Raw genomic sequence first — 72,089 nt, forward strand, 5'->3', positions numbered from 1 at the left:
GGGGTGCCGAGGAGTGGAAGCCTCACAAGGAAAGCCAGGATGGGTTCCATAGCGGTATTCGCACAAGCGCCTTGAGACCCTTGCGGTGAGTAGTGCGCTATACTATACAAGTATCAATTTACATTTAAGTAGCTGAGTCCAGTTCTTTAGCAGATACCTTCGTTTTAGCCACATAGCAAGGAGAAATTTGGAACTTGCAACAACCTAAACTGGGTTTGTGTCAGATTTTAGGATCCTAAAAAATTCACAATGGTTCCTAATACCCAAGTTTCTGCACAATTGAATTATCCATTTGGACCTGGTCTGCTTATGTACAGAGCAGAAGAGCATTACGTGGGTCGCTGTTTGCTCCTCCAACAAGCATCCAGGGCAGAGGGACTTTGTAGAGCCCGCTCACTTGTTAGTTACTGCAAAGAGCGGGAGCGACCCATATCTGAATTGCAGATACAACTTCCTTGCTAAGGGAGGCTGTATTGAATCTAAAACCTGCTCAAATCGATAATAAGACTTAAAATCCAAGAACCCATACATTAAACTAGTGGGTTTAACTGCCTGTATCATACTGGTGTATTTATAATCATTCACTGCTTTAGCAAGTTGTTTTTTAGAAGTGGCTACACATGATTCCTCAGGGGTAGCCCATAGATCTTTCCTGCCCATAGCGCGAAAGGAGTCCCTGAAAAAAGACAACCAAGGTTTACTACGCACCACCGCCAATACCGACATTACCGCTTTTAAGTCCTCCCTATAATGTCTAAGCTCGGGTGTACTCCACAACCTTCGCCAATATAGCAGCGGTCGTGTCGAGATTAGATCCACCATAGGGAGGATGTCTAAGTCCATCCGTAGCGGTACTAGGGGTGTATTTGTTGGTAGAGCCAAGATTTGTCTGATGAACTTGTTTTCAGTAAGTGTCAGGGCATTAGGTGAACAATGTCCCCATAATTAGGCTCCATATAGGGAAGCAGACCTGGCTTGTACTTTATAAATCTCAAGCGGTGGGCTTATAGCCCTCATAACACAGGTCCTTTGGACTTTCATTATTCCTCCTATTGCCTGGGCTAATTTCAAGTTGGACTTGTCCATTTGGGGGCCCCATCCCATCTTATCATTTAAGGATATGCCGAGATAATCAAAGATATGAACCCACTCAAGTGGCATATCATCCATCAAAGGGTGAGGGGAATTGGTGGAGTTAGCATTGAAGACCATGTATTTTGTTTTATTAATGTTAACTATGAGGTTCTTTTTTTTACAGAACTTGTTGAACTCCTTTAACACTCACTGCATCCCCATTGATGACTTCGAGAGGGGCAGGGTGTCATTCGCAAACATTAGTGCGGGGAATTTAGATGATGCTATTTTTGGGGAGTCCAGATCCTTTGCGGCAAGCAGATCTCCAATATGACCATTTAAAAATAGTGAGACACAACCTTGCCTTACCCCCTTTCCAACAGGGAAGGGCGCTGTTAGTTGACCATTCTTGCCGTATCTCACTCTGGCATATGTGCCCTTGTGGAGGCGTTTGAGTTGAAAACACAGATATGGTGGATTTCCCATGTCCAGCAAAATACTCCACAGCTGGTCACGGTCCACCATATCAAACGCGGACTTCAAATCCACAAAAGTGAGATACAGGCTCCCACCTTCCAAGACCACATGCTTCCAGTAAATTAACTGGAGCCTAAACAATTGGTTTACAGTTGAGATTTTGGCTCTGAATCCTGCTTGCAGCGGCTTTAATACCTCTCGGTCTTCCATCCATTCTTGGAGCCTACCAAGTAGTACCCTCCCATAAATTTTCTGCGTGACGTCAATAAGGCTGATTGGCCTATAATTCGGGGGCTCAATCGGGGACGACTTTTTTGAAAATAGGGACAATCTCAGCGCCTGCCCAAAAGGGTGGAGCTGCAAGGCCATGAAGAATTGCATTAAAAAATGACAATAGATAAGGGCCCCACACTGTCTGCTCATTTTTGAACAAATCCCCTGGGATTTTGTCCAGTCTTGGTGCTTTGTTAGGTTGTAACTTTGCTAAGGCTGATACTACCTCACCCATTGTACACAGCAGTATATCCTGTAAGGGTTCAAAATTAAAATCACATTGCTGAGCCTTACTGACACTTAAGCCAGTGAACGGGCTTGAATATAGTTCTTTAAAATATAGATGCCAGGATTCTTCATCGATATTTGGGTCAACAGTGGTCCTACCCTCAGTTTTCCCCCGAGTGGACCAAATACCAAAATGTTCTGCTGTCCTTTTGATCTAGAGCATTCTTACTAGCCTGCCATCTATCTGCTTCCCAATCTGTTTTAGCATTTGTGATTATCTTCTTGAATAGTGCTCTTGCTTCCCGAATACAATCCTTGTCACCTCCCTTAAGTGAGAGCAACAAAGCTTTTTTTTTAGCTTCACTACAATCCCTGTTATACCAGGATTTTCTATCACTGCCTTGTTTAAAATTATTGGGCCTGCTCTTAAAAAAGAAACCTCCCAAAGTCTGGACCATTTCCAAGTGGATTTTTCCTAGCTCGCTGTTAGGGCCCAGACTCGGTCTATCAACCATTATAAGACTAGCTTTCTCCAGCAACGGTATAATGCTTGTATATAGTTCTGACATGGTTTCCGGTGATTGGTTAATTTTGGCCCACCAGATTCGTCTCCCTCCTTGTACAACAACCAAATTATTTTGCTGTGGGGGATCTCTGGTATAACCTATGCCCCCCATTTGGAAGTCCAACACAGTGATCAAGGGATTGTGGTCACTTTCACAGCGTACTTTAACGCTGAAATCAACCACATTTGCCGGATCTCCAAGCTTAACATTAGGTAATCAATTGTTGATGCTCGGCCAGCTGTTCCAAAAGAGGGGTGCCCCGGGTTATCTCCCGGGAAGCGTCCATTACATGCCCTTAGGGAGTGAGTCAGGGTTAATGTTGTTAACTGGACGACTAAGGGTGTCCACCCCCTAGTTGGATAAATGTTAGAGGGAGGAATTGACCATGCAGCATCCTCATCACTAGTTATAGCTTGTGTGAGGCCGTTGAGGGGTTCGAAATGGCAATTAAAATCCCCACCAATTATAAAGTGGGAACCCCCCTCAAATGTGCTAAGAAAGTTTGCCAGTAAATCTAGCGTTTATATTATTCAAATGGATTCTCCCGGTCTATAATTTCTGATCAAGCATTAGCTATTCCTTTGTAATTAATATCTTGTCACACTGAAGACAGATTTAGTTTCTCTCTGGAATACATGTTGACACATCAGGCCACTCCTGTGTGAAAACACTTGCAAGAAAAAATTGTTTCTGCCAATTTTGACCATCTGAGCAGCACCTGACCACACATATTGCTTCAGTTACTTCCCAGTGTGGATTTTCAGATGTTGCATTAGTAGTCCCTTTGTAATGATTGCTTTATCACGTTTAGTATCGCTCCTGTGCGCATGGCAGGTGTCCCACTAGTAATGACTTTCTGATGTTGCATTAGCTTTGCCTTTGTAGAGAATGCCTTGCCACATTGAGTGCAGTGATATGCATTCTCCACCATCATTACTTTCTCCTATGTGTTGACTTACTGTTATTGTATTAGCTGTGCCCAGCAAATAAATTAATTGTCACATTCAGTACTTTTATATGGCCTTTTCCTAAATAGATTCCTACGCAAGATGTAAGATATTATGCTGAGCTTGATCACTACCAAGTATTACTTACACAGCGATTCTCAATTTGAGTCTAGGACCGTTGAACAAATTCAGAGAGTTATAAAGCAAATTCTACCTTTCACTTATACTAGGAAGAAATGGCACTGCTGCATACCTGCCTCTCCGTTTATCTGCGTTCATTCCCCAATACTATGTTCAGACTAACAAAATAAGCAAACTGCCAAAGCCATTCTCTTGCTCATGAAGCCTAAGTGTGAAGCAATTGCCAGGTTCTTTTTTTGAATTTCAATTCTTTATTGTCATTTTAGCGTAAATCAACATTTATTCCAATAGGAGATAATGCATCATATTTCTTCACACTGTATCAGAGATGGAACTACAGAAATGATGCCATAGGGGAAGAGGACAAGGGGCGACACCGATGTGGCATCAAAACAAGTCCAACCAGTATGTGGGTCTGGCAGAAATGTATAACAAGCTTCCTATGACAAAAATACTCCACTCATTGCATGTCCCGATACTCAGCACACAGGAGGACATAATATCAGCAAACCAACATGCGCAGTATCTACGCTAGACCCCTGCACCACACTTCATCAAACTGTTGCATTTGGTCATTCAATCTGTAGATTATCTTTTTGTACAAGGAAACTGCTTGCATGTCTGTCACCATGTGCAATGAAGCCGTATAACATTTGGATTCCAGTATCGTAAAATCTCTACTTTAGCCACCACCAAGGCAGTTACAAGCCACCAACAGGTATGATGGCGCATTGGGGGCAGTTGCACATGTCGTGAAAGATAGCTATTCTATCCATCAGTGAGATAGAGACGCCTCCATTCATTTTAAACGAGTCTCACAGTTTCTTCAAAGATGTGAGGGTACTGAGCATGCCTAAACTATGTGTACTATATCGCAATATGGGGTATTACACTTCTAGCAGTTAGAATCCTATGGTATATGGTGTCTAACCCAAGCTGATCATACCACTCCCAAAGGAGATAAGCCACATTTTACTTTGAGAAAAGTTCATCAATCAGGGTGGGGTACAAACCAGATAAAATCCCTCTGTAATTTTTGGAGTGTGTGATATATTGTAGAATAGGATCTGTGTGAAGAGCAGATGGTTGGTCCTTTAAAGCAGCTCTAAGATTGTGGATATTCTGCAAGTATCGCCAATATTATGCACATGGTACGTTGTGTTTTTGCTCATGGGTCTGAAATGGGATTATGTCCCCAATTGCTGGGATTTTCCCCCTAAGACCATGATGAATGAGCATATCAGTATCCTGCACAAAATTACCAGCCATATTGCAAGCATCGACTAGAGAATTTGCAAAGTGGAGGAAGTTGTTGCAAATTCTCTAGTAAATGTATTGACTGAACCTGAAATCTGGAACTTCTCAGCCATTTTAACCGCTTTGCCGCGGCGGACATTCGCCCGGAATGCGACCGAATCTGACGAATGCGCAGACCGGACGGCCCCCGGTCGTCCTCCGTACATGCCCACCATGACGTCGGAAGGCCGGGGGCCATCCGATGCATGGAAAAGGTTAACAGATGTACGAAAAATACCAGCAGAAATCAATATCATATATCATCCACACTGAAGAGTGACTGGGGAAAGACAAAAGCTAGTTTCACCTAAAGGAGTCTCTTTCACCTTGAACAACAGAAACAGTAGTCCATCTGTCATTCCCAATATCTACCAAATAGCAGTGCTACAGGAAGACTAATTAGCAGCTGTTCTCAGCATAAGGTCTAAGTGAATTTTTTAAAGGAGCAGTGTCTTCTTTCTCCTCACTTCAGTGTCTAGTTCTCCTCCCACCAGCTTCAGCAATATCAGCAGGACATTCCCACTGTCTTTTATAACAACATGAACCTCCATCTTATGCACAGGGCCAGGCTAAGGGCAACCAACGAGATCTGTGCACAACATGAACTTGGGATGTTAGCTCTAGGAACTGGGTAAGCTCACAGAAGTGGAATTTTACATGAGTGGGCCAGAAGGCCTCCACTGCAGAAACAGACTAACAAGGTCTGGTCAAAACCATGGATTCACAAAGCACAGTATGTCTCCTCCACCTCTCTGTGCTAAACCATAGGTACAGTAGACTAGAGCACACGTAGTGCACCGCTCCGGATCCAAGATGGGTGCAGGACCTCGCTTTTGTCAAGGGACTGGCTTAAACCACTGCATGCACACTTAGTGTTAGTCAGTGAGGAAGGGGCTAAAATAAAAAAAACAGGATACTAGATACACCCAGTCAGGCAACCAGGACAGAAGTTAACAACTGAACACCACCTCCAGTGGAAGATGAGACTCATGAACCCTCTTTGTCACACCATCTACTACTAACGATTCTAGAGGAAGAACTAATCTCTCTAGTCCAAGACATAAATTCTAGGTCCCCAATTGACCCTTGTCCGCATTTCATTTTTAGACACCTGTGTTCAGGTATAATCTCCAACTGAGGAAATTATTAAAAGAATCCCTTAATCAAAAAGTTCCATCACTTTCTGAAACTGCTCTAACTACTCCTTTAAGGAAGAAAGCACAGTCAGATACTTCTGGTCCTAAGATTTTTTTGCCCCATCTCCTTGCTCCTATTTGAAGCTAAGGTGCTGGAAAGATACATTATCTGGTTCATAGGGCATCATCTTCCGACAGATAATTGTCCCACTAATTTACAGGCACACTTTAGACCTCTTCATAGCACTGAGGCAATAATATTGTCCTTGTTAGATGGTTTGAAGACAAATAAAGCCTCCAGGCAGATGTGTGCCCTAATTTGTTGGACCTGTCAGTGGCATTCTATACATTTACGTTTTTCAATATGGTACAGTTTTAAAATGGTTCTCAACCTGTTCCTGGCAGACCTTTCCGCAGTCCTGACATCAATTCATTTACACGGCCCCAAATTCAGCACTATTCCTCTTTCAAACTCACTGTACGATGATTTGGTTTTGTACAGCCGCACCAAGGTGGAGATGCAGCGCCTTCTGCATGCCATGCACGATTACTCAACAAAAAGCAATCTGACAATCAACACCAAGAAAAGCAAAATCATCAACTGCTGCAGAAGAACAGGCGATAAAATATGCTAGTCATCAAATAAACAGGCGGTGGCCTGTGCAGGTAAGAGTGATGGGGTGGGTGGGGGTCGACGACTAAAACCTAACTCCAAAGAAAGACAATCCTTTTTTTAACTTACTTTTATTTAAGTTTTCCTTGTCCTCGTATGTCGACTAACCCACAACCGCTCTTGCCCGCACGAGTCACGCCTAAGAATACAAATACCTCGGATTAACATTCGACAACAAAGAACACTTCAAACCATACAGGGAGGAAATAAAGTGGAAAGGGCTTGTCCTGGCAGGGGGCCTCAGCTTACTCTTTAGAAGCCTGAATGGGCCATCTTTCATCCCAATCTTGGAGGTAGCCAGGGTGAAGACTGTTCCACCTTTGGCACATGGAAGCGAAGCCGTACCTGGGAGGGCCTCAATCACTCTGGACAAAACTGGCATTAAAACCTATTGGGGAATTTTCCAACTACCCAGATACACCTCTGCCACCCAAATCACGCTAGAACTTGATCTGCCCAGGCCAAACAAGCGGCAGCTAAGAAGAGCAGCATTCGTTAACATGTGCAACAGGATCTAGTCAGCCAAAAGAGACTCCATAAATCACATCCATCTTGAAATCAATAAACCCCGTTCAGCAGCCGGAAAATATTTTAAAGATTTCATCGATCAGCTCGGGCTAGCTCAGTAATGGTCTGTAATGCCCACCATAGATGTAAAAGGGCTAACAAGCAGAATGTGGCAACACATGTTATCCCTAGAGGACAAGGCTTTTCTAGGGAGCCGTGCCCTTGCTTGGATGGTCTTAAATAGTTATTTCAAACAACAAAAGAGTAACCAAACAAACAGAACTATTGTTGCCACTACACAAGCAGTAGACAAAACAATGGGTTAGTAAAAGTCACTGCGATAAAAGAACCCTCAAGCGCCAACAAAGTTGGTAACCATATTTCATCAAAACCACCTAAACGATGGGAAATTTAGTGTAGCTGTCTACCATTACAGTGGTAATGCATCCATCTGGGAATCTCTTGAAGTCTAGGCTCACCTTGGACCATGGGGTGGTGCTCGGTTCCTCAGTGATGATGGGCACTGGTGGTTCTTGCAGGCTTGTGATCTAGCAGAAGGGATAGTATCTCACAGCTTCTTCAACTGCTGAATCTTGCCTGGAAAACCAGACCTTTTCTCTTATCCTGGACTTCATACAAACTGTCCCTTGGTGTCCTCCATGAGCTAGGGCCATTACCTTGTCTTGCAGGTTTTCCGTTATAATGATGCGGGCCCCATGCAGCACTAATCCTTCTGGCGTGGCACTCAGTTCATAATGAACCTGCCACATTTGAACAGGTTTTTTTTCCGGCCCATGCCAGTCATAGGTCTTTCTTAAGAAGTTCTGCCACAACCCTCACTAGGACTCAGTCCAACTGAGTGGTGTCACCATGCTGACATAGTCCTCGGTGTCCTCCGAGCTGTGATGGTTGTGTATGGCATGAGTAAGTGGGTGCCGGAGAGGAAGACATCCGGATTCATGGCCCCTGGTCAGAAAGCTATATCCATGTGGTTGTGTGAGGCTGTTGAATGGCCCAGCTCCCTATCCAAGGAGGAAGATGTGGAGTTGTGCCACAAAATAGAGGGACGAGTGGCTGATGGTCAGTGACCAAACGGAATGGCCTACAACTGAGGTATAGATGGAAATGGTCACATACCCATTTGGTGGCCAATGCCTCTCTCTCTATTTGGGAGTATCGGGTCTCAGATGAAATAAGGGCGAAAGATGCCCATTTCCCTGGCTCCACTTCTTGTGTGAGGACAGCTCCCACGGATACGGGGCTGGCATGAACCAGAAGTTTAGCCTGTCATTTAGGATTGTCATTTGCCATCGTCGTTTTTCTCAGCAAGGCTTCTTTCACCTTTTGGTATGTCTCCTCCTTCTGGTCCTACTGCCAGGGGGCATCCGCTTTCATCAGGGTGTGTAGAGGCTCAGCAATAGTTGCTAGGTTGGGGATGAACTGGCCCCAATAGGTGGTCATGCCCATGTAGTTTTGAATTTCATAAACCGTTGTTGGTGCTGGGGCTTGCTTGATAGCATGCGACTTGCGAGGATCAATCTGGACTCCGTCCTCGTTGAAGACATAGCTGAAGAACTCACTAGAGTTTTGAAAGACAGAGCATTTCTCTCAGTGAAGGTTGACACTGTGCTCTGAGAGTATCTTCAATGCTGCTCGGAGGTGTCTATGGTGCTCCTCAGGTTGCAGAGTGGATCAGGATGTGAGCACTTATATTCATGACCACCTGAATGCCTGACAGTTTTCCCTCTGATAGGATCTTGGAAGACTTCAGCTGGGGACAAGATCCTGAAATTTAGATTCTTATATCTGTGTAACCCCAGATGCGTTTAGAAAAGGTAGTGCTGTAGCAACTATCCCTTGCCAGCAGCAACTGGTGGTACCCTCCATTAAGGTCTAGCTTAGAGAACCACCTTGACCCATTCAGGTCAGCAATTATATTTTCCAGTGTTAAAGTGATATGTTGTTCCCGCTGTATGGCTTGGTTGGGAAATTACATATCAATGTAGAGAGTTATCTTGCCAGGCTGCTTGACAGTTAGAGGATGCTTGGCTCACCCTCACAACGTACACCGGATTTAAAATCATAGTCAATAACGCTATCAAACGGACCTCTTTATTAACTAATAAAACGTCCTTCGCAAAAAAACATCATGCCTGGGCCGTGATAAAGGATTACGAGAGGCTGAAGCCGCAACAATACCTTTTGGAACAATTCTCCCATCAGAAAAAACATTATCTGACTTTGATACGCATGGGGTCTTTTCCCTCAAAGGATTTGACCCAAAAATGGAAACAAATATGGCCATCCAAGGAGTGTCGTCTCTGTGGTCAAGGGGAAGAGTCACTACTACATTTTCTATGTACTTGCTCTTTTTTATTGGAAGCCCGAAAATCCATTCTCCGGGAGGCTCTAAGGAAGGAACAAACAAGAACATGTAGAGCAGCGGTCATTAAATGTCTCAGAGGGTCGTCAATTCCTCTGTCATGTAGAGCCATAATACTATGGAAAATCGCAGGAAAAGAACTGGCATAATGCGACCCTGCCATGCAGCCAACTAATCAGCAGATTTCTCCCAAATGCATTGTTATATTCGTCATTATTTTTAAAATAAGTATCTCCTTATTCTGACATCAACTTTAAGTCTTTTTAGGTTTTTAAAAATGTATATTCCAAAGCACCGCGTTTTATGATGGTTGTCCATCCTGTTATGATTTTTTTAATGAATCAAATAAAAGTATATTTTGACTTGACTTCTCAGTGATAAACATTGGGGAAACTCATGGTATTGGACCAGATACTTTTTCTATCACCTCTAGGCTTTCCAGTTTGTTTAGCTCTTACTCCACCAGTGGTGTCACATGGAAAGACATGCATCTGTGGCGATGGACAACTGGCTTCTCATTTTTGTCGATGTGTGAATTTACTGGTTCAGGCATCCGTGCCCTTGGAACAATTCGGGGAACTGACTTATGAGTTAGACTGCTTGGAATGCCTTCATGTTCCTTGGGAAAGACACAATTCCGAGGTCTTCTGCAGTGTGGCTGCCGATGAGGGTGTAGGTCTCTATGTCAACGACATGGACAGTTGCTGTGACCTTTCGGTATTCAGGTCTTATATGTACTGTCATTTTCTTTTTAACAAGATCATAGATTTTCTTCCATACATGAATATTTTGGTGTTTGTACTGACTAACGGTGGTCTTGGTCATAGACGCTGATATTGTTGGATTGCCATTACATTTACCGAAGCGCCTGTGTCAATGAGGGCTTTGACGCTGGACCCTGTGACATCAACTAGGTAGGTCAGTTGGAGCCTTCTGTGTAGTTTGAGTTCATTTATGAATAACATAAGGAATACTTAGTCTTTGTCATCTGGTGAGGAATCTTCCAGCTGGTGTCCCTGGTGGGGAGGTACATTGGCGGCCCCAAGGATGTACGGTCATTCATGGACAGTTGTCAAACTGACTTGGGCTGGGTCCTACCTCCTCGTGTGTCTCGTCTTCTAAGGTCCTTTCTACAGATAGAGACAGAATGGTTTAGTTTGCCACATTTGGAGCATTTGCAACCTTGGGCTGGACATTGGTCCAGTGGATGTTCACTGTGGCCGCAGTTTTCATAGCCTAATTCTGACTGATGGGGCACTGACGTCTTCATTTTCCTTGCCTTGGTGCCAGTATTCACAGTGTCAGCATGTTCCATTGTCACCGTGGGCGTGCGTTCGAGCTGTTGCGTGATTTTCATGTCATTAGCCCTTGTTGCAGACAGGTCATGAGGCTTGGCCAGGACCAGAATATCATTCAAGGTAATATTACATTGCCTGAGGATAAGCCCTCTCAGTGCTCTGTTCCTGCATCCCTGGCTGATTTGGGCCCGCACCTCTCTGGGTTAATCGTCAGCTGTACAAGTACTGGCTAGTTCACACAGGTGAGCATAGAAAGTGTCTATCGACTCACCTTCCCTCTGGCTGATATTACGGAGGTTTTGTTTGTTACTGGTTGGAGTGATTTATGGCTAGATAGTTACTGGCCACCAGTAATGGGAAAAGATTCCACCTGTCAGCAATAATCTCTGGGGGTCGAAAGCATTTCTTTGCATACTTTATCAGCCCAGTTTTCATCAGTGTTATTCTTCTACTCATATAATTTAGAAATTCTATGTATATTTTTTCCTTTGCGGTCAATGAACTGCAAGCAAACAGCAACTAGAGCCCTTATTGGGTCTCATTTAGACTACACAAATACTTTTCCCTTGAAGTTATCAGCATGCCTTATTTGGAAAAACTTCTGGGTGTCCAGAACAGTGCAGCATGGCTAACTTTTCGTTGTCCCTGTAGTATGCCAAGCCAGACCTTTACTTTAGAAACTTGGGGGCATATTATCAAGAACAGCGTTACAATTATCGCTGTTTTAGCAGCAGGAAACTGCTGCTAAAGCGGTGATAATGGGCTTGATAATATGCCCTTGAGAATTCCCATGGAATCCCATGTTCTGGTGTGAACCTGGGCTGCTATGGGAATTCACAAGGGCATATTATCAAGCCCATTATCGCTGCTTTAGCGGCAGTTTCATGCCGCTAAAGCAGCGATAATTTTACGGCTGTTCTTGACAATATGCCCCTACATATTAGCTTCCAATGCAACGGTGTACACAATCTTAGGCATTTTGTACTATTTTCAAGGCCTTGCAGCTCAAAGCCCCTAGCTTTATCAGCAATTGTTTCACAAGATATTACCCCTTTAGTATATTAGGGCCATCTCTTTGTTGGTTCCCTGATTTAAAAGTCAACACCTGGGAGGTCAGTCCTTTTCAGTGGTAGCATTACACTCTGGAACTCTCTCCCTGTATCCTTACAGCTGTTTAGATCCTTACTTAGGTTTGGGAAACAGCTTCTCCGCCAAGCATTTGAGGTTTCAAGGTTGGGAATATTGAGTCTGAGTGGCCGTTCAGCGCTTCATTTTATCCAGTGATGTGCCTGGAGGCCTTTGGTAATAGAGGACAAAATAAATGCCTATCAATATAACACAACATTTACGACTCAACACTCTCGTTGTATCTCTTGCCCTTTCCTTCTCTCCCTCTCAGTAGTAATATCTTAATCTATTCCTTATAGCTCCCTTTCTTTTCTTTGTATTTCTATCACTCTTTTAATCTTTCTTCCTCCTTTTTTTCTTAGTGTCTGTCTCTCTTGCTCTTTTTCTCTGTTTCTATCCCTTTTCCCCTCCTCGCCCGTTCTCTCCTCTGTCTCCTTTCTTTGTCTCCTCCCCCTGCTCTCTTCTTGGCCTTCCCTTGGATTCTCTCTTCTGCTGTTGTGATTGGTAATGGTTTCTAACCCTCAGATAAGCGCTGTTGGCATTAGCTGGGTGGAGGTTGTGAGCTCTCTTTGCCTATAGTGCACTGGGAGTAGTCACTTTCTCTAACCCTTGTTAAACAGTCACCACACCCCAAATGTGTAGGTTCTGAGATAACTTCTGGCTACGAGCAAACACACGATACACTGGAATGCAGAGGGCAAAAGAACTAGCCAACATTTCCAAGGGAACATTCACTGGTGAGAAGTTCACCATATATTGACTTTTACCTTTGGCAAATTTCCTCCTTTAGATATTTGTCCAACAAACTCACATCACAGGTGTGCCGCAGGCAAATAATTAACCCATCTAAAAATGCCTGGGAGTCCAAATTCCATCAGAGGTCAGACCGAGATTGGATTTTCTTTTATTCCTCCTAAATATATAAATCCATTGGTTTCCTGGAGTAGAGAGCCAAGACCTGAAAAGCAGCTGTCTGGACAGCAGGACAGCGGACACTCCAGCAGCTGGACCAGGTGAGGTGGGTCTGCTCTATGTCCACTCATGTTGAGGAAAGGGGGCGGCTGCAGCTGGCTGCATTGGTTCATCGAGGAAAACATGTTTTTGAGTGAGAAACAGTGTGGATGTATTCAAGTGATTTCAAACCCAGGAGATCAAAGATTTATCTAAGTTTATATTTGTTTTGTTTATTTTCAGTATTCCTTGAGCTTGCCCATTGACGCTGGGCAATAGGCCGACTAGTAAAGTAGATAAGTTACCAGCCACGAGGCAGGGTCAGACAGGAAGGGTTTGAGCCCGAGCAGCCCATTGAGGGCAGAGGAGAGAAGAGTCTTCATAGCGCTGCGAGAAGCCACAATGCGGGGACCCGGAGTATGTCTTCTGCAAGGAAGCTCCAAGCTGCATGAAGATCAACACTAACCATTGGTACAGCCAAGGGTGTCACATTGGCCCAACTCTTCCCAATGCTCTGTTCCCTTCTAGTGAAGCTAAATATTCAAATGAAAGTGCAGCTCTTTTACTAATACCCAGTGTCCCTATGACTAAATTATAAGTCACATTAGTTTACAGCTCAGTGCTGTAACAGCAGCATTGGCGCCTCATGAAAGAACTAATTCTGGTTAGCCTTGGATTAGACTGGAGAATGAATAGGAGGAAAAGGGAGATATGAGCTAGGGGTCATCCTCACTGGGTGATTGGACTCTGCTTCCTTTTAATCATGGCATTTCCTTTCAACTGTACAGCGCTTTGAAGTGACTGTGAGGTGATACCCAGCACTGTACAAAACTTCCTATTCGTCATGCATAAAAAGTTGTTTTTGCACTACTGCTCTAAAAAGTAATCAATCTTCTAGCAACAGTAAGAACAATAAAATATACACCATCTTGTAAATAGTATACACTGCTTTATAAAAAGCAGAGGGGTGAAGACACCAGGCTGCAGACGCTGCTCCGTGTGGCTGCCCTCTCTTCAATCTCTTCTCTTCAATGCAAGAGTGGACCTTGGCCCCTGTAATAGACTCTGCAACCCAGGCTGACTGCAGCTTTGCACCGCAGCAAAGGGACAAAAGGGGTGCAGTGCTGCGCATTGGTATTTATTTCCAGGCCTAAAGGTGTTTTGTGCTTGAAAGGTGCTCTGTTGCCGGCTCAATGATCTGCTGCTTTGTTACTTTGTGCCGAGGGGGAGTTCATTGGGTGTCATTTGCTGCATCAGTGCAAACACCCGTAGATTAGATTGTGCTGTAAAGCTTCCTCTACCTCAGACAGCCAGGCCATGCGTTGTGTCAAAAACGAGCACATCCTTATAAACAGGCAACGTCAGAGGGAAATGCATCCATTTCTCCCGAAAACCCACGCATTGCATGTGTGCTGAAGGACACAGTGAACATCCAATGTGTGGCACCTTTCTCAAGTGTATCTAGACATAGGAATCCACCTGCAGGCTTCCAGTACACATCTTGTGCTAGGCAGTGCAAACTCTCCTCTGCTCACTGGTGCGAGGATGCGCCTCATGCACGGCGTACGGGAGCCCCAGCACAAAGGCTGACAGCAGCAGGGCGCCCTTAGGGGCAGAGTCACAAAGGGGTCGCGCAGCGCAGCGCCCAAGGATGCTGTGCTGCGTTGCGTGACAGGGAGAGAGCAGGAGAGCGCCATATCGACAGAGATAGATCTCTCGTCTAAACTCTCCTTCGCGCCGGCGCTGATTTGTGCTGTTGAGCGTCACACACACACATTTGCGCTATAGTGCAAGGGTGTGTACGTGAGTCTAACATAGGTTTTTTACTGGAAGGTTACTCTTTCTGTGCAAAATACTATGCTAGACAATTTAAAACCTTTTCCCTCTTTGTATGTGTGCTGTGTGGTGCAGCACACATGCAAAGTCGGAAAAGCAAGGAGAAATGAAAACATCTGCAGCAGAGTTAATTTTTGGCACAAACTGTGTCTACGTATGTTCGTAGGTAGGGTTTGGCATCAAAACGCATTGGTGTTTGCATAGGAACACCCATGTGCCTTCTATGTGACGCCTCCTTGACACAAAGTAATGCAAAGCAGCATTTCCAAACAATGCAAGTACCAATTTGCGTTGGTTTCTTAATACCCAAAATATTTTGCATCGATTTTCCTTTAAAACAGTAACGACAACCCGACACAAAACCTTTGTGCATCTTGGCCTCTGTGCACTGTTTACCCCGAGGCATAAAATAGTGTAGAACATGAGACTGCAGCGTTGCATGAGAAGTGCATAGATCTGCCCCTGTGCAATGGGGCAGGGCAGAGGCTGCAGCACAATAGTCAGTGAGTAGCCAGAGTTCAGCTCCTCCCATGAAACCAGGGTCATCAGTCGAGGATTCGGCGAGAGACTAACATGCAAGATCTTTTGAATGTTCGATGACTGGACCTTCTCACTAAGGTTCAGGTGTGTCAGCAGCAGTAGGGGTGCCCTTCCTATACCTTTCCGGTGTCTAGGGGGAGGAGTGCATTAGAGCCACTCTTAAGCCCCTGGAAAGATTTATTCCACAAAGGATATCATTGGAGAAGACGCATTCTTGACATACGGGGTCAGAGAATGTAGTGTTTGTAGCTTGCAATGGGACATATTTCCCATTTTAATGTAAGCGGAGGTTGCAGATGTGGGCGGTTATTTGGGGGCACTCACTAAAATAAAATATGAAATGATGTTCCAGAGAAGTGATTATTCTTTGAATGAGGGGAGTCAGGGATGGTGGATTTGGTGTAAACCTATAAATAAAGGACCTTGTTTTACAAAAGATATTTCTGAAAGTGAGTGACTGGATGCCTGCGTAAGTGAATACGGTGGTGAGTGAGTGAGTGGGCAGGTGAGTGGATTAAAGAGAGAGGGAGCATGTGAGTGAGTGAATGGTTGTTCCTATATGAGGGTTTTCATAATGCAAACTTTCTCATTATCAAAAAAGCATATTTTCTGTTCGTTTCAAGATTTACCATTTACTGATAGACTGGTAATGTATCAAAATGCTACGCATCCCCAGGGGAGGCGTAACGAAGAGAAATATATTATTTTCTCCTTGTTACTTCTCTTACTGCAGCACACATAGAAAGAGGAATATGGCTTATGGGGGTGATTTTGTTCAGGAAGGTGTACCAATCCTACTTACAACGCAGACCGGCTTGCACCATGGTGCAAGGGTGCCTGAATGCACTGTATAATGTTAAATACAGCACATTTCTGCCCTTTCCCCATCACGCAGCGCAACTTAGCACAATATCTTACTCCATTCCGCTGCTTTAGTTTTTTTATAAATGCGCCCCTGGTCCATAGCTGTCCAGCAAGGAAAGTTACACCAATTCTAGCCGCATAATTGACAACTGGTGAATTTGTTTCTGTATCACATGAATGTGCTTGCACCGCCTTTCGATGTGTCAATTACCTACCAAAGTTCAGGTGTAATTCTTTTAAAAGCTTGCCCAAAAATATAGTACAAGCACAATGCATCAGATATTTGTCAGCAAAGGGGGTTCCGAAAACATTTAACCACATGGCTGCTGGGCGTTTTCCCCCCCTGTGCTGGAAAATGCCATTTTAGTGGCACCATGACGAGCTCAGCTCGTCATCAGCACACGACACCCGTGGGTGATGACGAGCTGAGCTCGTCATCAGCATGGAAAGGGTTAAAGTGCCATCTGCTTTTGCTTTTTTGTTGTTTGCCTCACGGTGTGCTGGTCTCCTTCATTTTACAAAAGGTGGTTGCAACAGCAATATGTTCACAGGGAAACCGTAAGAGGGAACGATAGTACAACTCACTTTTCTGCATAGAACTTATGTAGAAAGCCAACTCAGTGTACTAAAAAGAAGTATACCATGTAGAGAGTTCTAAGAATATCCAAGTGGTAAAATAGATGGTATTAACCCTCTAATTTGTGGTAGTGTGGGCGAGCAGGTAGGCTTATCCGGGGGTCATGGTAAGCATTTGTTGACACACACAGAGGCAAGAAATGAGGCACACACTCAAAAATAAATCTGAGTCCAATTTGTATAAAAATAACAATAATCTTTATATCTATCTAGAAGCAAGACTTCAAATCGGAAATATACTTTGAACACTTTAGAAATCGAATCAAATGCAGTGCACTTCAAGAATATGCAATACGTTAAGTATCTTAGCACATGGTGGACGATACCATTAAATGTTTACCATTGTGGTCTGGAGAGCAAGCATTGATTTTAATGGAGTTCGGAAGACCAACAACACAGTTACCATCATAGTCTCTGGAAGGAGGCCACTGGAGTTCAAAGTAGTTGACAACGCCAACACAATGGACGTGGTCACTAGAAGGCTGATGTGTATTCAGATAGTGGAGGAGACCCAACACAATTACCAATGCGGCTCCTGGGAGCAGGAGTCAGTACAGGAGTTTCAGATGTCCACGGTCCCTCAGGGGTCAGAGATCGTCTTCAACGACAGGATGAAGTTCTAGCGAGGTGCAGGACTCTTGTACAGCAGTCAGTCGGGTTGTACCTGGGTCGGAAGTACCAGAGGTCATGGGTGATCGTTTTCGGAGATCACCGGCAGTGGTTGGGCCACAGGTGAGACACAGGGCAGGCCATCACGGAAGGGGGCATCATGCCAATGTTGCAGCTTTTATGCTGTCTTTGCCAATGGAAGGAGGGTGAACACTCCTAGGAGGGGGGCTGTTTCAAGAATCAGTCGCTATGCTGAAAGACTCCCTCTAGTTGATGAGGACATGGAAGAGCCAGTTTAAAAGACTGGTAAACCAACAAGCCTTGGTTGTGGCAACGGTTTTGTTGGTGGTGAGTCCTGTCGATACGGAGTGTACTGGTCCTCACCACAATGGTTTTATTTACCTGCCGATGCTGGGGACTAGAGCCTCTAGCCCATTGATCTTCAAATTGTGGGGCGTTACCCCTGGGGGGGCGCAGCTTCCCCTCAGGGGGGGCGTGCACACCACACCACCACTTCTTCTTCCATTGTTGCCTCCAGGCGCCAGTTGCGTGTCTCAGCCTGGCCATAGTCAGAGTGGAGATGCAGGGGCACTAGGAGGGGAAAAAAAACAACAAAGCCTTGTTAACACGTGAATGGTCTTTTAAAGACCTGTGAAGTACTCGGCTGCAGCTGGCAGCTCAAAAACTGTCTGTGTGTGTGCCCTGGAAGGTGTCTCAGCCTGGGCTGACACACACGTTAACGGGGGGTGGGGGGCGCGATGCTCTATATCACTGCAAACTACCCACTGCCCTACCACCTCCCTGTTCTGTGGAACAGACTCAATCATTTTAATAGGTTTCCAAATTCGAGTTCGACACACTGCTACCTGGAATCTGTGCTAAATGCTCCACACCTGAAATCAGGGTAGGAACAATATTAAGTAACTGGCATCAGCACATGTGATTGCATTTATGTGAGGCTTTAATAGGCCCTTCTGTTGCGGCATAGAGTCGACACAAAGCCGAGCGGTGCCATCTAAAGGTGGGGAATCGGCAGTTAAATTTGAATCCACCAGAAAGAGTAAGTAGATTGCTGAAAATAGGCTTTAGGTGACTGCTTATGTTTGTACCATCTGGGGCACCAATATAAAGAGCTGGCAATGCTAATCGCGAGACTGGAAGTTTGGGGCAGGATAAGCACAATATTTATTTCCTCCACCCTCGATCCCTGGAGTAACTTCAAATGTGTCTGGGAAAGCAACATGCATTCAAACAACTCACTCCTCATTCTCGCCCTTATTTTGCACACTCACTCTGCACTCACAGGGATCACCATGTACTCATACCACTCGCTCACCCTGCACTCACAGTGACCGCACTGCACTTATGCCACTCACCATGAACTCACACCGTTCTCCCTCCACTTGTGGTCACTTGAGCACACCACACACTCTGCACTCTCAGTGATCACTGCACTCTGCACTCACAATGCTCTTGCGCTGTTCACCCTGTTCCTCACCCTGCTGTCACACGAGTTCCCCCTGTACCGCACCCTGCAGTCACATAAGCACACTACTCACTCTGCTCATGTGACACTTCACTCACCTGTCCCCCTCAGGTGCGCGATCAGTGTTAGGGACAGCCTTGGCTGGGAGTGTTAGTCCCCCCCGAAAGTTCGGGTCTGGTTGCACCCCATGTTGCTTCTCACGTCGGAAATACGTTTCACTGCAAGGAATTTACAATCGTTGTATCCTTCCTGAAGATTCCATTCTCTGGCAGGTAAGAGTGAAAAAGCTTTTTGTAACATTTTTTAAACCTTACTCCTTTCCCATTCATCCCACTACTAGTGGGAATGCTAGATGTTTCATGGAGGAGCAGATTTGGCATTAATGCCATAGGTGTTGACTTTGGTTCTGGGCATCCCAGTTCGAGTCCTGGTATCAGCTCAACATCATGTGATCCTGAGCAAAATCACTTAATTTACCAGTGACTAACGAAAAATGAATTTGGCCTTGATTAAAGTCGCTGGTGCTTGTATGACATGTTCCAATCCCTAGAGCTGAGTCCACAAGCCTGATATAATAAATACTGTGAAGTATGCCTACCATCTGTCCTCACTTCTTTCATAGACCAAATTAAAAAAAAATATTGTGCAGCTATTTCTGAAGCTTTGGGAGGCAATCTTCTTTATAAGCCAACTATGCCAACAAATTGACTCTTGATGCTGCTAGAGAATAAAGATGTTTATATCCTCTTGAATCACTTATATCACATGTGCATGATGAAAGTGTCCGCTTGGCCTTCTTGGAAAACTGTGGCTGGCCTCCCACTGACATGGCAACACCTGGCCATACTCCACATAATCAAGGATTTTTCAACCAGAAAGCATGTTTTGTGGCACCCCATTTTCTGATATCTTGCTTAGGGGTAAGGATGTGGCACAAGAGCCAGTGCTGATTACTGGAGAGCTGGGGAACCAGGTTCAATTCTTGGTGTCTGCTCAAAATCCTGTGATTCTGGGCAAATCACTTAATCTCCCTGTGCTTACAAAAAAATGAATGTGTGCTTGTGTAATGTAAAAGATGCTCCTGTAAGCACTCTAATACCTTTGGGTCATGTTCGTACTGTTTAAAACTTTTAAAAAAATTACAACATTTTGTGAGCACTCCCATTTCCAGATACTGCTCAAGACTGGAAGTGGAGCACAACCAAAGGATGGCAGAAGCAAGATTCCATCGACACATTGACTGTCTCTGTGTAAAAAAACAGGCGCACCCTAAACCTGTCGTTTGGGAGTGTTTTTTCTAATCTATCCTAAATTTTGTGTTTTACTTGAAACATAAAGCTCAAATGTAAATATTTCTGCGAATTTTTTCTTGGAGACTTTTCATTTGAAATTTAGAATAAGCACACACACTAACAAAACTTCAGTTTACTAAACCCTCTTAATTTATTTAACATTATTTGCCCTATACGACCTAGGCTCTGCAGGAGGGAAGGGCCATCACTGATGCAGAGTACCAGCTTCCAGAACTTTTTTGTCAGGTGGTGGTGATGGTGGGGGCTCGACGTGTAAAAAGTTTTAGATGGGGGGGAGGGGCACAGCCAACAAATGTTTGACAACCTCTGCTCTAGCCCATAGGGAGGTTACTGGCAATTTGCAAAGGCTGGAAGGTCTCTGTGGTGTCTTTGAGGCCTGGGAGGTTTCAGGAAAGACAGCAGGTCACAAGGGTTGAGTCCTTAATAGTGGCAGGGTTTAGTGCCTGTTTCTTCTGTGGTGGGCCTCACATCGTGGATCAGCAGTGGTCATCTTTCATCATCTTCTTTGTGTCTGTCTAATCTGAAGTCAAGTTCTCAAGGTGCCACCAAAATACTAACTTTAGGGGCTCTAAAGGGGAGGACAGGTAGTAGCTAATGGGCTACTTATCTTTACACCCTCTTTATGCTCACCCGTGGTGGGGAGTGGGCATAACCTGACTCTTAATAGGCTACTATCCCCATTCTCAAGATGGCGGATAGTGAAATATGGGGTCTACCTCACCTGCACCACCAGAGGGATGATGCTGGGCGGAGGTAGACACACCTACAAATCTACCTAATGTTCCCCAGAGTCCTCCCGCCAAAAGTGGAGCAGGACTGGAGGGTCGCCATCTGCTGCCAGCATCAGATGGATGGGGTAGGGTTCAAAGGTGGCATTTCCATTGACACATCCAACTTCAGATCCTGCAGGAGGGAAGTGTGACTAAATCTCCCCAGAGCAGACATTGTTCCTGGATCCGGAGAGCACTGGCCCCACCTCATGGGTCTAGAAACATATCTGGTGGTAGCAGGCTGGCTAAAACTAGTCAGAGACCACACCAGTGCTCTTTACATTTAAGGGGGTCCTCTAAAAGGATCTCCTGTGTGAAATTATTAGTAAATCCATCACTGAGACCACTGCTTTGTACAGTGAAGCCATCCTAGAGGTAGGAAACTCGTGATGATGATGAGTATCTAGCCCATGTGCTCTTTATGGCATCTGGGTGCACTTGAAATAAGCTACACAATATTGGTATGCAGTTCCTAACATAAAATGCAGGGTTTTATTTGATTTATGCATGGGCTTCATAACTAATATGAAGTAATAGAAGTGGGGAGAGGAGACCTCTCCTTTCGGATAAGGACCCTCACATACCCAGCCAGCTAGGTGTCTTGCTTCATCATCCGGTCGGCTCCTTATCCGGTCGGCATCAGCACCCGTGATGGGGCCTTCTTGTTGGAGATCTTTTTTCCTTTTGCTGGTGGTTGAAGTGTGTGTGAGGGCCCTAGAACAGTGTAGGTGAAGGATGAGTGTAAGGAAGTGGGTTAAAATAGGGGAGGTGGTCCACTCAAAACAATTTTAATGAATGTGACCCCTACCCTCATTAAAAGTGGAACAAGACGCTTAGCTTCACTCTAGGATGTGGAGTCTATGCGCTTGTGAAAAAAGGGGGTCGACATGTTTCTTGCCCATTAACTTATTAGATGGCAATTCATCTGGACCAATAAAGATCTACCTACACTTTTTGGTAGTGGTCAACATGGAGATAGAAAGTGTAACTGACCACCATTAGAGCACCTAAAAAGTGGTACCTTGTAGATCATAAAAACACAACCTGCAATTAAACAAAAATGACAACAACATTAAATGTACATTTCACAGTGTTCTGATTAGAACTGGAACCAAGTGCATCACACAAATATAGTGATGCAACTAGAGCATGCTAAAAAACTATAAATTCAAGTGACTAGTGGCATGCGTGATGTGATCACACTGTGTCACTTCAGATGGTATAGTATAATAACACCTAAGCATAAGCGGAGAGCAATCAGCACAGTGAACTCACCCCATTAGGGTCACAGTTGCCTGGCTCAGTATCGGCTCATGTAGACACTCGTATGTAGTGTCCTGACAGTTGGGAAAAACATAAGTAAAACAGTCAAAAGGGTCATTTGCAGCAGGACCCAGGTGCATTAGCCACCGGAACATCGAGTCAAACTGGTGTATAAGGGCCCCCAGTGAGGCTGCCATGACTGCGTGTTGCCACAATCATGCTCGAGCACCAATAAGAGACACACCAACCAGGAAAAGTCACACTAACCCTTGGACCTGTCCAGTGGTCTGCGAGAAAGAGTGGGTGACCTGTTAAGTGCTCCGGATCATGCCCGATATGACCAGTACGCTCGACGGTATCCCACGCAAAACACATACACCGGGCCAGGCAAGGTGGTAATAAAACCATGTCATAGGGCTTAGTGCACGTAGCCAAATGCGGAAAACCCCCCGCATCCACAAGACCCAGCCGGGAAATACCAAAGAACGAATTTGACATTGTTGGGGCACCTCTGCTCATGCACGGGTGTCCACACCTGAAATACAGTGCACCCTGCCGTAAAAGCTTCTAGGGGGGACTTACCTATAAAACAAGCAGTGCTGTGAGGCATGGCACACAGGGCTCTGTGCCATGTTGACTTTTCGGATTTGCTTGCACCAAGACATGCAGCCTGTGATGGCAGTCAGTATGTCTGAGTGCGGATTCCCTAGGGTGGCACAAGTCGCACTGCACGGCTGTGGGCCCCTCTTCAGGAGCAATCCCCTTGATAACAGGGGTACCATTTACCAGGGACTTACAGGATTTACTGAAGTTACGAATCAGGGTTCATATTTATGGGAAATAAATCTGATACTGGGGATCTGATTGCCATTGCCTCAGAATACTCACAGTTTGAAGTTACATCATACATCAGGGAAGAAGTGGGGTCTAACCATGCAAAAAGTGCCACTTTTCTACAACTTAGTACTGTTTCGATGCACTAACCGACACTGTGCCTTGATTAATATGAAAAACATAGTCTTACTGTCTCACATGCTACCAAAGCAAGTTGATCATCAGTTGTGCTCACACCATATCCCATTGTACTATTACCTCTCTCTAGTTTTGCACAAAGTATAATTTCGACACTGAAATACATTTAAAAAAATGAGCTCCTCAAGAAACATAGGAGCTTTTTCAGCAACCTTGTCCCTGCCGTAGGCTCCTGAGCAAACACCCCAATCCTCCTCTCCAGACAGTTGTGAGCACTGAGCAGTGAGACTTCAAGTTTGTAAGGCTAGTGAAGGAACGCAAATGAGACTCCACTGAAGTTTTCAAGGCTAGTGAAGGTGCACTAGTGAGACTCCACTCATGTTTCTGAGGCCATTGAGGGTGCACAAGTGAGACTTTTAGGGATATATGGGCCCTCTGAACCTAAATATGTTTTTCAATTCAGCTGTAGGGTTGGGCTGTTTTGGGGGTCGGTTTTCAGATGTCAGTTATAACTTTATTCGGTTTCAACAATTTGAAAAACCATAAAAGTACATATACAACATTTTAGTACATTTATATAGAGAAAAATACACATCAAGCTGTTAGATAAAAAACTGTTAAGTTAAAATAATCGATATCATTAAAAAGAAACACCAAGCTTCATTTATAAATCCATTCTGTGTCGGATACAAAGTTTTAAAAATCTAGCAATGTTCACTGGTAAGTGTTCCGTCTCAAGGCGCTGAAGAACTATTAGGGCAGGGCGACATTGGCGTAAGCCTAGACTTTTTAAGATTGGAATAATAAATCTCTTTCTAGGGTCCAAATAAAATTTGCAGAAGAAAAGCAAATGTATGGTGGATTGGGACGAAGCTTCATCACAGGGGTAGCATGGAAGCAACTGTGACCAGTCATTAGCATTTAGAAACATGACTAGCCGAAAGATGATGTGTAACCTAAACCTGGTTAACAGAAATCTATCATAGTTACTTAAGTTCCAGGTTAAGTAAGGCTGGATCAGCATTGTAGATTGGATCACGAAAGCATGCCGAACCGAAGATTTGGAGGCCTCCGTTGTCAGGCGGAGTTCCACCAGATGGGTTAAACACATTTTTTTCAACGTTTTTCTAGCAATTGAGACCAATGTTTGCGGAGTGAAATATAGATTCTCTAGGGCCATGTCATGAAGAAATCTTCTATTATGTCTAAGCCAGCCGATCTTATTATTCTTTTCTAGCTGTAGACAATCACTTACAATACTTTGGGTAAAGACAAGTTTGTCTGAGGTCCAGAAATGGTGCCATAGGAGTATAGGCTCAACTCTTATAATATCTGTAATATAGGGCAAGCCCAGCTCTAAATGGCAACCAAATGTGGAGGAACCCCGAGGAATAGCGAGCAAGAACCTTAGGAAACTATTTTCCACTTTTTGGAGCATTTCAACCTGAACATAGCCCCAAACCCCTGCCCCGTATGTTGCAGTGCTGATACATTTTGCTTTGTAAATTTGAATCAGCTCTTCAGGCGCTCTTCTTCCCAATCTCTGTATGAATTTTACCAAAGCCATGGTTGATTTTAGATACTGTAATTTTCTTGCCTCAATGGCTTTTTTCCAAGTGCCCTTCTCATCTATTAGGACTCCATTGCGGATAAGTAGGGGAGTGCTCAATACTAGTATTATTAAGGTAAATTGATTGCCCTTTGGTTCCTTTATGGCCACATGTCATAATAAAGGTTTTTTTTACATTAATTTTGAGATCTAGATTTGACATAAAAGTTTTATATCGGGAGAGTGAGCGCTGAAACTCGATTGGGGTGCGCGCTATAATCACTGTGTCATCCGCGTAGAGGAGAGCGGGGATCTGACGATGTTGGATCAAGGGTAGGTCCTTTGCCCCCTCCAGCATGGCACCCTCTAGGCCATTGGTGTACAAACTAAAAAGGTAGGGGACAAGTACGCAGCCTTGTCTGACTCCCCGCTCAACTCTAAACGGAGCTGTCAGCTCCCCGCTCATGCCAAATCTCACTCTGGCTGTGGCATTTGATTACATCTCCCGTAGGAATGTGACTAACAATGGGTCAACTCCCATGTCTATTATGATGATCCATAGCTTTGCATGACCCACGCAGTCGAACGCAGCAGTAATATCTACGTAGGCCAAGTAAAGACTTCAACCTTTTGCGTCCACGTATTTACCCTTCAACAGGGATAGGTTTAAGACCTGCTCAATAGTGCCCAAACCCTCCCTGAAACCGTACTGGATATCAGATATAATCTTGTTCTCCTTGGACCAAGACTGTAGTCGTTCTAAAACAATATGCCCCACAGTTTTACCACAGGTATCCGATAGGGAGATTGGGCGGTAACAGGTTGGATTAAGACGGTCACCCCATTTAAAGATTGGTACTAAAATTGATTTTATTAAATTTATAAAAGTCAAGCGGGACCCCGTCCGGGTCCGGGGCTTTCCCCCCTTTACTTGCTCTTAATGCGTTTTCGACTTCATTTAAAGTGAATTCCAGAGCAAGTGGAAAGGAGGAAGGTTTAATAATGTTTGGGTTTGTCCCCGAATGGCACGAAGCAGTATGCGGGGTATCCACCAACCCAAATATTTTGGAAAAGTGGCCAATCCATGTTGGTTCATCAATTGCAACCTCTGTTTTATTTACTTCACTAGGACCTGATAGGAATGGTGTATTTATCACCTTCCAGAAAGCGGCAATGTCTTTTAACTGGCAACTTTTATGTAGTTCTGCCCAGAGTTCTTCTTTTAGTTCCGACTTCCTTAATCGTGTAGCTTTGTGGTAGGCTTTCTTAAGTTGAGTAATCTGTTTTTTATCTCTGGTGGATGCATTAAGAGCTAATTTCAAGCTTGAATATGCTTTGATGCAGATGTAATTAAACCAGCCATGCTGGTTATTTTTTACTCCTTTAGATTTTTGTTAACGCTAGTTTTATAGAGTCGGTCAGTGTCAAAAAACTATCAGTAATCTCCCATGGGGAGGAATGATCTTTCAAACAGATGGTTATTTCTTTCATGGAGTTTTTCACTACTTTTGCTGTAATCTCTACCGGATCTACCTTTGCCCACTTCAATGCATAACCATTCAGCCTGGTCATTAGTAAATTGTCCACCCCATATTGGTTATTCTGTTTATTTCTTCTTCCTAATGTCGGGTGAAAGAGGGTAACAGATATGAAGAAATGATCGCTAAAAGTGCAATCATGGGTAGTAAAGTTCAAAATAAGAATAAATGACATCCCTGACAGGAAGATAAAATCTACACAGCTGGAGGCGCCTTTGCCATTAAAAGTTGTTGACAACGGAACTATAGGTGTTACTAATTCATTGGCCATAGTTATTTGAAGACTCATAAGCGTTTCTTTTAGGCAAGCCCCACTTTGGGTGTGATTAAAATGGGTACTACTTATGTCATTCTCATCTAGGAACCTGCATGTAATATTTCCATTTTGTGGACAGAGTGCCAAATTGAAGTCGCCCCCTCAAATGACAGACGGATTCTTTCCTTGGTCCTGAGTATTAAAATCTAAAAGAAACTTACGGATTTCCTTTAATATGACGATCAACAAAGGATGAGTTAGGTTATTATAAAAGTTGACTAGCACAAGGAGATCTGTTTTATTTATATCAATTAAAATTATCTGGTAGTTAGTCTCTGCCTTTAAAACTACAATTTCCCTGACTTGAATTAGATTTGTAATGTACACTACAAGACCTCCTTTTGCTCGTCCCGATGATGATAGTATTGCGGGAGGGAAATACGTTTTATAGCCACTTAGATGTATAGGATCAACAGCCCATGTTTCTTGAAGGCATATGATTTCATAATCCCGAATGAAAGTGAGCCATTCACCTAAGTTTGCTTTTGAGAGAAGGCCAGCGATGGTCCAAAACATAACTTTAAGCGAAACCCCTCTCATAGCATTTGCCCTAAATGGTGAAGTCTGGTCCCCTTCAGGTGGAGTCAGAGCAGGATCTACTGAAGGCGGGGACTTGGTAAGAGTGTTAGGGTGGTGGACCCCTTTACTAGCTTCTTTTCGGACTGATGTTTTCCCACGGCATTGAGTTGGTTTTCAGCCTATTTCCTCAAGAGGGGATAGCTGGTCAAATCTATTCAATGTTAAGACTGACCCATTCCCTACTCTCCCAGGAGTTATTAGGGGTTTGGAGAAAAATCCCAGAGGAAGGGCCGAGATGCTTGAATAATGGGGTGAACTAACCTCTTTTTTATTTAGAAGGGAGCAAACCATTTGTGGGGACCTAAAATTTACAACGACGCAGTCTCCCTCTATTGTTTTATCTGAGGAACCCAGCCAGCCTACTCTACAGACCATGAGTATTTCATTGGTGTAAACACGGTTAACACGCTTATATTTGGTCAGCCAATCCACAACCTTGTTTCGGAGGGATATACAAGATTCGATCTGTCCCTGTTTTAGTACTGGGACCCCTGAAAGAACCAAAACAAAAGGACAGGAGGCTGGTGGTAAATCCAACTTCACTATGTTTAATCGAGTTGGAAGGTTAGGTTCATTTGCCTTATGTGGTATCCCTTGGGTGTTTCTATGCTCCTGGCTTGTTATGGACGTCACATTTTGGGGCGGTGGATCGCGTCTTTGGGATGTTCTCACGTATGGTTCCTCTATTGATCCTGGTGTAATTTCTCTAGGGGGCTGATTTGGGTCTTCTCTATGTGTTATAGGGCCATGCCTTAGATGTTGGTTAGGGGTTGGATTCAAGGCAGATGTTCTAAGTGAGTCTATGTCCTCCTTCAGTAGATCTAACTTCTGCTCTATGGTACTGAATCTTTCATTTATTAGAGAGGTTAGTGTGGTCATCTTGGACTTAGTGTATACTTCTATATGACCTCTAATAAGAGCTTCTATAGATGGGATTAGCTCGTTTGGACAGTGTGAGGGGCGTTAGAAGTCGAAGTGGGTTCATGAGTAAAGTAGTTCCCTCTCCTTGTGTGACTGCCATCTGTTTTCCTATGGGATCTGGGCCCTGTTGCTCCTTTTTCCTCCCTTCCCTACAACCCTTTGTGCCGCTTTTGCTTAGCATTTGCTTGAATCCCTGATTTTAATTTTGTTTCGTTCCCAGTTTTTGGGCCTGGCCCTCCTAGTGAGTGGTGTTCTATGACTCTCTGCTGGTTCATTGGGGGAGGGGTTTGTAGAGGACAACTTGAAGTGGTTATCCTTTGTTGAATAATGACCCTCGGAGTTAATGGTCTCGTATTCAGTTCCTCTCTAGATAACGGGAGCAATGTGGGGTCAAGGGAAAGTCTACGTTCCGTTAATGCGATCTCATGAGTCAAAAGCGACTCTGCCCTCACCAAAAAGTCATCCAAAGTACCCACTGCACTCTTTATTTTAGACATCTTCCTTTACAGCAGGCACTATGTGAACACCTAAGATAGTTCTGTAGACCTATTTAGGGGGATCAGATGCAATGATTAAAGAGATACGCTAGCCCTTAGTTTCATAGGACACAGCTTAGAGTTCTTAAAGTTCCCAACAATGTTACTCAGGAGCCAAGGGGGGTGGCCCTGCCCTGTCCCTTCCTGGCCCTGACAGACACAGACGGGCCCGGCCTTGGCGTGGGCTTAACCCGGCGCATGCCCGCGCGTGTCCCGCGTAGCGGGGCCGCAGCGAGCCGCTAAGTAGTGTAGGGAGGCGGGTCTTCCACGTCCTCAGGTGTACACAGGGTCAGGGCTTCTTGGGCGATGTAGTCCTTCTTGGATCTGCCCCCAACAAACAGGCAGACAGCAGCTGCGAGCGGCTCCAGCGAAGCGGGCCGCGAGCCGCTAAGTAGTGGAGGGCGGCAGGGCTTCCACGTCCTCAGGTGTACACAGGGTCAGGGCTTCCTGGGCGATGTAGTCCTTCTCGGATCAGCCCCCAACAAACAGGCAAACAGCAGCTGCGAGCGGCACCCGGTTTTCAGATGGTTGTACACTGAATATCAGCACCAACAATTTTGAGATTCAAGAATACAGAGGACAGAATGTAGATGCACAAAATATCAAAAAGTAAGTGCATATAGGGAAGTATAGATGTACTATTCCCAGATGCACATCTATGTATCTTGAAGCTATATGTACTGTATAGGTACATATATGTGGAGTTAGGTATAGTAAAACTAGACTTACTTACTGGTTGATTATTTTCGATATTATGTCCCCGATATTATGTCCCATCAATATTCTGTTTTCGATAGTCAGAGTGCACACCTTCAGGGGCAACTCATTGCCCAACATCTGGCTGCCAAAAAGAGACACAGATATAAAAACACTTCCTGCTGAGTGCATCCAAAGTCATGGATTATATCATTTGCTGGAAGGAGCAGGAAGGGATACTCAGTCCACTGGCACCCTCATAGGTGTCTCAGAAGGGAAAAATAACTACATATCCTTATTGGAAGGCTGGTTGCAATATTTCTCCATATAAACTGAAGTGAGCAAAATAACTGATAAGGAGCTGGCTGAGGTTAGTCAGTCTTTATGTCCACGTGTGAAGTGCCTCAACAGGTTATGGCACTTGCTGTAGGGATGTGTGAGTAGTCTGAGTGTAAATGTTTACAGTAGGTTTCTGAAGCAAGCTTACAGTTGTGCTTCCTGTGCTGTGCATGTTCAGAGTGTGAGAATCTTTCATTTATGTTACTTGTTCTGTGCATGTTGTGCTGTGTGTGTGGGGGGGGGGGGGCGGCAATGCACATGCCTGTGTCTATATAACTACGAAATAAGGCAGTTCTGTACTGCTGCCTCCTTTTTTCTGTATGTTATATGTGAAGGTATCTTGTTTAATTCTGGCCTGTTCTGTGTGGGAGATGAGCTTGTACTGCAGTGGTCTGTACTGCATGTATTGTGCATGACAAGTTTTCATCATGCTTTGTGCCTGTCCGCTTAGATGTGAGGGGTGCCTTTTGTTCTTCTACTCATAGCTTGTCCGCCTTGGCATGTTCTGGTAAGGTACCTGAACTGCTGCCGCTGTTGTAACTGTTGTATGTGTGTGAATGGAGCGTTCGGTGCTGATGGTTGTTGTGACCTGTGCTGCTCTGTGTTGGTTAACAGGACTCATACATTAGAGCATGGATGGTATCAGGTATTTTACATCAGGGAAAGGCAACGAGAGTGTTATTACTAAAGATGCATGAGACCTCCTGCTCAGAGACACTAGAGGAAGCCATAGAGACACAGAGCTGGTTTTACAGCCAGTTACAGCCTTTGCATAATTTAACCACAGGCCATCCTCTCCTTAGCCAACCTTTCCAAACTATGAGAGGGACTTAATGGAACATTCTCATTAAAAGAATGACAACCCCAGCACACTTGTGTTACCCTTGCCAATGTGAATAGCTCATCTACTGCAGAGTCTTTTTCAATTTTTTAGGTCTCGCCTAGGCAGCCCTTGCACTGTCTCTTCAAGACATGCTGTATTCAGGATATGTGCATAAAGATCTGCCCACTTTCCGCCCATCTTTTTAATTGGCTCCTGTCCTTGTCCTTTGTAAATGGTGGCTTTTCATTGGTCAATAGGCTTAGTAGTCCCTCCTTAGTACCGCCTTGCCTCTTCTTGTCACCTGCCATGAGGACACCCCCTGTTACATGTGGAGGTACTCCCTAGGTTTTAATCACAACCTCAAGGCACTTTTTTTTTGAAGGCTTCAGGTAAGACACACTGTTGGTCCTAAGCTAGGCTGGCAGTGGGTACTTTGCTCACTAGAACATCTCACATTTACATGAGACCGTCTATAAGTTTCCCTTCATCAGTTCCACACAGAGTACAACCTAATCCGAAATAAATGTAATAATTATTTTGTAATATTTCAAAGTTACTAATTGTATATATGGACATAGCTATTTGGATGTACACATAGCACTGTCTTGCATGCAATTCAATATGGGTAGGGTGGATTTACCACATCTTCTGCAGGGTGCAGTACCATATGTGACCAAAAAGAGGTCCACAGTGCTGGTGCCTTGCTCAATAGGGACCTCTAGGAGCAGTTTGAGGTTCTGCACCTAGACATGCAGTGCTGGTGCCTTGCTCTCTAGGGACCTCTAGGAGCAGCTTGCGGTACTACACTGAGACATGCAGGGCTGGCGCCTTGCTCACTAGGGATCTCTAGGAGCAGCTTGTGGTACTGTACTGAGACATACAATGCTGGTGCCTTGCTCACCAGGGACCTCTAGGAGCAGCTTGAGGTACTGCACTCAGACATTCAATGTTGGTTCCTGGCTCACTACACAAGCATTTGCAATGCACTAGGTCTAGGTCAATAATGAAAGTATGAGCTATTGGGGTTGCATTATTATTTGCAATGCCAATACCTCAAACTATCAGTAATGTGAGACCTATTTCTTTGTAAATGCTTGTTCTGGTAGTTTTGTTTTTCATATCAAAAATTCAGATCTACAAGTATCAGACTGCAAAGAAAACAGCTGAACTGGGTGGGCTCTACACGTCCATCATTGGAAAAGCTGGAAATTGTGCAACAGTTTAAGGAATAAACACATTTGCTCTAAGGTTGTTGGTTGCTCCATCAGGATTCTTAATCCTGCCTTCTAGAGAAAGAATTAGGAGCTGCATAGAGGCAGATTGCTATGGAGTTCAGGCAGAGGGAACTCATAAGCTCAGGAAACAAGGCCTGCAGAAAGGAATGATAACAGCATAATTTTTATATTTCCTGACCAAATGGCTGTTATGTAAGGTGACTTCTTAACTGAGTACCCGATTCACAGAAGCCACTTATGGCTCGTAAAGTTAAGAGTGTGGACTCTCCTCACTCGGGTCGGACTCTCCGCACTCAGTACTGCAGTACGGAGATCCCGCCCCCAGAGCGGAGTCTCTGCACTGGTAACTTTACCATTCGTAAGTCCCTTTGTGAACCGGAACCCTGATTGATTTTCATAATCCTGTCACTTGACCATCATAAAACCTCACACAGAGGTCCCCTGATAAAAAGGAAGGTCATCAGTAAAGGTTGTCATCTTTAGTGGGTTGTTTACCCAATCTCAACTTGTGGCTGCCCCACGTTAGAACCTTGACATGAAGGTGCCCAGCGTTGCATGCAGTTCCCATACCTGGCATATGATTGTGGTGAATGTGAATTTTTAACCTGGATTGATGAGGCTAAATATGGACTTAAAATAGGAATGACTGAGCATTTGAGAAGACTACTAGTGTCTGAGCATGTTCAAGGGAGTGGGAGGTGGTATCTGTCAATGTGGAGGCAGAAGACAAACAGCCAGATTCATGAAAGGAAATTGCGCTTGCAAAGGGCCAGATTCTGAGAATCTGGCCCTTTGCGAGCGCAATTTTTGCATTTGGGATTCATCATCCCAAATGCAAAAATCGCTAATTGAGAAATTGCATATTAGAGATTCCTTAAATGCAATTCATTAACCAATTTTAAATTGCGAATTCGCAATATTTGGCCGCTGTTTACCACGAAGTCTGACTTCGTGGTAAATAGCGAAAAAATAGAAAAAAGCACTTTAGTGCATTTTTCTCATTTGCATGTTACACACACACATGTCCTTTGGACATGTGTGTGCGCAACACCTGTGGGAATTTGCTTTTCAGGGGTGCTACAGGGTGTCCTTTGGACACCCCTGGCACCCTTGAAATCGCTATCTTATTTGCGATTAGCTGATTGCTAATCGCAAATAAGGAATACTCCCCATTCATTCCTATGGGCCTTTGGGCCCATAGGAATGAATGGGGAGTATTCCTTATTTGCGATTAGCAATTTGCTAATCGCAAATAAGGAATATGTAGGAATCGCAATTTATTTAGCGATTCCTACATGAATCCCGTTTTGCAAGTCCTTAATAGCGATTCCTTAATAATCGCTATTTAGGACTCGCAAAACGGCTCTTTCATGAATTTTGCTGTATCAAAGCACAGGTTGCAAAGGACAATCTGAAGTTGTGGCAGGAAGGCCCATAACTATTTGAGGGGAAAAAAAGTGTTTCCAGAAACAATTTCCAGGATAGCAATCGAGAGTTTCACACTCGCCAGAGTTGAGGCCCATAATCTGTGGGAGCACTAGGGCCCTTGGCACCTTTACTTCCCGCTGCACTACCAGTACTCGTAGGGTTAATAAAGCGGATACAACAGGCTGTGCGCAAGTGGTTGTGTGATCCGGAGATCTCTCTCTGGAGGTATGACATCTGACTATTCAATTGTTGGCCCAAGTCTGTCCACTTTTCACCTCCAGTTTCTGCACTGCAATCAGTTCAGAGTAAGGAATTAAATACTACATGGCAGTTTTAACGCTAGTGTCAATTAAATGTGTATTTTTTATTTACTTGCAGAATGAAAACTCTCCTTGAAGCTGTGTTTCTGTGCTGTGCTCTGCTCAGCAGTGCTGCAGGAAACCCAGGTAATGATGGCTCAGGTTTACTGTAAATAATATTATTTGGTAATTGATTAATACTGATGGGAAGCTTAAGGGGCTGGTTGGTGTGCGCACTGCTCTCAAGTGTGCAGTTATCTAAAGCACATGGTTCTAGGCCAAGGCAGTATGCAGGGGTGAGGCAGGGGTGAGGTAGTGTGAGTCAGTTCTTTAAGGGGTTGGCTGGCTGTATTTATATATACTGCTTGACGCTGCACTTCTGTTACTTCTAAGCGCTGTATATGACATCGATGCGGCTGCTCAAGTAAATTAATTTACCATGTTTGGAAGGATGAGAGTGGAAAATGGCCACCCCAGGAATAGAACTTGTGACCTTGAGATGCTAGTTGCGAACCTTCTAGCCCATTATAGATTCTTAGGTAAGGAAAGAAAAGTTACAAAAAACAGTAGGTTCCGGAAATATAATAGGAAAGCAAAAGGGGGTAATTGCAGGAGAGAAAGTCCCACCTGGAGTTGTAGAATTGTTTAAGGACATCTTTGAAAAGGGCGAATGGCAAATGTGGCTGGGCCTGGTGACAGTCATCAAGAGACAGAAGAGCAGAGAGCTTCCAGGAGAAGGGATGGAGTTTTTCTGAATATCGAACCCTACAAGGCTTAGGACGGGAGCATAATGTGCTTGGTCACAATTTTAGATCGAGTCTCAGATCTCGCACATTGGCCTGGGTGTTGATAGGAACTTGGAGTGGAGTGAAGTGTGAAACCACCCTATGAGAAAGGGACAGACAAGGTGGAAGCCAACATACAGAAGCAGCTTCACTTTAAGCAGAGCGGACTGAGTTAATCTCATCAATGAGTTGTGAACCTTAAGCAATCCGGACCTAAGTGAAAACAGCCATAAAATTAAGGGACACCGCAACCCTCTCACAAATGTACCTACCCGGCCTCCCACCACCAAAATGATACTAGCACTTAAATTACAGTATTACATGCAGGAGTTTACACATCATATGGTTTTTTTGTTACAAATAGTAGGACATTTGGCAGTTTGTCACTCCCCTATAAGAACAAGCATTGGCATAGCCAATAGGTCTTGCCTTTGGGACCTTATAAGTTTTAGCTATGCTGGATATTATCCTGGGTGCATGTTTTGCCAGGGATTGAAGAGCTATACAACAAATAAACACACCGATGAACACATGCATGCACTATTCAGAGCAAATAATAAATGGCCACTAGCACACGTAGGTAGACCAACACGCTTGCAAAGTTCCACACCCACAGGCAGAAAGAACACAAAGATACACACAAACATACCCCATGCAGCTCCTCCTGTGTACACACACACACACACACACACACACATCCACCTTTGGGACCTTCTAAGTCATCAAAAATAAAATTGAAGATATGCAAGGTTTACATTTACCACTAGTATGATGGTGTTAGGATGCAATTGGTGGAAAAAGGGAGGCTAACTGGTCAGCGTGGAAAGGTATCTCTGAAGAGGTTAAGAAAAGACAGTGTGCAGTGCAATTGAAGAGATTTCTAACAGATTAGATTAAAGCCTGCATGTGAGATGGTATATAGTTAATTTTAGTCCCAAATGTTTCTTTTTGTTAATTGCTTGTTAAATGTTTCTTTTTGTTAATTGCTTGTTAAATGTTTCTTTTTGTTGAGAGTGCTCTGTGCTTCCTTCACTCTCAGCAGATAATTCGTTTTCAAGTTCCAGGCTCTGACAGAGCCACCGTGATCAGAGCTGCCTTAAAAACTTTCCAGAGGCAGACCGGCTGGCTGAGACACAGGTTACACAGTGGTCTGTTTCATTTTGCAACATTTGTTTTGTATGCTGATAATTCTTAAATGCATTTATGAATTAACAGGCTGACAAAAGAAGTGTTGCAAAATGAAACAGACGCCCTGAGTAACCAAGAGTGTCTCAGCCAGCCGGTCTACCTCATAAGCCTTGGAAAGATAATGAAGGGTTTAGCAGAAGGGAGCTGCAAAGGAGATACAGCGGCCCCTACCCCAGCTCTTCCCCTCTTCCTATGGCCGCGCCACAGAGCCCGAGAGGCAGCAACAAGTGAGCAGGATAAGTCCTCATGATAACATGGAGATGTTCTGCAATGTCTAAGGTAGAACAAAAAACACAGTCCCCGATTTATATAATCACTGATACAAAAAAACGTGCCTAGTGGCATGCCTAGCTTGATCTATTCGGAACAACGAGCACTGGTAAATACAATTCTGCTATTCCAACAACTGCAGAAGAAATCTTTGGGTCTAATGAAAAAAATGAGCCAGTTCAGGCCCATTATTGTGGTTTCTACTGTTCTCAGTGGCAAGAATGCAGGGGATGACGCCAGTGGACAGAAAGCGAGCCGAATTTTTCCAAATGTTCGGCAGGTGATCTCGTGGCAGCAGAGCGCTCAGCAGGACACAAAGGGGCAGATTTATGAGGCCCTTGCGCCACGTTTACGCCGCTGTTGCGTCACCCAAGGCGGCGTAAACGTGGCGCATCCCTACGAACGATTTACAACGTGACCCATCTAGGCAGATGCGTCACGTTGTAAAGCCCTGCGCCGCTTGTGGGCGTTCCGGCGCAGGGTGGGCGCTCCGGGGCAAGTGCGCCTCGCAAAAGTGGCTGAGTGAAATCTATGAGATTTCACTCAGTCACTTTTAAGCCAATGCTGCGTCAAAAGCCTGCACCTGCTTGAAGCAGGCGTAGGTCTTGACTCAGCATTGTTAAAATGGGGTACCCCCGAGCCTTGCTGGAGCTGCGTCGTGCTTGCGACGCAACTCCATCAATGCGCCACATTTCCGGCACAGATGCGTCACGCATCTGTGCCGTTTTTGCACCATGGTGCGCCGCATTATAAATGCGGCGCACCATGGCTGGCGGAGCTGTGGCGCACTGTGGCGCATGTTAACTGGCGCATCCCTGGGGATGCACCAGTTAACATAAATCTGCCCCAGTATCACGGGGAACAGACAGCAATGTTTTCTTTGCCTCACAGTCAATCATTAGTCGTAATTTATACCTACAGTGCATTTGTAGATTTAACAGCCCATCAAAGCATGAACAAGCACACCGTCCAACAATGCATCAAGTAATTTAAACTTAACTTGCTGCAAAGTACAGAAAGAATTTGGGCAGGCCGCCGACAAACTACACAATCATAATTTACAGCCTGTAATTCTGCCAGAGTACCTCCAAAAACATACAAAGGCTGCGAACCGTAACATAAAAAATACTTTGCAGGCACTCTAAATCTTAATGACATAAACGCTTCACACGAGTGTTTCGTTTATTTTCATTTCCTTTTCCCCTTGCGGTAGTTGCCAAAGCGGTTCAAAAACCTGCGCTGTCCGTCTTCGGCTGAGTTCAGTGGTCGCACTGTCAATCCAGGGTTTAGTGGCCGTGCTGTTCATCTTTGAATGGGATTTACTGACCCCTCTGTCCGTGGTGGGGAATCATGGCAGTGCCGTTCGTCGCAGGGTTTGATGGTCGTGTCGTCCGAAAGGGTTTCCCTCCCGCCCCGGCTCCTGCTCATGAAACTGGAGCCGCGGCCGCCGACAATATATTAGAGGGCGCAGGTGGACTTTTAAAGGTGCGCTCAAATGTTATGACTTTCACATCAACTTTCTGTCCAAATAATCACACGTCTTCTTAAAGTTGTGTTTAAAAGAAACATGTTTGTCTGCATTCGAAATTAAGTCTTTCATAAATAAAACGAGCAGGAAACAGAACGGGCTGCTTGAGGAATTTATCAAATGAATCAATTCTATAAAGTGAGTGAACACTGCAAATGCCAAATGTAAAGACGTACTATCTATTTATCTGATAGCATGAGACAAGTGCACAGAAGCACACTGAAGCGTTAACTGTAGATGGAAGTCAACAAGATCCCCACAAGGCGCGGGAATTCCTCACATCGCTGTGCATGTAACCTGACCCACGAGGAGAGGAATGCACCTGCTACCATGTGCGCCACTGCTCGCTCCCGCAAGCAAAACGCTGTGGGAGTGAACATTTGCCAAAAAGGTGGGACATGTGCCCGCCTTTAGCCATTTGCAGGCTACAATGAGAAAAGGGAGTCTTAACAACAAGAGAGGAAGGGGTCACTAGTGTTAAAAAGGAAATGTCCTATGTTAAAACACTATATAAGGTTTCCGTCGCAATGGAGTGGAACCAAGTTTATTGGAGGCGCTAATGCTACAAGATCCATGGGTCTCGGGAGGGGGTGGTAGCGAAAGTGGCACACCGCCCTTGATGCTAGGCACCCGTTTAGCACCTGCGTATCCCTCGGAATACCGGACCCCAGGTTAGGGTAGGCCTTAGCGTGCCCATACCGCCGGGGTCCCTCACTACACTCTCACTGGTCCTGACGAATGCCTGTATAATTACCTCCACATAGGCTGAAACATGTTGACCTCACAACGGGTAAATCTGGACTTTTAATTCAGGTCCTTTACCAAACACATCTTTTATCTATATCCAATTGGCAAAACTAATCAAACTTTTTCTGACACGATTTGGATATTTTTAAATCACTTTATTGACATTGCACATTCCAAAAAAACCAGCTCCGCAGTAACCTGGCGTTGCAGCACACCAGGGTGGCATTCGGCCACTCCTGGTGGGGCCCAAAGATGAAGCATGTCACCAACCAAGTTGGTGAGTGAAGGCCTTCTGAACAACCTAAACAGGTTTTCCATACAGGTGACCCTGAACGTGGGTCACTAGCACATCCTTGCTCATGTCTTACAATAAGAAAAGGACACAGGCAACATCCAACCCAATGTGTGGGGGTAGCTATCCCCACACAGAGAAGTTTTAAGTGCTGACAAGAAGCCTCGCAGAGCAGCGCATGCGCGTTAGCTCAGTCTCGACCTAAAGAGTCCAGTACACACTAACTCTAAATGCAGTGATCTCACTATCACAGTATGAATATGCCTGGGCGGTGAACTCCGCTACGTTCGTGGAGTTTGGAGAGTTTTCAGCACTCAGTGCGCCACAAAGCACATGGAGTTCTGAAAAACTCAGCCCCGCGAAGCAGAGGTTTTGTTTGCTCACCAACGGTACGTTGGTGAGGGGGAGTGAGGAAAATCCAACGCTAGACCACCTCCCAATGAGATTTCTCAACATGGGTGGTCGTGGATCATCACAACCACTTGCGTTGGGAAACAATCCATTCGTGTTGAGGAAGCTATAGCTCGAGTAGAATATCTACTCGAGCGGCAGAAAGAAGCTGCACCCTCTTTGCTGCGCATGGTGCAGTTCGCAATGATTTTTCAACGTGGGGGAAACACCTGACGCTAAAAATCGGTATGAATGGTGCAACCTAACGCACTCCACCACTTGTGGAACTCCGCGCAGCAGAGTTTTTTGGTCAAGTCACAGAGTTTTGCATAGTGGAACTCCACGAACTCCGCCCAGGCCTAAGTATGAAACCACAACTAAAATTGGCACAAATGTCAGTGTCCCCAAATCAAATGACAGGATCTGTGATGTGTTAAGGAGAAAAACCCTGGCAACTCACCAGATGCTAAAAAATAAATCAATCCCTAGCACCATCTACCTCAACATTACACATTTTCAACATCTGTCACCTTCCTCTTTCACCAAAATAATAACCTATTTTCGTTTCCTGTTCTTTTGAGCATGCTGTAGTGTTGAAAAGTCATCCTCTGTGCTCTGTGCCCTGTGCACCCGCCATTTTTTTCTGACTGTTACTGGTGGACACTGACTATGACTGACCCAGAGCTCTGTTTGCCCAGGGCCAGTGCTATGTTGAAAATGCAAGTGAAAACATACACACATCCATTAGGGTTAACTGTGTATTAGGGTACACCCTTAACTGGAATGACCTACCCTATATGTCCCTAGTAGATAAAAGGGCAGAGGGGTTAAAACTACCTTTAAGCCCATAGTATATAAAAGGGCATGGCAACTTAGAGGCCAGAAGCCTTTCTGCACTTGCATGTGTGCACTGCTGACAGCCTGAGGTCATTTGAAAAACAACCCTGTGTTGCATCACTGCTGTTATTAAATTCACTGCAAACTCGACTTTGGTGGTAGGGGTACTAAAAAATGAATAATCTACATTATATTTACATATTAGGTATCCCCTTGGTGTCCCAAGGGTGTGGGATCATTAAATTATAAGGAGGGCTATTATAAAAGATATTTTATGTGCCCTTGGGTTAGAGAAATTTCACTTCCCCCTGTTAGTAAAATGACTCCCCAAATCGACTTTGGTGCTGTGAGCACTATGGATTGAGGATATACATTAATTGTGCATATTCATAACCCCAATGTCTACCCTAGTTGTCCGAGGCTTGGTGGTGATGTAAATATACGCAAGGTCCTTATAAAATGTATTTTATAAGCCCTGGTGCTGGAGAATTTTTACAGTGCATTTTCTCTATTGTAGATGCCTAGCCCATATTATAACATGAAAATAGTTTATGAATGCATAAATGTTGCTAGGAATTGAATAAAATGCCATTCAAAGAAATTAGGAGATTGGCATTGATAAATCCAGCATTATGATGTTGCTGAATTTATCCTACCTTGGACAGAAAATAAGTTATAAGACTTTCTTGTCTGTAAACCTAAATTCAGCCTTCCTGCAGTCTTCCCTGATTGGTCAGAGTTAACAGGATTAGCCAGGCTGCTTTGACAAAGTGATAAGAGGCCCACCGGGAGAGAGAATCTATTCGAGAGAGCTCTGCTAAACAGGAATGGCAGAGCATGGGGGAGGGGTTGTAAAGCATGAAGTTCCAAAGGAGGAAATGGACAGACAAGGAAGGTCAGGTCCACCTACCCCCTCCTCTCTGACCCAGCCAGATAGTAGGCTTAAAGAAGGACTCTGAAGATTTTAGGGGGAGGAGAGCCATTGAAATGAACCACACTGGAGGATGGTTTAACTAGTTCTTTGTCTTCTGCTGAGATTTCAGACATGATGAATTTTGGAGGAATAGTGCTTTCTGGGACCAACATATGCCATGCTTTGCAGGGAGTGGTCATGCTCTGGGGTGTTACCTTGTGTCTCATTGGGAAGGAGCACTCTCCTGCTTGACCCTAGAGAACACTGAATAAATATGTGAGAGGTGCAGAGCCTCTCAGATCTGCTGCTGGAAACTAGGAAAAGAAGACAGCTTTCCATGATGGAACTTGATTTGCACCAACCAGGCCCTGCACTCTGACTGACAGCGCCTGCTGCACAATCTGGGACTATAGCCCTGTGGATGTACCTTGCTTCTGAAAGACTAAAGAGTGGATTCCCTGCAAGATACAGGTTAACAGAGCTCACCTGGATCATCACCACCAAGAATCCACAGCCTGGAATGCGTCCAGTGGATTTGTAAGGGTTTTGTCCTGGCGGATTGTTAGAATTGTAGTTCCAAACTTTCAAGAACCATCTTGGAGCTTCCAGACCCTTGGATTCTGTTTTGGGCATGTTGGACCCTCAAGAGGAAATTCAGCAAGAAGTTCCGGAAGTTGGGAGACATTTGGAGCAACTTTGGAAAAAAGTTCCATAAGCTGACCAGCTCAACCGTGAGGCCTAAGAAACACACCTGCCACTGCGAGGCCCAAGCCCCCCCACCTTTAACCACGAGCTGGTCTGCATTCCTGGTTCGTCTCACAGAAGAACTCCGGAGGTCCAACTTCCAGCATTTGACCGGGAGCTCCCTGCAAGGGAAGTCTGTGAACCCTCACTGAATCTGGACTGGTGAAGAGCATCGGGACCCCGGCAGAAAAGCTCCAGGAAAAGTTTCTAAGTACAAAGTCAACATTTTGGCCGGGACCTCCCACTTGGTGTCGCCTTGTAGGGCTCCTCGCAGTTGGACTGAAACTTTGCCTTTGGTCCAGTCAAGCGCGCCCAGATGTCCTAAAGTGGCGAAATATGTTTCTAAGTGCTAGATTGTATTAACTCATTAAAAATTCATATATCCGGTCCATTACATTGGATTTATGTCGTATTGGTGTAATTCTAAAGATAAAAATATTTCCTATTTTTATAAATTTGTGTAGGATTTTTATTGTGTGTTGTGTCTTGATAATTGCTGAATTGGTGTTTTTAAATGCTTTACGTACCTGTCTCCTAAGTCAAGCATGTCAGCTCGCAGCCAAGCTACCCATGGTGGTGCATGGGAATAATTTATTGAGACCTATACTGAACCTTAGACTGGGTTAGTAGCCTTATTGCCAGTAGTAGATGCATAATTACCACTACTGATAATCCATTTTCTAACATGAACACACTTTAATACTTTTAATATTCTTTTTATACTGTGTCAGTGGGATTGCTTACGACCGGCCTGATTTACTTTTCTAATCTCTGACAACACAAACTAGCAAAATCATTCCAAAACTGAAGAATCCTCAATCCCATAGTTATCCTTGTTACCTTCTTCTTTTCCTGGCCTCTTATTCCTGGCGATTCACGGACTTGTGATTGGTCTCTGTATCACCACTAACAGCACAACAGCTGATCTCAGTATCACCACTGACAGCAGAGCAGCTGATCTCACTATCACCATTAACAGCACTGCAGCTGATCTCACTATCACCAGTAACAGCAGAACAGTTGATCTCACTATCACCGCTTACATCAATGCAGCTGATCTCAGTAGCACTACTAACAACAGAGCAGCTGATCTCACTATCACCACTAACAGCACAGCAGCTGATCTCAGTATCACCACTGGCAGCAGAGCAGCTGATCTCACTATCACCACTAAAAGCAGTGCAAATGATCTCACTATAACCAGTAACAGCAGAGCAGCTGATCTCACTATCACCACTAAAATCAATGCAGCTAATCTCAGTATCACCACTAACAGCAGAGCAGCTGATCTCACTATTACCACTAACAGTAGAGCAGCTGATCTCAGTATCACCACTAACAGATGTGCAGCTGATCTCAGTATCACCAATAACAGCAGTGCAGCTGATCTCACTATCTCCACTAACATCAGTGCAGCTGATGTCACTATCACCACTAACATCAATGCAGCTGATCTCACTATCACCACTAACATCAATGCAGCTGATCTCACTATCACCACTAACAAAAGAACAGCTGATCTCATTATCACAACTAACATCAATGCAGCTGATCTCACTATCACCACTAACAGTAGCGCAGCTGATCTCAGTATCACCAGTAACAGCAGTGCAGCTGATCTCAGTATCACCACTAACAGCAGAGCAGCTGATCTCACTATCACCACTAACATCAGTGCAGCTGATCTCACTATCAACACTAACATCAATGCAGCTGATCTCACTGTCACCACTAACAGAGGAGCAACTGATCTTATTGTCACGACTAACATCAATGCAGCTGATCTCACTATCACCACTAACAGCAGAGCAGCAGATCTCAGTATCACCAGTAACAGTAGTGCATCTGATCTCAGTATAACCACTAACAGCAAAGCAGCTAATCTCACTATCACCAGTAACAGCAGAGCAGCTGATCTCACTATCACCACTAACAGCAGAGCAGCTGATGTCACTATCACCACTAACATCAATGCAGCTGATCTCACTATCTCCAATAACAAAAGAGCAGCTGATCTCACTATCACTAATAACAGCAGAGCAGCTGATCTCACTATCACCACTAAAAGCAGAGCAGCTGATCTCACTATCACCATTAACAGCAGAGCAGATGATCTCAGTATCACCACTAACAGCAGAGCAGCTGATCTCAGTATCACCACTAACAGCAGAGCAGCCGATCTCACTCTCAACACTATGAATGAATGAATGAATGAATGAATGAATGAATGAATGAATAAATGAATGAATGAATTCTTTATTGTTTGGTTACTCAAAACCATTACATTAAAAACAAGATGCAAGGTTACAAAATTACAAAAATTAAAACCAAGGGAGTTTGTGACGCCCTCTGGGGATGGGGTTACGATGAGTGAGGATCGTATTGAGGTATGGGTCTGGAAAGTCACCGCTGGGGCCATCAGCAAGGATCGTGTCTGGTGGATGAACTTTCCAAAGGAGGCCATGTGCTTTACCGTTGTCAAGGTGTAAAGATGGATGGTCGCCTCCTTTGAGGTGCGGGTTCCTGATTGTCTTAAAATTGGCCTGAGATAGAGACTGCGGGCCATGCGCAGGGCCGGGCAGCAGAATAGTAGGTGAGCCAGTGACTCACGTTTGTACCTGCAGAGCCTACATTCCCGGACTCCTGAGCCGACCGTGCTGAAGGCATATAGTTCTTTAAGAGGCAGCGGATGTAGTCTGTAGGCTAAGATCTTATGAAGGGCTGCGCGGCCCACGGTCTGCTTCTGGTGGTGTTTGGGATTGTGCAGGATGTGCGGTAAGCACAAGGACTCATGAAGGTCTTTTTTTGCCAGCGACTCCAGGTCCAGTTCTCGTGACCGCGCGCGCGCTTGTTTTTTTGATGGAGTGTTTGATGGCGGTGTAGCTGACATGTTCAGGATTCCAGGACTCTATGGCGAGATTGAGATGGTCCTTCGCCACCTTGAGAGTGGCTGACCAGGGATTCCCTGGTTCTCTGAAGATACAATTCAGCGATGCCTTAAGTGTCTTCTCCTTAGCCGTCGTTGTTAGAAAGCAGTATTTGCTTAGGGCGGCCATCTCTTCCAAGTATTGCTGGTTGAGTGAGAACTCCAAGCGGACGAGAGTGTTTCTGGTACACCTCGGAAGATGAAATAGTCTCTTGTAGGCTCTGCAGTGAATTTTTTCTAGGTCTTTGTGCAGTTTGCTTTGGAATGCCTGGAGAGCGTAGTTTAGGGCCGGCATTAATTTTGCTTTGAGTACTCATTGGATGGCCATTGTGGACGGGCTGTATAAGGAGGCGTGCAGCTTGCAAATAGCGTAGGTTATAGTTTTACCTTTGCCTTGAATGATCTTTAGGTGCACGCTTGAGAGCCCTGAATCCTGGAAGCAAATGCCCAAGTAAGTGTACCGCTGAGTACTTTCCAGCAAAAGGTGGCCAAGCCTCCATTTCAATGATTTTTTCTTTGGGTACTTTCCAAAGATGATGACTTTGGACTTGGATGGATTTGCTACAAGCCTATTTTTATCGTTGTATACGGCGAGTGCCGTCAGCGCCTTTTGTAGCCCAATTCTTGTATGGTCCAAGAGCACCAGGTCGTCGGCATATTGCATAAAGTGAATTTTTGTCCCGCCGATCTTTGGGATAAGCAGTGCTGCCCCAGTCAAGGCTCTCCCCATGTCCGCTGTGTATAAATTGAATAGCAGTGGGGCTAGCACGCACCCTTGTTTTAGACATCGGTCCGTGAGGATCTTTGCGGATGCATGGTCCCTCGAGAGTTTGATACTTACCCACGTTTTGTGGAACAAGGATTGGATCGCCCTCAACAAAGATGGATTGATGGTCCATTGAGCCAGCTTTCTCCACAGGATTGCATGATCTACCCCGTCGAATGCCGCCGAATAGTCAATGAAGCAGGCGAATAAGGGGGGCTTTTGCGTGTCCGAGCGTGGTGGACCAGATAAGAAAGTGCACTGATGTTATCGACTGTGGCGGACCCTGGTCTAAATCCGGTTTGGCAGAATGGGAGGAGACCTTCAGCGTTCGTCCAGTCTGTGAGGTCCCTCAAGATAGCACTGGCGTAAGCTTTTCCCTCGATGTCCAGAAGGGCCATCAGGCGATAGTTTGCTGGTTCAGATTTGGGGCCCTTTTTGTGAATTGGCTGTGGGAGTGAGCCTCTCCATGAGTCTGGAACATCCCCCAGTAGCCAGAGTCGATGTTTGCCTTAAATAAATCGATTTTGGAAAAGGGGGTGGTGATGGACAGAGTTTCTGAATGATGCAGAATACTCTTACCCAGTCAAGAGATCACGGCTTGATCCATCACCGTTTTTTAGCTCACTGCACCATCCCAGCTCAGAACCTGGCTACATGCAAATTAGTCTGTTCCTGTCCCAGTGCATGATGGGAACAGGGCAAACCAAACTACCAAGCCAATTCTTATACTTAAATAAATGTCCAGGGAGGCGGTTGGGCCCCGGGGCGCCATTTTGTCTGATGTTTTTTAGAATTTTGGACACCAACAGTTTTCCCGGCGGGGCAGTCATCTCGGTGGTTGGGTCTAAGTCGGCTCCAGTGTTAGAAGTTTCATTTTGCTTGGTGGCAGGGCCGGTTTCGATGTAAAGGGCTTTTACATGGGCGATCCAGATGGGAGCCTAGAGGGAGTTTTCTCTGTGATTTGTGCCCTGTCCCAGGGTGCTTAAATAGTGCCAAAACTCCTGCGATTTTCCTGGGCTCAGCAAATCGAAGATTTTCAGCCATTGTGCTTCGCAGTGATCTCGTTTTGCCTCCCAGACCTTCTTGGAGTGACTTTTGCTGGCCTCTTGAAGTTGTTTCTTCATTGAGTTTGTGCCATGTTTGCGGAAAAGTTTGCGTTTTTTGCTCCGTTGTTTAGCGCTGGTTTTAATTTCCGCCTTGTGTCCATATGTAGGTGGGGAGTCCCTGTTATATGTGCTGTTTGAGGTTCCACTAAGGATTGCAGCAAGGGTCCCAGTAATGGCATTCCAAGTGGCTATTGTGCCCTTTTTCTGATCATTCAGTGGCCAGCCTGGCCACTGGTTTGCCCAGTTGTTAAATGTTGTGATTGAGGTCTGTGCCCATTTGATTCTTCTAGGCAACTTTATCAGTTCTTCGCCATTAGATGCTCCAACGTATTCGAGCCTGTGGCGAGTGTCCGCTATGAGATTCAATGTGATGGTTAAGGCAGCGTGGTCGCTATCGCTGCGTGGATGAACTGTGAAGTTTGACATGAGAGGTTGTAGTTTTTCACTTAGGATGATGTAGTCGATCGTTGTTTGGTTGTTATATGTAGGACTGACAAAGGACCCTGGGCTGATATTTAGGAGGACCGAGTGCGCTGTCGCCATCTTATAAGTTTTTAATAGATCATTCAGGGCAATGGTGGGCCCAGGCTGATGACTTCGTGTGGTTAATATCCCTATATTATGGATATTGAAGTCACCAAGAATGATGCATTCCAAGGCCGGGTATTAGAGCATTAAGGACTAACAGCAAAGCAGCTGATCTCAGTATCACCACTAACAGCAGAGCAGCTGATCTCAGTATCACCACTAACAGCAGAGCAGCTGATCTCAGTATCACCACTAACAGCAGAGCAGCTGATCTCAGTTTCTAAATAGTTGTGCACAACTTATTTTGTAAAAGAAAAGCCTATTGTCTTTGTGTTTTCATATTTCTGTCAATTAAGGTCAGAGAATATCATGTGTTTTTACCAAAAAGTTGATTGATTTAGAATAAATCTATAAATATTAACATGGGCAAAAATTGGAAAAAAATGTTTTTTATCCGCCCTGTGAAAACAAAAAGATTATTTGTGATGTAGGAGTTGAAAACCAGCTGTGATGCAGCAACTGTATTAAGTACTGAACCCGCAGAAGCCATACAGTAAATTTACATTAGTGCTTAAAACCTCAGCCCATTGATAACAAAATACCAGACTCAATACTTGAGTTTGTGTTTTAGAATATAGCAGTGGGCATGGTGTCTACAGCAGCCAAGATAACTCACTTAGTTCCAAAAAAGAGAGTGAGGTGAACTAAAGATCGACTTGATGCATGAAAAACGTGGCATTCGCTAAGCCAGTTCAAATGAACTCAAAATCGAGAACAGTGTAGTGCAATTCATACTGAGCAATACAAATCAGCAAGCTACCATTGCTGTGCTCTGAGAGCTTCATAGAAGCAAGGGCAGCCACAAGGCATGATTCTCAACAGAATACAAAGGAGTAGATTCCTCTTTCCATTTGTGCTACAGGATGCAGCACACGTAGAAAGAGGAAGCAATAAGGAGACATACGGCTATTTCTCCTTTTTACGCCCCTCTTTGGAAGGTGTATCTTTTTGTCGCATTCCCAGGTTTACCAATTCTAGTACTGCATCAAAAACCATGAGAGTTGCAGGGGAACACCCACACACCGCCCATGGAAGGCCTTCCCAGGGCGGAATAAGGCAATGCAGGGATTTGCGCTGTGTTGCTTTACTCCATATGTATAGAGCCACTCAGGGCCACTCAAAGTGGCCTTGCGTGGCTTCATAAATCTCCCTTAAAGGTTTGTGTCATGCATGTATCAGGTTGCATGGTGCAAACAATATGCAAACTCGCGGCGGGATGCCTGGCTTTCACCTTGTGGATACCCTGCCGGGGTTATCTCACAGGGGAATACCAGGACGGGTTCCCTAAGCAAGCGCCGGGAAACCCTTTGTGGGTAGCTGCGCGCTATATAAGCTCAAATACATTTACATACATTTACATTTACAAACTGGGTCATAAATATACCCCAAAGAGATTTGTGAACACTTCTTCAGGCACAAAGTGTAAAGTGTCCCAATTTTGCTGCTTCCACTCGGCTTTCGGAGCCTGTATTAATTTGATGCTACAGAGAGAGCTCCCACTGTCCCCTTCATGGACTGTCCTATGACACATTTACCTTGTTATGGCGTATATTACATATGTTGTGGCATTGTCACTCTGACACATAAAGGGTGAGGGGGTGTAATGCAGGTATATTGCAAATGCAAATGCAGCTAGGGTGTTCTGCTGTAGGCCCCCAACCTCCACCATGTGTTACTTTCGCTAGGAGTCCCAATCCAATCCTCACCCATTCAAATTTACGAGGTCGGCAGATTGCAACTCTTTGTGGAAAAACTCCTTGAAGAGCAAGTGGGCATAATACAAAATAAGTGGCTCCCCTGCTGAATGCAAGGAGGGGGCCCTGATTCTCCCATATCTGACCGATATTCATTAGGCTTTGAATGATGGATCCCCCTTATGGGGCCCCCTAAAGTTTTGGGAGGGGCTGAAGCTTGGGGATGGACCCCAGCGCTGCAAGGGTCTGTGTTACTCCACTACTCTGAGCATCCCCGATGCTTCAAAAGGAGAGTCTAGTAGGAGCGCAATGTAAAAATCATGCTGTGACCAGCATCTTTTTGTGCATTAGGTCCCAGACCGTCTTATATTGGTCTATTATAACTCATTGTGCAGCTTGCCAAGGAGGCGTTTCCTTAAGACTTTACCATTTGCCTTGTGTAAACATTCGCTGACAATCCTGGTTCCAGCAGCTAGTTCCTGGCGGGATGTGGGATCCGGCCAGCCAAGGGAAATATGCTGAATTTGTCCTGGTGTCATTTACTGACATAAGGTCATAACTCAGCAGCGCCCACACGTAGTCTGCATTGCATTGGATGCAGCAGCCTGTAGGCAGCGAGGGGGCTTTCTTATTTGTGCTTCCACTCAAAAACAAAACCTGATTTAAAGAGCCATCAGTTCTTCTTTTATTCGAGTATCTTTATGGGTGGGAGCCATCTGGAGCTTGCAACCTAGATACCGATGAAATGGAAGAAAACAAAGGCACAAAGCATATCACTACACTGTACTTAAGAGAAACTATGACACATGAAGACAGGTTTTTCGGCATATGTTATAAAAATTCATGATTCATCTATGCAATGTAATGATGATACTTGTAAAGCGCACTGTTACCCCATCTCGGGGTGTCCTGGCGCTGAAAACCGCTGGGGAACCCGTCCTGGCTTTCCCTGTGAGATGGTCCCTTCTGGGTATCTCCAAGGTGAAACCAGGCATCCCCGGCGTCTGTGGGGGGCCGTTGTAGAGATGAGGCAAGCTTAATGCCCAGAGTTGCCGAGTGTGATCCCTGGTTAGAGTAGGCACCGAGGCGAGAATTATCAAGTCCGTTGACCCTGGTCCACAACCCTGCCGCGTTGGGAATTGAACCCTGGTCCCGGGCCGTTCTCTGCTTCTGGGTCTGCCACCTCTAACCAGTGAGCCACACCACTCCACTGCGTGTAAGAATAATTACACTAATAATGATTAAAATAGGACCTAGGAGTTTATTTTTTATTTAGATCTTTTATAGCGCTACTCAATCAATCAGATCGCATTTGCCTAGCTCGGCTTATCACCCGAGAGGGTATCCAGGCGCTGTGCTGCAGCTATCAGGTGAAAACCATGTCTTGAGTCCCTTTCTGAAGTGGGTCAGTGAGGGTGAGGTGCAGAAGTGGAGGGAGAGGGCATTCCAGGATTTGGCAGCAAGGTAGGAGAAGGAGCGCCCTCTGGAGCGGCTGTGGAGAATGCGTGGTATCTGTGCGAGGGACAGGTGTGCGGAGCGGAGGTTCCTGGGAGGTCAGTGGAACTGCAGGCGGTGGTTCAAGTAGGTGGGTCCTTGGTCGTCCTTGGTTGTGGAGGGCTTTGTAGGCTTTGGTCAGAAGCTTGAATTGGCATCTCTTCTGGTCATGCAGCCAGTGGAGGTCCTTCAGGTGCTGGGTGATGTGGGACCTCTTGGGTAGGTTGAAGATCAATCTGGCTGCTGCGTTCTGATTTGTCTGGAGTCCAATCGTGAGTACTAGGGTTATGGAGGCATTGAGGATGGGTGTGAGCTGGTGACTGATCTCATCTCTTCTGAGGTTGAAAAGTCAGTTTGGGCATGGCTTGGTGGGAACTCCAGAGTGGATGGGGTTCATAAGGGTGGGAGTGTTCAGAGTGCCGATCTGTTCCCCTGCAGTGAGCTACTCATCCCAGTGTAGGGTGTCAGAGCGTTTTACATCACACACAGAAAAATCAATTAACATGATAAGATAATGAGGGTTAGAAGGTGAAGGAGTCACATATAGTCCATGTATGTTAAGAGTGAGTGGGAGGGATAAACAGAAAATCACCATATAATACATAACAAAGTTGGGTTGCCAGCCCTAACAAGACTTTCTTAAGTTCCAGAGGAGCTCGTCTTTGCAATCTTAGAACAAATACAGATTGAGAAAAAACACAAAAAGAATCTGAACCCATGAATTACAGTTTGCATGCAGCTTCTTGATGCCAGTAAATAGATCACTGTGCTATATTAGTATTGCAATTTATAAACTGGAAGTAACAAAATTATCTCAGTGTCAAAAGTAGCAGCCCACTTCTTTTCTACATAAAATACAGATCTGGATCTGCATGTTACCCAATGTACTTTGCAGCAGGCTTAATAACTCTTTATGAGTCAAAACTGTGACTGGATAAAACACCAAACTCTTATCTTATCACTATTGCACTCCCCTCAGAATTGCTGGGCACACAAAGATCTCTGCAGCAGGTGTCTTAAAATGTAAGAGATTTTTAAATGATGCTTCTTTGTGATTAACTAAGTAAGAGAGAACAGATTTGCTGTTAAATTTGTCATTGTTGCCAATTCCTTTGCAGTAGATATTTTCAAATAAATGTATATGTTGTCTTCCAGGCTGTGCTTATCATGCCCTGTCCCTTGTGACTATACCTCTTTTTCTCTCCCACACTTTGGCCCCTGATTTATGGGTTTCCATAGCATAGTTTTCCCAACTACACCACAATGTTCTCTACTTTCTATGTTGTGCTGCTCACAACCTCCTTGTTGTTTCTTTTTTCAGTTGAAAATGTGGCTCTGCGTGGCAAGGCCACACAGTCAAGTGTGATCCTGGGCTGGGCAGTCCCAGCAGGAGCTTACAATGCCATAGATGGGAACCTGGACTCCGATTACTACCATGGCTCATGCGCCATCACCAACTTTCAGCTGTCTCCATGGTGGCGGGTCGACTTACTGGCACCACACAAAGTTCTCCATGTTGCAATCACTAACACAGTTCTCTACCCTGAGCGGATGAATGGAGCGGAAATTCGCATTGGTGACTCCCTCGAAAACAACGGGAACAGCAATCCACTGTAAGTCCATTGAAAATGTGTTATTAGCAGTGGAAATGAAGGGCTAGCCTTCAGTTTTCAAGTAGGACCATTACAGACACTTAGGGGCCTATTAGGATGATGGGCAGACTTTGTCCGCCCGTCAACCTAGCGGGGATTGGGACTGCCGCCATAAGAGCGGGGGTCCCATGGGGGGTATTAGGATGTGCCCGCCACTGTGGCGGGCACATCCTGCATTTTTAGCATTGAGAGCACCGCCTGCCACAATGCTAAAAATGCATTAAAGCATATGCATAAACAAAGAGGCAGGCACCACGCGGTGCCTGCCGCTTTGTTTATGCAAATGAAGGGGGGTACCACAGGTACCCCCCCCGTGTGCACCTCCCACCCCTCCTTCACTCTGGGGGCCCGCAGGGGGCCCCCAGAGTGAAGACTGCATGCCTTTCCGTGGCGGCATCGCCGCCACGGAAAGGCATCCGATTTGGCCCATCCTAATATGGCTGGCGGTGTCTATTAGACACCGCCAACATATTAATCCTTGTCCGCCCCAGCCACAAGGCAACAGGGGCGGAAAAGCGGCGGACGGTCTTTCCGTCTGCAGCGGCCCCCCCACCATTCTAATATGGCGGGGGGAATTCAGGAGAGGATGTCGGGCGGATTGCCCCTACCAGGTCGGCAGTGGCTACCGCCAGCCTGGCGGGGGCAATCCGCCCGACATCCTAATGGGCCCCATAGTAAGGGGAGCCTGATGGCTCAGTGAACTAATACATTCCCTGCATCAGTCCATCTGTATTTGTTTATGTGGTGCCATGTTCAGACAGTATCAACTTACAACAGCAGTTCACATGGAACTCATTTTGAAAACAATTTCATGTTGTCACTATTTTATTCTGTGTGGATTTAATCAAGAAAAAGCGGGATGTTAATGAGCTCTGCAGCAGCATACTAACTGTGCCGGCACGACCGTAATCTATTGCATTTGGTGTCCTTGCAATGTGATATACATGGGGCAAACATCGCAACCAACCAAGACAAGAATTGCCCAACTTACAACCTGCATATGTTGTCAAGTTGAGAATGCCCCACTTGTGCAACACTATATAGAGAAAAAACACACAGCCGATGACTTAAGGGGGCAGATTATTGAGAAGGGGGATATGTCTTATTTACCCTACAGAGCCTAGAGTGCAAATGGATAGATAGATGTAACTCTATCAGACAAGGTTTAAACACACTGGAGGAATGGTGCAAGTTTGTTACTCTAAGTCTCTGACTGTGCTGTCTAGCCACAATATGGAATCTGCCTCCCCATTGCACATGTGAAGACATCCACTCTGTTATTTTAACATGACCATAGGACCAGCTATACATTGTATATAAAAGGCTTAACTTTTATAACTCCAAAACTATCACTAAAAACGTCCTCCAAACAGTACCAATTGTATTCACATCTGTGTATACACCTGTTTGATTACTTGTACATAGTGTTGATTACCATTGAGACACTCTGTAAAACAGTGTTATTGTTTTTGAATTGAATGCTCTCTTTTTATTTTTTTATTTTCATTTATTTTTACATGAATAATACTTAACATTAAATATGCTGTGAAAAATTAGCTATATGGTAAATCCAGGTTAATAACTGTGCCGATGAAATAGCGACAGTGGCAAAACCCATTATTGACAGGAGCGGTACATGCGCACTATGTACCGCCGTAAACCTATTTGTTGACATGTCTAGTGTTGTTACTCTTGCATATAACGCTTGCGGTCACCTATCATGCGAGCAAGGTTAGAGGTCGGATAACACTAGTAGATTCTGGCGCGAACACTGACCGTCTAGCATAGACGCGCCTCCGACTAGCGTTGTGCACAAGAAGTGACAGATCCTTTTCATGTCGGTACTAAGAAGCAATCCAAGAGTCCAGCCGACAGAGTACACTATTACTCTCTGCTCACAGTGAGTCACAAATAAGAGAACTTATAACAAAAGTATCTGTTTACTTTTGTTTTTGTAAGCTATTGGCCCACATCGGCAACCCTGCACTCTGGCACTTTTGTAGGTAGCAGCTATCCACTTGAAGAAAGACCATATCCCAAGGTTCTTCCATGATAACAACATGTTTATCCATAATAAAAATACTCATTAAATATACAGGAGGTCTTTTGACTTCAGTCTCAGGGTGAGTTTCCTAAAGGGGTATCCTCTGACACCAAATGCATTATTAATGTTATTAAGAAACACAAACAATTGTCCATTCATCCTTCCTCGGCATCATTAACCTCTTAAGCGCTGCTGACGGCCAACGGTCGTCAGGAGCGCTATCTCCCCAGTGCTGCGCATGACCATTGGACGTCCATTCAGCACTAGTTCCAATGGACAGCGCAGCACTGGGGAGGGATATTTACACGCAGCTAAGGTGTTAAACCCCCATGAAGGAAGATCACTGTCCAGGATCTTCTATGATTTAAATAAAACCATCCCATTCGGCTCCTAATGAAAAAAGAAAGAACTAATAATCAGAACGCCATCCACCTTGGGAAAGCATATCCTCCCAGACTATGTGGCTCCTCAGACATACTGTATTATCAGTGTCATTTTAGAGATACATCCATCTATCAAGGCGCCATTTGTAGTCCCCAGGTCATACGTCTCCTGATGAGGTCCTCACACTTCAAGTAGGGTTGAAACATCATCCACAATCCTAAAGGATAGTCTAACAGCGAAAGCACTAGAGAACAATCTGGCTGATCTCTTTTGTATATTGAAAAATGATTATTCTGACATCCTTGTACATACCAAGAACCCGTCTCTAAATACAAGTCACTTTATTGCCACTTTATTTGTTTGGTTATGGTTACATTACTTGGGGTTCTCTATCACCTCTTTTTCCTAAAACACCGTTCATAAAAGTTAAAGTACCAAGAGAAATATGGGTATAAAGTTAAACTATAATCCTTTTTGTCATAATCAAAATAAATAACTCATTTTGGCTGAATTAAGTTGGAAGAAAGGCAATAAAAGGGCTACTTTAGTTTTGTACGAACTAACTTCTGACACATATATTCTGCTTCATTATCATCTCTTTTCCTGGATTAAATCAACACACAATAAAATTGTGACAACATTAATTTTTTTTCAAAATGAGTTCCATGTGAACACTTGTTGTTCGTTGATACTTAAATACCCAGTTTGCATAGACATATGGGTTGCTCTTGTTTTTTGAAAGATGTTCAGGCAGGTCAGCTCAGCGTTTCATCCTCCCAAGGCCAATAAAATGAGCACTATCGAACTACATAACAATAAACATCTGTTAATTAGCAACATGTAGCCCTTATGTGAACGTGCACCTCATAAATACACGTCATGTTAAGGATAAACTAAGACTTCAGCTTTTACTTTGATTTCAGAGAAAATACTGAGAACATCCTTTCTTGATCACAAGTTCTTTTTTGGGTCACGTGGCTTGCTGACACCACCTACCCAAGGAGACAGACTGAGGGTCTCCAAGCTTGGTGCCCTTTGCTAGGATGCTGCCAGGGTTGCCTTGTTTACTCTGTAGCTCAGCAGCCTGCCTCTTTGTAAATGTAATGTAATGTAATGATGTCTTGTAAAGCGCATGAATCACCCCACATGGGGTATCTCCGCGCTGTAGACCGCTGGGGAACCCATCCTGGCTTTCCCTGTGAGATGGACCCTACTGGGTATCTTCAGGGTGAAACCTAGGCAACCCCGGCGTATGTGGGGGGCCGTTGTGGAGATGAGGCAAGCTAATGCCCAGAGTTGCAGAGTGTTATCCCTGGTTAGAGTAGGCACCGAGGCGAGAACTTCAAGAATCCAGTGTAAGTTTCAGCACTGTTAGCTTTACTTCAGCTTTTGCACAACTTTGTACTTAGATGTGTTACACTATATATTGTTAGTTTTACCACTAGGTTACTTTTCGGTGTAACACACCTGAACTTGAGAATCAGAACTAGAAATGCACCTCCCCTCCCCACCTTTAGGTATATTAGGTGACTATGAACCCTAGTGCCTGGAAATGCCCTCCTCTTTTGAGACATATGACTTGCAGACATCACAGAATTCACAGGATAGGGAAAATGTAGGAGTACCAGTTTAGATCAGCAAAACAGACACAGTTGTGACTAGTAGTAACAAAGTAGTAACAAAGTATGGTGGGGCATGATGACCCACTACTCATGATAAATAGGGCGCAGGAGCATGGCCGGTGCAGCACTTCTCTCTCGGGATCCTTGTTGTCCACGAGCAGGAAAGGACCTACTTCCTGCTCAGTGGAACAGTATCCAACCAATCCTGAAGCTGCTCCTATGCTGCTTTCTTATACTCAACAAACAAAGTAGCCAGACAGATTTGTTTTTGAATTTCGATACCACCCAGCCTATCAGTTCTGGGGGATCACCTATTTTAGTATTTTTATATATTTTTAGAAACACATTTTCTCATTTGATTTGTATATGTCATCAAACAGTCATCGAACAGTGAAAAATACAAATAAAATGACAAATAAAATGTGCATATAAATAAAGTGACAAATAAAATGTGCATAAATGTACAAGTGTTCAAAATCTATACAATCAATACTATCAATTTTTGAAACAACACCAAAAACAGTTGAATCAGATACCTAACAATTATTTCACACTAGGAACCAGTCCTTTGTATTAGGTACAAGAAGACAAGCTTGGGGTCAACGCGTGTCCTGAGGAGAACCCATACTAATACTAATATTGTGGTTCGAAACGCGTTGACCTCAAGCCTGGGAAAAAGAAGTAGGGTGCCACTAGGGTCGTTTAAAAATTAATACAGTCTGTTATCCCTAGTTTTGCAACCCTATAATTTACTTCCTTATCCCCGGTTTAGTAAGACAGGCAGGCAGTGCTCATGAACTGTTTGTCCGCTTGTCTTCTTGTACCTGTACTTTACACTGTTAGGATAGTAGGGAAGGTGTTGGATAGTAAATTAAACTATTCCCTATCCTGGAGCGCCCTCCAGCGGAAGTCATTGTAACAACTTTCGTTGTAAAACCTTCGTGGTAATGGTACCGCGTTGTGAAAATTTCGTGATAAAGGATGTTCCCCATGGTGGGCTATCAGCTGCTTTCACTAAAGGGAATGTAATAATAACATCTGTTTTTAGGTTAACATGGAGGTAGACAGGAATAGGATGATTAGAAACTGATCTCTGTGCAGGCTGGGAGATATGTGTGTACCCCAAAAACTAGCCCCCCGGTAGGCATGGGTTTTTCCCGCACAATTGGGAAAAAAGTCACCCAATTTTGCAGGAAATAGCGAAATCTGGCAACCTTGTCTAGAAGGATGCAAGGCTACTTAAAAGTTTACTTGAACAAGGATGGGAGGTTACTTATAACTTCGGATGATAGTCATTGGTTAAGCAATACATATGAGGGTTTCAGAGCTGTGATTGGTCAAACAGGATGTCAGATTGATGGACGGCGCACAGTGCCTTTCCTAAAAAATACACGTATGTGCACAGTGAGTGTAAACCGTTGGGGATACGGTGCCTGTGCACACAACATCCACCGAAACACATAGGCGGAACGCGTGCGCAAAGCGTAGGAGGTACACAGCTAGATAGAGTACACAGTTCGATAGAACACCGTCCCCCCAACGTTTCATTTGAGCCCCGGGGGATGGTGTCCCCGGGGATAATAAAAATTAGTGATAGGGGCTATTTTGTTTTTACGGTAAAATTTTAATGCGTGTACGAGGTACCGTACAAACGTGCATGACGTGATGTGAAAGCACCGATCCGACGCGAACCGTTGAGACGTAATTGTAACGTATGCGTGGGTACGCGCAGAGAATGATTAGGTGTACAAAGGTCAGTGCGATCACTGAACGCGTACAGTACGATTATCAAAAAAAATGCAAAAAGGAAATATATAGAGTTTAATTTTGATACATTAAAAATATATTTAAAAAAATTTATTTCGTTTTTTATTATTTTACATAAAAAATATGGTATGTAACTTAAAAAGTAAAATAACTAAAAATAATTATTATAAAAATGTAGGAATTAGTATAAAAAGAAATAAATATAAAAATTAATACATTCAAAAATTATCATCATCATTTACAAAACCTTTGAAATTCACTGAAAAAACCATAAGTTTCAGCCACGTTATAGTTAGGAATTAGCATTTAAAAAAACTTGCAAATTCACTGAAAAAACCATAGGTTTCACACATGTTATAGTTAGGAATTAGCATTTAAAAAAACCTTAGAAATTCACTGAAAAAAACATAGGTTTCACAGACGTTATTGTTAGCTGGACATTTCACTCATACAAAACCATCGAAATTCCCCCGTTATAGTTAGTTCAGATAACTATAACTCGCGCACCCGCAATGCACTGCTGATGACGTCACATATTACATCATTCATGACATGGTCAGTGGCATCACTCATGACATCACTGATGACATCTCAAATTGCATCACTGATGACATCATCCTTGTGAAAGAGTGGAAGACCTCCTCTCACCCTAATATCACCTTTGATACACACATTCAAAAATAGAAACTAACAATTTCCAAAAAATGGAGATACGAATACCAGTAACAACAACCTATTAGGTAATTCCACCATCTACATACACATCCACTCATTCACCAATAGTTCTATATAGTCACTCATACATGTACTCACTCATCATATGTACTCATACACCTATACATCCTGTTACACACCGATACTCATCCATAGATTTACTCACACACATACTCATACATGCAAATAAACTATGAAACATCCATTTACTTGCATATACAGCTATACACACACCTCTACACTTACTTCTACAGAAACGTACACATACTTACTCTATTAAACAATCACTTATAGAAACACATACTTATTTATACAGGAAATCTTCCAATCTCTCACTCTCACATATACTCACTTATATACATTATTAGTCACATATACTAGTTTAAAACATATGTAGTGACTCATACAAATACTATTGAGACAGTCATTCACTCACTAAAACACCCATACATGCACTCATCCACCCATACAGTGCTGCACACATTTTGTCTTCAAAACACATACAAACAGTAAGTCTGTCATTCATGCATCTGTGCGCTAAGTAATACCCCCCACCAAACCAAACAGACACTCATACTGATACTCAAAAAAACAACTAATAACCCATATATTTTTATTTTTATTTATTTATTTCAAATTGTATAGCGCGTTATCACCCAGGGGTCTCTAAGCGCTTGACACTTTCACCAACCCATGCAGCCACTTATACACAAAGTGAGACACTAATAGAGATATTTACATATTTAAACATTACTCGCTAATACATGTATTCAATTCAGTTATACAATGAATTTTTACAAAAAAACCATCCATTTAAACACTTATTTACCCATTTATTCTTCCATCGACCTTTACATACATATATAAAAAATATTTATTTTTCAGAAAGACACACATTCACTGGATGATGTCATCAGTGATGTCATTTGGGATGTTATCAGTGATGTCATGAGTGATGTCACTGACCATGTCATGAATGATGTGATATGTGATGTCATCAGCAGTGCATTGCGGGCGCGCAAGTTAGCTGAACAAACTATAACAGGGGCATTTCAATGGTTTTGTATGAGTGGAATATCCAGCTAACTATAACGTGTGAAATCTATGTTTTTTTCAGTGAAAAAAAAAAACAAAAAAAAATATATATATATATATATATATATATATATATATATATATATATATATATACAAGAAAGTAAGTTGATTGATAGATCATGCATTTGCATAAAATGTTTTTCAGAACCATGGCATATCATTGAAACAGTATTACAGAAAGTATACTTCTTGCACTGCTGTCAACCTTTTCTTCTGTGTAAATTTCTGTGTCAGTGGGGTACCGGAACTTGAAGGGCCCCCCCTGCAAGGTAAGTGAAGGGGCCCTATCTGGATTTAATCAGGAGCTCTCCGGCCAGTGTACTCTGGGGCACCTTAGGGCTCGGAGGCTCCGCACCTCAGGGGCTGCTGGAGCCTATGTTATGCCACTGTTCTGTGTGTGTACTATGCACTGCATAAATATTAATCCACAATACATGTAACATATTCCTTTTTTACAGAAACAGTGAACAATAGATTTTTGATTAGCACCAACACAGGTAAACTATTTTAAGTGAGCCCTGTTTTTTTCCACAGGTGTTACACAATTCCAAACATCCTGGCTGGAGCTACGACAACATTTGAGTGCAATGGAATGGTCGGCCGCTTTGTGAACATCATTGTGCCCGGCAGATGGGAATATTTCACACCGTGTGAAGTTCAAGTCTTTGCGTACCCTGTGGAGAAACTGAGCTGCCTGGGCAGTGCCTAATTTGAGCCAGTGGATTCCGGTGCTCTGCACCAGCACTTCATTCTCAACTCCAGCACCAACCACAGTCTACCACATAGTGGTGCTGTCTGTCTAATTTTGAGATGCGCACATCAACAGGGTTTAGTAATACAATATAATTTTAAAATGAATAATAACTGTCACCCACGCCATACTTATAGCTTTGGGTGTTCGGGAATAGTCTGACTTATAAGCGATATTAGTAGCTATGTTAGTATTGTTATTGGCAGCTCTGGCAGAGGCAATGGGTGGTGCAAGCTTCAGCGGCTACTGGGAAGCGTCCTGCCACTTTCTTCTTTACAGATTAAGAACTGTGCTGGGGTGAGGCGAGACACGCATCTTCATAAAGGATCAGCGAATCAAAGAGAAATGATGCTAAGGCGACACCAGATTGAGAAAGCAGATACTGACTCTCATCTCCTGATCGTTTAAGGGCTCTTCAGGAAAAATATTAAATGTGTATAAAAATAATAGGTCTACACTTTCATTAAAGACTGATCTTGGCACATGTATGATTGCAGATGTGTATTAATCAGCTGATATTTACCATATGAAAAATTACGGCCAATGTTTCAGAGAAATGGCGGTCATTCCTGTTTGGCCAAACATGGGACATTTTATTGTTTCACTTGAAGTTCTGTTTTCCAAACTTGGGGCATGACAGTCAAGTTCTGCTTGACTTCCTAAGCCAGTCGTGTCACAGATTCCAGCTGCAACTACATTTTTTCCCCGGAACTCAGTTCTACCACCTGATACCATATCCACCTTGCTCTGGATTCTTATTTGTGCAGCTTTATATAGTACAAACCTGACCCAAAGTATGGGAGTGATTTACATGAGCATGCACATGAGTACATTACACAAGGTCACATTCATATGTTGTAGGCACAGAGAGAGTAAGTAATTTGAACAGAATCACAGGATGCTGAGCCGATGCCGAGAATCAAATCTAGATCCCCAGTTCCAAAGTCAGCATCTCTGGTACTAAACCCACACCCTCTCTCTTGAGAGTCACAGGTACTGGGTTGCAACGTTGAACACCCGGGGTCTCATTTACGAGACGTGTTGCATCGCTGCATGAAAGCAGCAATGCGCCACTTCTCAGTTCACCCTCCTTGCGACACCAATGATGGTGTTTGTATTTACAATATGACGCATCAATATGACGCATCCTGTTGCAAGAAAGGACAGATACATCAGTATAACTGACGTATCTGTCAGTGCAAAAAGTGGCTCATTTCTGGAGTTGTGTCGGAAGCCTGACGCAACTCCAGCAATTTTCCTTTCACATGGGGTAAACCCCATGTGAAAGGGCCTGCGTCACCCTTATGCCTGCCATGAGGCAGGCGTAACGTTTTGACGCATTGGCGTCCAAGAAGTGGCGCAGCGAAATCTCAAAGATTTCGCTGCGCCACTTCTACTACCCTTTCTTGCGGGGGTACGCCCACCCTGCATACATTACACCTGGTGCAGGTATAATGTAGCGCAGGGGTTTACGAAGTGACGCATCTACCTAGATGTGTCACTTCATAAATATGGCGTAACATGGCGCATGTTTTACGCCACTGGTGCGTCACGAAAAGTGACGCACCAGTGGCACAAAAGTGGCGCAGGGGCTCATAAATGAGTACACACTCTGACTCGCCTCCCTGGACATCCAATGTACATCCCTTGCAAAACTTTCTTCATCTTCAGATCCGTAACTAATCTCTTTCTCAGGAATGGCATGAATTTTATCTTTTTTGGATTGACACACTTTAGCAAAATGTCCCAATTTCCACAAACTTTACAAATGACATTTTTTCCAGGACAGTGATGACCACATTCTTCTGCATAAAAGAATCAATGTTTCCCTTCTTTGTTCTCTACATTTCTCTTACCAGTATCCTGTTTGTAACTCTAAGACTCTCTCACTGGAGCAACACCGCATTGCTATTTGCTTGTCAAGTCCATGTACGACTTTTGTGACAGTTCAATACCTTTAACAATATCAATGGTCTCTGAAAGAGTGGGATTGTGTGTAGCATTAACAATTTTTCCTTTACCTTCTCATCCCATCAGCTTACAACAATTTCATCCCGTATCACTTGTGTAGTACAATTTTCAAACTTGAATCAGCCGCAAGTATGCGCAGTGCTGCCTCATAACTATCAATAGACTCATCCTGAGGCTGGTCTCGCGTGAAACATTTATGTCGATTGACCATCAATCTAGGTTGAACATCACAATGTTTTTCTAGCTTCATGACAGCTTGCTGAAACTCACCAACATCTTCTGTATACGTAAGTGTTCATGGATGGAATGACTTTCAAACCCCAAATTATGTTCTAGAAGAAACCTCTTCCTCTCGGACAATATCTATTTCCTCCGTTGGCGTCAATGTATTTTGCAACGCCTAGAACCATGACTTCCAAGGTATGGGCAGATCTCCAGGTGTTTGAAGAAAAGGAGGTGGAGCATTAATGCTCTGCATATTTGGATGATGGATAGTGGACACCGAAGTGTGTGCCTATCAAAGCTGACACTGTGTTGTGTGCGATTGTGTTTGCTCAACCACAAAATTGCTTTTACCTCAACAGTTTTCTTGTATGTGACATTTAGTAAATTTGCACGCTTCACAGCTGACTATATGTTGTATATATATTTTGTATGTGGATCACAGTAAAAACCATCTCAAAACAGTTTTCTTGATTGTGATACGCAGTACATGTGTGCATAGTACAGTAATGGTTCCTCCAATAGAATTCTGCGGATTGCGACACACAGTCTATATGTGCGTATCACAGACAAAACCGCCGCAGTGGGTCCAGGATTGTGGTTACGTCACTCTTGTCGCCAAATTTGTAGTAGCTCCTCTCAAGTAAACACCATCAAATTATGATGAAGTAGGGAGCTTTATTTTTGTCAACCCAACCCCCGGCAGCATCAGGACAACTGCCCACATTAGAACATCAGTAATCAAATGCCTCCAAAAATCTAAGTTCTTTATGCAAATATGTCTGACAGTGAAAGTATAGATGACATGTCCACCCACAGCTATTTAATCGATCAAAATTTCATCAAAGGATACAATGACAGATGCATAAAACCTATATATAAGAAGCAAGGAAACAAGGAAGGCAATACACCGTTTGTCCAAAGAGTGAGACATGAAATATGAAAGGCCAAAATGCTTTTAGTAATGATTCACTAGTGATAAACAGTTCACAATTGTGGCTCTAATCCTTCATTTGCATGCCCCTTCCCATGATCACATATCACCCATCACATTCATTCTATTTACATTCCTCCAGGGGAAGTGCCTAGTGCCAACAATTCACATTCCCACCAAGGGTTCACTGGCAAATGATGCGTGAACACAAATTCACACAAGCTTCCTCTGTGACTAGGCGAAGAATGAAAAAAATCCACACAGCTTAATACAAAACACTCGACTCTAGGGCACCATATAATGCACCGTCCCTGCCAGGGTACCTGAGTCCCGACCAGCCTTCAACAGAGCCCCCTCAATAATCAACTCCAGGCCACCCAGGGTAGGGCTGAAAGGTCCAGGACTTCAGTGGGTCAGCCCCGCCCTTCCAGACCACAAAATGTATTACCTCATCAGGGGGACAAAGCAGCAAATTAGCCCTAATTCTCTGGTAGCCCCATTCTCTTCAGATCAAATGTCCACCTTTTGCTCTATTAGAGCGTGGGAGGGTGTTATTTCCGAAGTGACCCCCCACCACAGAGTCGGTGTTTCTGGAGATGCCTTCCGTCACGTGGTTGAGGAACACTGGGACAGCTCCACCAGCCTGCAATGTTTGTAAGTCCCCACTGGTGTGGCACCGCTGAATGACACCACCAATGGGAAGAAGCTGGGGGTGGCCCTTCGCCTATCACCCTGTGATGAATGGCCGGCCTGGAGGTGACTCCCAGCCCTCACACAGCGCCCCGGGCATAGATGACCTCACATCCGCTCCTACTCATGGAGCGACTAATGGTGACTCTCAGCTATGTGCATGGGTTGCTGCCTCAATTGCATTGCTCTTGTGAACTGTAGCCCTATCTCTGTTACTAAAGCATCCTGATTGGAATAACGTTGTTCCTAGAAGCTGTTGAGACGCTAGATGTGGTGTCTAGGGGCGGGTCAATTAGTTCATTTTGGAATTTGTGCAATTTGCTTACCCCTGCATGATTTCTCGAGTTGTGTCAGCACCATATATTTTCTGCCACTTCTCAGTGGCAGAACGGGAAGTTGGGCCCTTTCATCCTCAGGTGATGCTGGAGCCAACCAGCTGAGTAGAGTGGTCTCTTCAGATGATGCAAGCAGGGATCTCCTTACCTCAGGGGAACATCCTGGTGGCGGCCCAGACAGCCACACAGGGGTTGGCTGCAGTCTTACAGACAATGGGCAATGTCTATGCTGGTGAGCAAGGTTCCAGCGGCAAACGAAACTGGGAATCATTGAAAGGCCAAAAGCCCCAAGATCTGTAGGAATCAGGCATCACATACATACCTTCAGAGACTTATGGCACAATGTTGGTATGTTCTAATGGGACATACGTGTCCCGGTTTTGTGTTCGCCGGGAAGCCGTGCTTCTCCACTCTTCGTGAGGGCGGAGTACGGGGTTTTAATGCAGGCACAAATGGCCATACATGCAGTGCACCCTCAGCGTGGTGCTCAGGCGTCAGTCAGGATAAGGACTCGCCCCTGCTATGGATACTCGGTTGATGCCGGTTCCCTAGAGGGAACCGGCATCGACCGAGTATCCATAGCAGGGGCGAGTCCTTAGCAGGGGCGAGCACGGCTTCCCGGCGAAAACAAAACCGGGACACGTATGTCCCATTAGAACATACCAACATTGTAATTGGATCCCATTAAGGACCTCTGTTCAACCATTTTGCTCGGCGTCTTGATCGTTAATTCCGCCGAATAAACCAAGGAGTACAGGAGACCTCCCACGAGAGGCTTCTCACCTCGAACAATAGAGGCTTTGATAGATTCAGGCATGCTTTGTTTATCTCTAAAGTCCTGATGATGATCCCATGCATTAAATGAGCAATAGGGATCGAAACGTCGACACCCAAAAGTGGGATTACACTTACAATATTGTCAAATGAGATTGTGTATGCTCTGCTTCAGGTGACACAGTCAGTGATCTTTAATTTTTCTACAGTGCCCTGCTCTTGCTCTCTTCCTTTCCCTGAAAAAAACACCCCTTTCACTCTATTCCTATTCTTCCTTTCTCTTCTTGGTACGGCACAGGCTTGTGTCATGCTATTTTACTATGCATTGTATATTAGACATTGTGTCTTGAAAATAAATTCCTTTCCCGGCTGGGTCAGGAAACCTCAATCGTATAGTATTCCATTGTGTTCCTATACTGTATTGTATTTATTCTGAATAAGCTAAGCACCTTTGTTTCTTATAACGTAGTTATACCCAAGGTCCTTAGCCATCTATTGGGTTCCCCTTGTTTCCAAAAACCGTATTGTAAATGCAGCGCACCATGGGTGGCGGAGCTGCGGCGCACAATAATTGGCGCATCCCTGGAGATGTTATGTTATGTTATGTTAATATATTTTATTGAGCGCGAACAGCTGCCCCAGCAACGAGGCGTCCCGGCGCTGAACCATAACAGAGACTTGAAGGGAGGGGAGGAAGGAGAGGGACTAGGGAAGATTATGTTAGGGAGAATAGAAATGTTTTAATCGCCTTGCGAAAGGCCAACAAGTTGGTCATGGAGCGAATGTGAGGAGGCAAGGAATTCCAGAGCTTTGCCCCCAATGATGCGCCAGTTATTGTAATTCTGCCCCTAAGTGATTTGCTCAGAATCACAGGATGTTCAGTGTCACTGCCGAGACTCGAACCCTGTTCCCCAGCTTCAACGTTGACCGCTCTAGCCGTAAGGCTACAGCCTCTCCCCAATTTTTTTTCTGTAGTCTTTTATTAAAGATTCTCTTGGGATAAGCTATCTAATTGCTGGAGTGTATCTCGGGGTCACTGTTGCCTAGTGTTCGAGTTGCTAAATCTAAATACATTATCAGTATGCCTTTAACATTTTTGGGCCATTTCGTCAGCTGAGAGATATTCTCCCTTTTTGGATAGTTCTCTTAGTATTGCAGTGGCATTATTGAACCACTTACGACAACCCCAATCATCGAGAACCAACACAAATCTGGTTTATTAAGGAATGGAGACACAGGGGAGGGGTAAGACTTGATTCCTCCCATTATAATAATGTCTTTCTAACGAAAAAGGTGATCCACTCTGAAATTCATGTATTTAATTATTTATACATTAATTCCAATGTAATTCACGTTATTTTATTACATATTTCTGTATATTATATCTATTATATTATATTTAGTAAATGCTATTAAACAATTTCAACACAAAAAAAGGTGATACGCATGGAGTTGAGTAGATCATCCTGATGCCAAATCCAGACAGGGCAATATGTGGATAAGACTAGAGGAGAAACCAAACTACTCAAACCCATACCTTCTCAGTCCACGGGTTGGACAAGTCAAGAAGCGCCAGGAGCTGTTCCACTCTGAGATATCTGTCAATTTGTGGCAACCCCAGGCCTCCCTCATGGTGAATTCTGTATAACATTTTCCTGGCCACTCTGTTTGTTTTACCGTGCCAGGTAGTGCCTAGTAATCAGTTCTGCATAGAAGGAAGTTCCTCCCTCGGAACTTGAAGGGGTGGAGTTTGAAACACATACAACAACCTGGGTAGAAATTCATTTTATAGAAGCTATTCGACCAAACCAGAAAATCTCAAGTCTTCCTCATTGATTTACATCTTTGTGCACCATGTCCAGCAGTGGTGGTATGTTCAACCTGGTCCAGCGGGTTCGGTGGGAGGGGATGAATATGGCTACATAGGCCAGGGAGCTCGTTTATATGCGAAGGTTGAAGATGAAAGGGTGGAGACCCCCATGGCCATTGATTTCTCCAAATTAATTTGAAAGCCTGAGACTATAGTGAGGTTCCGTGACAATTGTAAGTGGTGTTTTCGACTAGCTCGAATATGGTCGAGTCTGGAATCTATGAATCGCAAATTACGAGTTTAGTGGGTGTACGCGTTTTCGCTATGCTAACCTAAACCGTTTGTCTGTTTCGTGGGTTTCTTCATCTGAACCTACGGATTCCATTTTAGATACGGCATCCATTTTGTTTCTTGCCCTCAAGTAGCCAGCGAACGGACACTGTCCGCTTCGTGACCCTGGGATTCCCAAACTCTTGCGGAAGACACGTGTTCCTTTGAGGGTGTCTTTATGATGAGGGGGATGACACTGTAAGGCAGATGGCCCCGCTCGAGGCTCATCTTGCCGTCCCGGTCTATTGTCTCAGTTGTGCATTCATTAAGCACGTCTCCTTTGATCCCTGCAATCGTGTTTCCTGATACCACCCCCTTTACACTCTTTTCGATCTGTTCGCTATCCTCGTCTTCCTCTGCACCTGTTTCTGACTCTTCCTTGATTCATTTACAGCCGAACGGAATGCACTAATGATGGGAAGATGTACTTTTACAGTTGGGAACCGGCAAATGCTACTGTAATTATGTTCTGGGCCCTGAATACATGAAAGCGACCCCCTATGAAATTTACTGTGGGAACTGGGTTGTAACCTTTTGTTTGCCATGTTATCCTATGACGAAAAACTGTATAAAAAGAGCGATCCACAGATACAATTTGAAGCAGTCTCCGTGAACATACATGTTATGTACTTCTCGTGACTTCTGTGTTCCCTGCAGTAAATAAACCTCGAATCTTTGACGCCGAAGGAAGTGTCCCGTGTCTTTGTCATTTGTACACCGGAACAGGTAACCCACGAAGGTTTCAGGTGTTATCCCTGGCACCGCTGGGTCTTAGAAAAACCCAGTCCTTCAGTTGGCGCCCACGTGGGGCTGCATCAGCGGTACCGGTCCAAAGCCCGACGATCGTGAGGAACTTCGTGTGAAATCTCCGAGGGAAGGTGCACCCCGCTTCATCGACCCTGTTGTCGAAATAAGTGGCCCGAAGACTTTTCCCGCGAAGATCCCCGCCTCCTGACGGCTGCAACGGACTGCTGCCCTGACTGTAGACCTGTTTTGGCGCCTGGCGTAGACCTTGGTACAGCGAGACGATTGACGGGCCTTCCTGGTGACGCCATTGTTCTTTGAGTTAAGTATATGTGGGTCGCTCCCAAAATCCTTAGTTGTTGTGGGTGCTTAGTTGTTGCATGGTTCCATTGCATTTGTGGTTCTTCGTATTTTGTTCTTAGTTGTTCTATTTGACGTCTGCAGTCGCCAAAAACCGAGGGTTTTTGCACTTTTGCAGGGACATTGTAATCCCATAACCCTTGACGTTTGTGAAACTCGGTTAGTGTGCACGATGCCTGGCCGTAGTACTTTGTTCAGTTGCTTTAGAGGTTGTGGTACGGATTCCCGATTGGAGGACTTGTGTCCGATACCTCCAGTTGGAACTCCAATTTACGAATTATATAGTCGCCATGGTGTGGGTCCTATCTCATTCAATGATTGTTGGGTCCGTTATACTAAGAATGACGGTGTCCTTAGTTGGCCACCTCATGGTAGTTTTGAGACCCCGATTCTAGATAATCTTGAAGCTAAATTGTTTCAAAAGAAAGCAAGGCCGGCCATGTTTGATTCCTTCCGGTTATGGCGTAAAGAAGCCAAGCAGAAAGAAATCAAGCAGCTTAAACGAAATAAGAGAGAAGGTATCGTTACAACGATGAGAAATGCAGAGCAGTTTCAGCGAGACAAAGAAGAGAAGGAAAAGGAAATTTTTGATAGGTTACAACATATGACAGTGGATAAATGTTATCCCGTTTTACCGACGGGTACAGAAAAGAAGGGAGAGGAAGCAGTAGAGGACCCTTTGTTGTCCTATCTATCGAAGTCGCCACCTCCATATGCACAGGATACCACAGCTCCTGTGGTTCCTCCTGTTCCTCAACCTGCTGTTCCGGCAGCTGTTAATCAGCCTGTCGTTGGCCCTGCCATTGCGAATCCTCTTGTTCCTATTCCTCTACCTGCTCCTGTTCCGACTGCTCCACCGTCTATACCTTCTCAAGCTGTTGTTCCCGCTACTTCTGCTCTTGTAGCTACTCCTACTGCTCCTGCTGCTCCTATCTTTAGCCCTCATGTTGTTGCTCCTGTACTTTACTCCTCTTCTCCGTCTGTTCGGCGACGCATTCCTAACACTGTCGCTAATCTTTATTCTCCTTTTGGACCGCTTCTTGGGTCTGATGATTCTGATGCTCCGCAACGACGGAGTCAGCTTCCTGGTGGTAGGGAACGTGATACATTGATCAATATGGCGCGTAATTGGATTAGGTACCCCCTTAAAAATCCTCCGCGCATAATTGTTGAGACTTTCTCTCAATTCAATGTGCCAACACAGAGATTCGTGTTTGACGAAATGTGCAAATTCTTACGTGATGCAATATCTAATGATGAGGTCAACGAAGTACCGGTTGACGTATCTGAACTTCAGCTCCAGTTTGCGAGTGGTATACTTGTAGGTAGCAATGTTTGACGTGCTCTTGAACATCTTCTATCTTTTCGTCCCACTGTGATACCCCGAGCATTGTTTAAAGACAAAACTGAGGAGTGGATGGCGACGCCTGGTCAGTATCCCATGCGTGAAGTTCCACCAGTGTGGATGCCAGGTGATGCACAGGCCGTTCCTATTATTCTGCCACACTTCCAGAGAGTTTGGATACACCTCCCATGGAAGCGATCGGAAGTTTTGCAGGTTAAGCAAACTTTGCCCGACCCTCGCAAAAATCCGGCAGGGTACTATAAAGAATTGTCCCAGCTAGTGGATGCGACGATAATGAATCTTGCCGACATTGATATGCTGTTCGGCAATGTCGTACCGCAACCGGTATGTGCGAAAATCCGTCACGAAGATCATGCAGCTGAATTAGGTGGTGATTGGGCTGCGCTTACAGCGGCTGATGTACGACAAGTTGGTGGGGCAAAGCCTGAACAGCTCATTACCGATCTTCCCCAAAGAATAATTACTCTTATGAAGACACTTATGCCAGCAATGAAAGTTAACTGGGATAAATTGTCTGCCTGTAAGCAAAAGAAGGACGAGAGTGTCTCCGATTTCTTTACGAGATTTGAGGAGGCATTCATCGATCATAGTGGTCAGGATATGGGCACTGAGGGAGGCCAGAGACTGTTTGTGGATAAATTTGTATCGAATTTGTTGCCTGACCTTAGCAACAAATTGAAAAATTCAGAAAGTGCTTGGGCCGTTTCTACCTCTGCTCAGATATTGGCCACGGCACAATATTATGAGAATAGACAGAAAGAGGAAAACGATTGTGCAGATAAAAAGACGAAAGAACTCAAAACGAAAGTTTTGTTGCAACAAGCTTATCCTCCGCGCTCGAATCAAAATGATTCTCAGTAGCGGAATAGATCGCAATCACAGCCTGCTAGGTCACAGTCGCGAAATGAGTCTCCTTCGCAGAGATCTACGCTCGGGTACAATCAGTGTGCCTATTGTAGAGGAGAGGGTCATTTGAAATTTGATTGTCCGGTTTTGCGCGATCGAAATAATGGAAATTCATCTAGAGGTGGCCATAGTGGTCCTCAACAGGCTTCACGAGGTAGAGGTCGTGGTGTTACTCAGAATCAAAATGAGCGTTCTAATAATTCCTCTGATTCCAATAATTGTTTTGATCAGCGTGGGTCATCATCAGGTAGATCCGCACAGTAAAATGTGGACGATTATTACGTCGATCAGGGTACTGACGATGGTAATTACTAGGACAGCCATAGACAAGGAGAGGGAGTAGTATCAGTTCCGGTTGATCAGAGAGGGCCATACGTCACAGTTGCCACCTCGGGCGTAGTTGAGCCTTTTCTGTTGGACACTGGTGCAGCGAAAAGTTCCATCATGCATTCGAAACTCCCTGGCGCACCTTTGTCTGGCTTAACAAATGTTTCCGTTGGATTCTCCGGCGCCCCTGTTAGCAATCCGGTTTCTCGCCCTTTGCCCCTCACAATTGGGCCTTGTGAGCTGCAAGCTCCTTTGATTTTGACTACTGGTTGTGGTGAAAATCTTTTGGGTCTGGATTTGCTGAAACGTTTGTATGCGACTTTGTATTGTTCCCCTGCGGGAGTGAAGCTTACATTGGGTGAGAGAGTAATCTCTCCTATGTACTTGTCCATTGATAAGCTCCCACCGGAATTGAGTTCTCTTCCTGCATCTTTGTGGGCAACAGGTCCCAATGACGTGGGCCTGCTTGACATTTCCCCTTATGTTGTCCAATTGAAATTGAATGTGCGATTACCACGTATTCCCCAGTATCGTATCTCCCTTGATGGTGAGCGAGCGTTGTTAGCGATCATTTATGACTTGATCGAGAAAGATGTTATCGAGGAGACTCGGGGAAACGTGTGTAATAGTCCTGTGCTGCCCATTTTGAAACGCACTGATCCATCTAAGCCTCCTGTGTATCGTTTTGTCATTGATTTACGGGAGGTGAACAAAATTGTGGTTCCTCAGTTCCCTGTGGTGCCTGACATTACGGCTTAACTGACTCTGATTCCAGCATCTGCGTCCTGGTTCTCAGTGATCGATCTGAAGAATGCTTTCTTTAGCATTCCGATTGCTGAGGAGAGCAGGGACCTTTTCGGTTTCTCTTTAGGTGGCCGCAGCTTTAGGTTTAAACGCGCTCCTCAGGGCTATTGTGAGAGTCCATTGATCTACAGCCAAGCCCTAAAAAGTCAACTTGATGCGTTTATGTTACCGGCCGGTGCGGCCTTGATCCAATATGTTGACGACTTATTGGTGGCTGCCGACACACGAGAAATTTGCAAAACTGCTACGGTGTCTTTGTTGCAACATCTCTGTGACTTACATCACAAGGTGTCACCTTCTAAACTGCAATATTGTTGCCAAGAAGTAACCTATCTAGGTCACTTATTGTCAAAGGAGGGAAGAAGGTTGACCCCAGAGAGAATTGCAGCGATCGCTCGAATGACTGTGCCAACAACTCAGAGAGATGTGCGTGCCTTTCTAGGTATCACGTCATACTGCAGGCAATGGATTCCAAATTTTTCATTGCTAGCGAAACCATTGGTAGCTCTTACGTGCAAGGATGTTCCAACTCCTTTGCCATGGACGGGAGAGTGTCAGAAAAGTTTTTCTGAACTACGTGATGCGTTGTGC

The 72,089-nt window shown here is 44.5% G+C and overlaps 1 protein-coding gene across 2 annotated transcripts; it reads left to right on the forward strand.

Moving 5' to 3' along the window:
* Window positions 1-13,006: 13,006 nt before the first annotated feature.
* LOC147709564 (fucolectin-like) lies at window positions 13,007-60,411 on the forward strand. Of its 2 annotated transcripts, none has more exons than XM_086928086.1 (4): window positions 13,007-13,140; window positions 33,706-33,773; window positions 51,216-51,507; window positions 59,709-60,411. In XM_086928086.1, exons 2-4 carry the CDS (start codon window positions 33,707-33,709, stop codon window positions 59,881-59,883), a joined length of 534 nt encoding a protein of 177 aa, XP_086784212.1. In that variant the 5' UTR covers window positions 13,007-13,140; window position 33,706; the 3' UTR covers window positions 59,884-60,411. The 2 variants fall into 2 exon arrangements, with proteins under 2 accessions (XP_086784212.1, XP_086784211.1); XM_086928085.1 differs by having other exon boundaries at window positions 13,014-13,145.
* Window positions 60,412-72,089: the final 11,678 nt, after the last annotated feature.

The sequence above is a fragment of the Lissotriton vulgaris genome, chromosome 6, assembly GCF_964263255.1.
Source record: "Lissotriton vulgaris chromosome 6, aLisVul1.2, whole genome shotgun sequence".
Lineage (NCBI taxonomy): Eukaryota > Metazoa > Chordata > Amphibia > Caudata > Salamandridae > Lissotriton > Lissotriton vulgaris.

Coding starts and splice junctions, on each gene's coding strand:
- LOC147709564 (XM_086928086.1), top strand. CDS start 33,707: ATGAAAACTCTCCTTGAAGCTGTGTTTCTGTGCTGTGCTCTGCTCAGC. Junction 33,774..51,215: donor CAGTGCTGCAGGAAACCCAG/GTAATGATGGCT, acceptor TTCTTTTTTCAG/TTGAAAATGTGGCTCTGCGT. Junction 51,508..59,708: donor AACGGGAACAGCAATCCACT/GTAAGTCCATTG, acceptor TTTTTTCCACAG/GTGTTACACAATTCCAAACA.